The 71,460-nt window shown below is 35.7% G+C and overlaps 7 protein-coding genes and 1 pseudogene across 10 annotated transcripts; 2 read left to right on the top strand and 6 right to left on the bottom strand.

Moving 5' to 3' along the window:
- Positions 1-11,213: 11,213 nt before the first annotated feature.
- LOC9319625 lies at positions 11,214-13,939 on the bottom strand. The gene has a single exon (XM_021030403.1). It carries the CDS (start codon positions 13,437-13,439, stop codon positions 11,337-11,339), a length of 2,103 nt encoding a protein of 700 aa, XP_020886062.1. The 5' UTR covers positions 13,440-13,939; the 3' UTR covers positions 11,214-11,336.
- A 3,076-nt stretch (positions 13,940-17,015) lies between these two features.
- Positions 17,016-18,018, bottom strand: LOC9321740 (CLAVATA3/ESR (CLE)-related protein 41). The gene has a single exon (XM_021030416.1). The coding sequence runs from the start codon at positions 17,688-17,690 to the stop codon at positions 17,391-17,393; it is 300 nt and encodes a 99-aa protein (XP_020886075.1). The 5' UTR covers positions 17,691-18,018; the 3' UTR covers positions 17,016-17,390.
- Positions 18,019-30,551: 12,533 nt separating this feature from the next.
- LOC9319624 lies at positions 30,552-31,953 on the top strand (annotated as a pseudogene).
- Positions 31,954-32,497: 544 nt separating this feature from the next.
- On the bottom strand, positions 32,498-34,509 carry LOC9319623 (F-box/kelch-repeat protein At3g24760). The gene is made up of 2 exons (XM_021030409.1): positions 33,202-34,509; positions 32,498-32,831 (listed from the first exon to the last, which is right to left on the bottom strand). Exon 1 carries the CDS (start codon positions 34,372-34,374, stop codon positions 33,223-33,225), a length of 1,152 nt encoding a protein of 383 aa, XP_020886068.1. The 5' UTR covers positions 34,375-34,509; the 3' UTR covers positions 32,498-32,831; positions 33,202-33,222.
- A 2,221-nt stretch (positions 34,510-36,730) lies between these two features.
- Positions 36,731-38,641, bottom strand: LOC9319622. 3 transcript variants are annotated; one of them, XM_021030412.1, is made up of 5 exons: positions 38,320-38,641; positions 38,136-38,220; positions 37,586-38,013; positions 37,238-37,493; positions 36,731-37,013 (listed from the first exon to the last, which is right to left on the bottom strand). In XM_021030412.1, the coding sequence occupies exons 1-5, from the start codon at positions 38,323-38,325 to the stop codon at positions 36,994-36,996; spliced, it is 795 nt and encodes a 264-aa protein (XP_020886071.1). In that variant the 5' UTR covers positions 38,326-38,641; the 3' UTR covers positions 36,731-36,993. The 3 variants fall into 3 exon arrangements, with proteins under 3 accessions (XP_020886071.1, XP_020886072.1, XP_002883555.1); XM_002883509.2 differs by having other exon boundaries at positions 36,806-37,013; positions 37,586-37,989; XM_021030413.1 differs by lacking the exon at positions 38,320-38,641 and having other exon boundaries at positions 38,136-38,229.
- A 6,067-nt stretch (positions 38,642-44,708) lies between these two features.
- Positions 44,709-47,455, bottom strand: LOC9319621. 2 transcript variants are annotated; one of them, XM_021030410.1, is made up of 4 exons: positions 47,261-47,455; positions 46,463-46,679; positions 45,064-46,180; positions 44,709-44,985 (listed from the first exon to the last, which is right to left on the bottom strand). In XM_021030410.1, the coding sequence occupies exon 3, from the start codon at positions 46,158-46,160 to the stop codon at positions 45,096-45,098; it is 1,065 nt and encodes a 354-aa protein (XP_020886069.1). In that variant the 5' UTR covers positions 46,161-46,180; positions 46,463-46,679; positions 47,261-47,455; the 3' UTR covers positions 44,709-44,985; positions 45,064-45,095. The 2 variants fall into 2 exon arrangements, with proteins under 2 accessions (XP_020886069.1, XP_020886070.1); XM_021030411.1 differs by having other exon boundaries at positions 44,709-44,986; positions 45,084-46,679.
- A 16,178-nt stretch (positions 47,456-63,633) lies between these two features.
- LOC9319619 (thioredoxin-like protein 4B) lies at positions 63,634-64,522 on the top strand. Its single transcript, XM_002885625.2, has 4 exons — positions 63,634-63,791; positions 63,878-64,035; positions 64,117-64,183; positions 64,286-64,522. The coding sequence occupies exons 1-4, from the start codon at positions 63,660-63,662 to the stop codon at positions 64,382-64,384; spliced, it is 456 nt and encodes a 151-aa protein (XP_002885671.1). The 5' UTR covers positions 63,634-63,659; the 3' UTR covers positions 64,385-64,522.
- On the bottom strand, positions 64,320-68,991 carry LOC9321737 (probable serine/threonine-protein kinase DDB_G0267686). The gene is made up of 9 exons (XM_002883505.2): positions 66,498-68,991; positions 66,240-66,413; positions 66,075-66,161; positions 65,755-65,907; positions 65,468-65,631; positions 65,241-65,388; positions 65,033-65,155; positions 64,858-64,945; positions 64,320-64,771 (listed from the first exon to the last, which is right to left on the bottom strand). Exons 1-9 carry the CDS (start codon positions 68,736-68,738, stop codon positions 64,581-64,583), a joined length of 3,369 nt encoding a protein of 1,122 aa, XP_002883551.1. The 5' UTR covers positions 68,739-68,991; the 3' UTR covers positions 64,320-64,580.
- Positions 68,992-71,460: the final 2,469 nt, after the last annotated feature.

Here is a 71,460-nt window from a genome sequence, read left to right as displayed (position 1 = left end):
CGGGCATAAATCCGAGTATAATTTGTCATGAACTAAACGTAGATCCAAGCTTCAAACCGGTGAAACAAAAAAGAAGAAAGCTTGGAGTGGAACGGGCAAAAATAGTAAACGACGAAGTGGATAAACTCTTGAAGATAGGGTCCATAAGAGAAGTGCAATATCCGGAGTGGGTAGCAAACACTGTCGTTGTCAAGAAAAAGAACGGGAAAGATAGGGTTTGCATCGATTTTACGGACCTGAATAAAGCATGTCCTAAAGATAGTTTCCCGCTCCCGCATATAGATCGACTTGTAGAGTCCACCGCCGGAAATGAGCTGTTAACGTTCATGGACGCCTTCTCGGGTTATAATCAGATAATGATGAACCCCGAAGATCAAGAGAAGACGTCATTTATCACAGATAGAGGTATCTACTGTTACAAGGTAATGCCTTTTGGTTTGAAAAATGCAGGAGCAACTTACCAACGATTGGTGAACAAAATGTTTCACAATCACCTCGGGAAGACTATGGAAGTCTACATAGATGATATGTTGGTTAAATCATTGAAGAAAGAAGATCATGTTAAACATTTGGAGGAATGTTTTGATATTCTCAATAAATATCAAATGAAGCTGAACCCGGCGAAGTGCACATTTGGAGTCCCATCCGGAGAATTTCTTGGCTATATCGTGACGGAAAGAGGGATTGAAGCCAATCCAAATCAAATTGACGCCTTTCTGAACATGCCATCTCCAAGAAACTTCAAAGAAGTACAACGGTTGACTGGGCGGATTGCGGCTTTGAACCGTTTTATCTCGAGGTCAACAGATAAGTCGTTGCCTTTCTACCAAATTCTAAAGGGGAACAAAGGATTCCTTTGGGATGAGAAGTGTGAAGAAGCTTTTGGGCAGCTTAAGGCATACTTAACCACTCCACCTGTACTGTCCAAACCGGAAGTAGATGAAAAACTTTACTTGTACGTATCAGTGTCAAACCACGCGGTTAGTGGAGTCTTGGTTCGGGAAGACCGTGGGGAGCAGAAACCAATTTACTACGTGAGCAAATCAATGACGGATCCGGAAACCAGATACACAATGATGGAAAAACTCGCACTCGCGGTGGTAACTTCGGCTCGGAAGCTGCGTCCATATTTTCAATCCCATCCGGTTGAAGTATTAACTAACCAACCACTCCGAACAATACTTCATAGTCCAAGTCAGTCCGGACGTTTGGCGAAATGGGCGGTGGAGTTAAGCGAGTACGACATAGAGTTCAAAAGCCGGATCAGTATGAAGGCTCAGGTCTTAGCAGACTTCCTGACCGAACTACCAATACCTGGAACGATAGAGCAACCGGAGAACCAAACTTGGAAATTACACGTAGACGGGTCTTCAACAAAACAAGGATCCGGAGTGGGAATCAAGTTGGAATCTCCAACATCGGAAATTCTAGAACAGTCATTCCGATTGTTATTCAACGCCTCTAACAACGAGGCAGAATACGAAGCCCTTATTGCCGGACTTCGACTGGCACAAGGAGTTGGAGCTAAGGAAATATTGGCTTATTGCGATTCGCAATTAGTAGTTAACCAATTTAATGGAGACTATGAGGCTAAAGATTCAAGAATGGAAGCATACCTCGAAGTGGTGAAGGATTTATCTAAAAATTTCTCGAAATTTGAATTAATCCGTATACCTCGGGGAGAGAATACAACTGCAGATGCACTTGCCGCATTGGCGTCAACATCAGATCCTGAGTTAAAGAGAGTTATTCTAGTAGAATGCATCTCGGAGCGAAGCATTCAAGACAGCAAGGAAACCCTCGTCGTTACAAGGTCTCGGGCAGCAGCACGCGACCATGGCGAACCAGAGATCGAACCGCCACCCAACAAACGAAGAAAGTCAAAGGGATCAAGTACATCTGACAAGGAACCCGTTGTCTTAGCTGAAGAAATGATTCCAGAAACGATGTTAGAAACAGAGCCATTACTCGAGGAGACTATTCTTGAACCAAACGAACATCCCGAACCAGAGCCACGGATGTTTCACAAAGTTGACCAAATTCCGGCTAAAGACTGGGGGGCTGACTGGAGGGAGCCAATAAAGCACTACATCACGACAGGCGAGCTCCCAAAGAATAAATGGCAGGCCAGGAAAATGAAAGTCGTTAGCGCGAAATTTTGCCTATCAAAAGATGCGTTATATAGGCGAGGTGTTAGTGACCCTTACCTATTATGCATTTTTGGGCCCGAAGTCGAAATCGTCATGAGCGAAGTGCATGAAGGATTATGTGGAAGTCATTCATCAGGAAGAGCCATGGCTTTTAAAGTTAAAAGAATGGGGTACTTTTGGCCCACTATGATCACAGATTGTGTTAAGTTCGCCCAAAGATGCAAGCGCTGCCAACTCCATGCGCCATTAATCCATCAACCGTCGGAGTTATTCTCCTCCATTTCCGCCCCATACCCGTTTATGAGGTGGTCAATGGACATCATTGGACCATTGCACAAATCAACTCGAGGTGTACAGTACCTTTTAGTCCTTACGGACTACTTTTCGAAATGGATTGAAGCTGAGGCGTATGTTGGTATCAAGGATTCGGCGGTGAAGACCTTTATTTGGAAAAACATTATATGTCGACATGGAGTTCCGTACGAAATAGTCACTGATAATGGACCGCAATTCATTTCACACGAGTTCGATGCCTTTTGTGCGGACTGGGGAATTAAAGTTAGTTATTCTACTCCAAGATATCCGCAAGGAAACGGTCAAGCCGAAGCCGCGAACAAGACGATATTAAGCAATCTCAAGAAACGCTTAAGTCATCTAAAGGGAGGATGGTATGAAGAACTCCAACCCGTCCTGTGGGCTTATCGTACAACCCCTAGGCGACCTACAGGAGAGACTCCATTCTCTTTGGTTTATGGCATGGATGCGATCATACCAGCACTAATGCTGAACTCAATGTGCCCGGACTTCGTCGAACAGAAGCACCGTTAAATGAGGAAGAAAATTCAGCAATGCTTAACGATTCACTAGATACCATAAATGAAAGGCGTGATCAAGCTCTAATTCGGATCCAGAATTACCAACAGGCAGCAGCCCGGTATTACAATTCTAAAGTTAAAAGTAGGCCGTTCTTCGTGGGAGATTACGTATTAAGACGCGTCTTTGACAATAAAAAAGAAGAAGGTGCTGGAAAACTTGGTATTAATTGGGAGGGACCTTACATTATTACCGAGGTGGTTCGAAACGGCGTTTATAGGTTAAAAGACCTAGAAGACAATCCAGTCAAGCGACCTTGGAATGTGATCAACTTAAAGAAGTTTTATGTTTAAAAGCCACATGCATTGTTTATGTACATGAACTACGATTTGGCTTGATCCCGAAATGGGTACGTAGGCAGCTCGAAAACGGGTTCAGCTATTAATAAAATTTTTGTTTTGTTTCTTTATTAAAGGAAGAAGGTTCGGCTATGCGAACATACAAGAGATTGGAAATAAAGCGTTTATTAAAAAAAAAAAAGGGCGAAGTGTCCCTCATCGTACACTTCGAACTACGAAATCCTCGTTGACGAGCAGAACACTTCAATTCCTTGACCAGCAAGATCGAGGATTGACATCATGCAGTCCGGAATTCGAGCAAAGTCAGAGATTCCAAGCTCAATCCATTCTCCGGGGTGAGATTCAAGGATGTGAAGATTTCTTGACACCGTAGTAAGCCTGCGTTGCATTCGGTTAATCCTCTTCCGAAGCCTCCTCTTTTCCGACGTAAGCTTCCGGTGTTGAAGCTCGAGCGCCTCAATGAACGCCGTCGCCGTTCCTTGGTCTCTGATTGGGAGATCCCTGATCAAAGCACATGGGGCTCGGATTTGAGATCTCAAGAAGCCGCGAAGTGGAGGAGGCTGCCTGTTGGGCTCACTTGGAACATCTTCATTCATCATTCCGATTCTGGAGAAGTCGGGCATAGATTCTGAACAGCGTAGATTGAACTCCATACCTGCTAAAATAAAAAAGAGAGTGGTGAGGAGTAAAGGGGAGTTGAACCTATAATTTATAGGAACCCCATATCCCTAGCAAGCTGCGGATTCTATCCAAGGAATGGAATGATTCGCGGAGAGATTTATGCCCTCGAACGGATCCTGCATTAAAAGACGCATCTCGAAGAGTATTTGGAAAAGAAGGAAAATAGCAAATATTTCCATAAATAAAAGGGGCCGAAGCCCATTACGAGTTTTTTAAAAAAAAAAAGAGAAGAAGTGAAGAAATTGAAGAACATTTATGGGAGAGGCTCAGGAACAGGCTCCTTCATCGCCGGTTTAGTCCTCGAAGTGGACGCCTTGTTTTTGGCATCCACTTCGGAACGATCCCGAACGCGTTTCCGGCAGTTGCTGGCCTCCTCCTCCAAGTTTTCTTCCTCTTCATCGTCGGATGGAACGGCGAAGACAGGGGCGTTCACGGGACCTGGGACTCCTCTAGCGCGGAGATACATCCGAAGCATCTTCGGGATCTCAGCAACGGAGTCGAAGTTCCGCCACTCCCATTGAAAGGGATCGCTCTCCAAGGCCCTTATCTTCCTTTCCACCCGAGCGATGCGAGCCTCGAGCGTCTGCCTTTTAAGTCCCAGCCGCTGCCTCTCTTCACACAAGCGACGGTGCTTGTCGGCGACCTAGCATAGCATAAAATGAATGAAGAAGGCGAAACAAGAAGTTTTGAATCAAAAACTTTAGTATTTACCTTGTCAATGAAATCGCAAGCCTCTTTCTTCTCCTTCGGAGGAAAATGAAAGACGGCGTGAGGGAAGAGAACGCCGGCCGGCTCAAAGCCGTCGCCGGATAAGAAGAGTGGGCTGCCGGGATCAACGGGGGCTACTGTTTCGTCTTCCATTCTTAAAATATTTCTCAAGTAAGATTCTAGAGTCATGTTTAATAAAGCCTAGAGGTAGGTAAGCTTTTATTTATAATGATTTAGGGTTTGTCTTGGAACCATAAATTCATTAATGGTAGCGTTTCCGAGTGGGTTAAACCATTTTTGGAAAATCGAGAAAAGGCAATTATTGCATTAAAAGACGAGCCGTTTTCTTTAAGAAGGGAAAAAGCAACCGTCGCATCAACTGCAAAAGTTTCTAAGGCCCAAGCCTAACAAGTTTATCGAGTTGACTAAACCCGAAGTGGGGAACTCGCTTTAAGCCGAGCTCAGTTCTCGCATTCTAAAGAGAAAGGTCTGATCAGCCTAAAAATCTCGAAAGCATTGCCACAAGGCCACAAAAGGTTAAAGCGGACTTTGCAAACCCGCATATAATTTTAACCAAACCCCCTTGGGCCACAACCTAGAAAGGTTTAAAAGCCTCCTCAGGCAAATATCTTGTTCAAAAGAAATAATAAAGCCTCCTTAGGCCAAAATAAATCAAGTCTTAAAAATAAAGGGACAATCCCCAATTTTAAAGTGGGCACAGCCACTACGGAGCGATCTCCACCTCGGGCTCCTGCTCAGCAACCAGAGTTTCATTCACCTCCTTGACTGGTGCTTGATCAGATGAAGCTCCCTGACTACCCTCCGCGGGACAACCAACCTCCGGGGTGACCTCCGGTACCACAGGAGCTACGGGCGGGACAATGCCCTCCGTCTCACTCGAACCTGGAAATAAAAATTCCAGTCAATCAAAGGTACAAGGTAAGAAAAGGTAAGCCTTAGGAGCCAAGCGTTACCTGCCCAGTCTAAACCCGATTCACTTATTGGAGGTGATTCAGTAAAGAATGCCTCGAAGTCAAGCGGGTTGAAGGCCGAAGTGGGAAGAGCTGCCAAGCGACTCCGTTTTTCAGAAAGGTTAGTCGACAGCTCGGTCCTTTCTTGCTCCTCGGAGAAATCTGCTTCATGGATTTGATCCAGCAGAATCAGGTTACTTTCGTGCTCCTTGATGTCTGACTCCAAGTCCGACCTAGCTTTCTCGGTTTGCATAAAGCGAATGGCCCCTTGGATCAATTCCATCCCGCGTCCCTTAACCTCCTTTCTGGCCTTCGATGCCGACCTTGCCAACTCAGAATCACGCAACTTGGTTAGCGCCTTGTACTTCGCGTTGAGCTCGATGAGTTGGTTGTTCAGGGAATCAGCGTTTGATTCAGACTCTTGAAGCCTACCTTGAACGCCAGTAAACTCTTCCTGGAGCTTGAAGTTCTGGTCGTACTGACCCTGCAGCTCCTCCTTTACCTGCGCAAGCTCCGACGTCAACCTATCGACCTTATCCTCCAGATCGTGCTTAGAGCCATCGGAAGAGTTGAGGTCAACCTCAAGAGCTGAGAATTTCTTCTTCCACATATCAATCTCTTTCTCCCGTCCGATGACCAACCCTTCGTAATGTTCGATCATGTCGTTAAATTCGTTCTGAGCCTGGATTATACATGAACCAGGGATGGTGAGTCAGTTCGCAGAATGGCAATGCAAAAAAAAAAAAAACGGAACTAACCCGAGATGAGTGGTGAGCGTGAAGCAAATAGCGTTCACGGATTGCAGGGCGCCATTTGTTGAAATCTGGCAAGATCGAACCCGAACGGGTTTTGAAGCATCGGAAGACGCTGCCTTCTGTCTCCATAGCTGCAAGGAAGGAAGAATTGTAAAAATTGGAATTTTAATAAAGACAAAAAGTTGAAGTATGTAAATCACCAAACCTGAAAGTGATTTGACTTGAGGGACAAGAGCAGGTTTTAACCTCGAGGAAGCATCTCGAGATTCAGAGTCTCCCTTTTTCGGAGACGCACTCCGAGCAGTCTTTCCACTATCAGGCTGGGAGGAGGAAGACATATCAACCGGACGTGGAGGACCCATTGGTTCAGGAGGAGGAGATGATCGAGGTGAGCGGTCAGTCCGAGCCCTCGACTTTTCCCTCTGCGGAGAAGAATCGCTGCGGGAGGACTTGTCTCTCTTCCGGCGAACCAAGTTCTTAATTGGCTCGTTACTAAAATCATCTCGGGGAGGACGAGGTGAATCACGGCGAGGAGATTGAACCCTCCGAGGAGAACGTGAGTCGCGACGATCGCGACGAGGAGTTAATCTGAAGGAAGCGACAGATCGAGCTCCCTCGGTGCTGCCATCATCAACCAGCAAGGTTCTACTGTAGTCCTTCTTGTCTATAGAAGTCGCGAGGAACTTTTTCTTCTCCTCGCAAGCTTCAGCCATCGGCTTGGAAAGCAACTTACGCTTGGCCGCAAGGGCCCGAGATGACATCCCTTGAGTTAAAGGAGGGGGAGGAATTTGGTGAAGATGACCAGGCGGACTCATCCTGAGTCTGTGGTTGGCTTCTAGGAATCGTTCAAGAGTGAAGGAATTCCAAAGGGTTTCCCCTTCAAGAATTATTTTGAAGAATTCGATGAACTCTTCAGATGGGAGATTGGAAGCGATGAAAGCTGCGAAATGAAATAACGGCGTTAGTCAATAAAGATAAAGAAACAACCGGGAAAGATACGGGCGACCTAATCTCTACCAGGTTTCGCCGACCACTTCGAAGGAAGGAAATCCGCAAGATTTCCAATCGAAGCGGGAGTTTTCTTAATCAGAAACCAAGGATGATGCCAATTTTCATCCTTGTTTGGAAGATGCGAAATGATGTTCCTGTTGGCGTTAGGATATGCTGAGAAATATCCCGTTTTCTTTGATGAGCTTCTCACGCTTAAAAGCTCATTTAGTTCCGTAACTCCGACGACGTAACCAGCCTCCGCCGCGATTGTAATAATCCCAAGAATGGTACGGAGAAGGTTGGGGGTTAATTGAGGAAGAGCAATTTCAAGAGCCGCTAGGTATAGAACTAGGGCTTCGGGAAGAGGAAAGGTCAGCCCGCAACCCTTGAAATAAATCTCATACACACAGAAGTAACCATCGCGATGGTTCTCTGGAGATTCTGTGGGGGAAGCTATTTGCGCTTCCGCCATAATTTCTGACGGAATCCGGCAAAGCTCTCTCAATCGCTCGAGGGATTGAAGAGTACAAATGGACCTATAGTGCGGACCGGCAATATCACCCGGGCGGGTGCATTCGTCGTTACTAGAACGCCTCTCGTCGAAAGACGGAGACTCGGGTCTATCGGAATCAGAAGTCATTGGGAAGAAAGAAAAATTCAAAGATCCGGCGAAGAGGGGTTTTGGTGAAGAAATGAAGAGAGAGGTTTTGATTAAAGTACAAAAGTAAAAGAAGAGAGTAATGGTGAAAAGAAGTTACCTCAAGCCAATGATGAAACCGCCTTGGAAGTCGTGTGGGAAGTGGGAAGGTTTTTCCCGTTTTAATAGTGATTAATCAATATACGGTCATAATGATGACAAATGTCACTCGGTTAAAAATGGCTAGTGCCGAAATTAAAGGAGTGATGGGATTTTCGGCGGGAAATCAGAAAGATTCTCGAGCGCAATCTTTGGCCACTTGAGCATTTAAAGTCCTCCGAATTGGAATAGCACTTCGAAGAACTTGGGGGCTAACTGTTGGTGTCGGATCCCGCACCAGAAGTACGAGACCAACCAAAGATTGCCACGTAGTCAAGCGGGTGGCCCATGAAGGATGAAGCCCATTGGGCCCGTGAACCGAGGGGACGGTCGAAGTGGTTGTCATCACTTCGAGAATCCGAAGTGACTGCACTGTGATACGAGTTCGGTGTAGAAGATGCGGGTAAGTCGGTTCAAGGACACTTGGGCCGAAAAGGCGAGGCCCATGAAGATCAGAGTCAACTCAAATTCAAACGTTGAGCATTAAAGTCGAAGAATCAAAACGGACACATTTAAGAGGGAATAACTGTACTTAATTATCCATTTTAATGTCGCTTGTCTATGTATAAATATAGAGGCCAATGGCCATGTAAAGAGGACCTTCCTCTCAAAAGAGAAATACTATAGCAATTTTCGTATCAATTTACAAGTTTTTATACGTTCATTTTTGTCCCTCAAGAATAATCTTCCCTTTTTTAATAAAATACTTGAGTGTGTGAATCCGACATCCACAATGGATATATGGACAATTTTTTAAGTAGATATCCTTTATTTCCAATTTTCCCTTAATAAATAGATTATTTTGTTATCTTTTAAAAATGGTGAATAACTTTTGTTTGATATCTTATATATCAGTTATATGTATCTTAAAATAGACCATTAAAATAAATAAAATGCATAGTAAATAGATCTATATATATGGTAGACTAAATGATGCAATAAATTATATCACTATAATGTTTATAAATTAATGAAATCAAAAATTAAATTAATTTTATGTTTTTTTTGTTCACCAATATTAGTAAAAAACAATTATTACCAAAAATGAAATACAAATTAAAAAGTAACTAGAAAAAAAGACAACATATTTTATTAAATTTTCTCGGTTTGATTATGGTGTGTGGCAATCTATTAACTAATTTTCTTTTAAATATCACACTCTTGAGAAAGTCAACCTGGTTCTCAAGGTTTCATCTTTTGTTTTCACAAAATCCAACTTGCTCAAACTCTTTAAAAATCTATTTCGTTGCACTAATGCTCTCTTAATTATCCTCCTATACATTTTTCACCAGTGCGGGTTAGCTGACCCTGGTAGGATGTATATTTTTACAAATTTAAGTGTGGTTCGTATTGGTTAGTATCCTTGTTCTAAAAATCGGCCGCCTAGGCGCTGATCGGAGGAGCACCGCGGCGATTTTGTCCAAATCGGAGATCCGATTTTTGCCCGCCTGGACCGCCTAGACGACGCCTAGCCCGCCTAGACGGCGCCTAGCCCTTCTTTTTTTTTTTTTTTTTTTTTTTTTTTTACTTTTTTTTTTTCATCTAAAATTCAAAACGTCCTACTTATGTTCGTAATTTGTATAAAAATCATAAATTTGAAATTAAAATCTTGTTTTCATGTGTTTAATACAATTTTAAAAACAATATTATATAAATTACTTAATTATAATGGATTAATATGTTTTTAAAATATTAAATAGCCCTAAAACTAATCCCCGATTAATCCCCGTGTAATCCCCGATTTTCTTGCTAGGCGCTAGGCGCACCCTCACCGCCCGACTAACGCCTAGCGATTTTTTGAACACGGGTTAGTATATGTTTTGCTTTTTAATTATAACAATGGTTTGGTCTTTCTCCTCAATATCAGTCCCTCTATTTTAATGTTTTCAGATTTCCATTTATCAGTCTCTCAGTATTACTTTTTTCATAATTTTAATACTTCAAGAAATTCTTACGTTGTGACAAAAAAACAGTTTTTCCTCCGTGATAATTTTTTTTTTTATTGTATCGGTAGTTAAACCATGAATTCTGCTTGGTTTAATTGGTTTACATACACTTTGTTTACTAAAAGAATTTGATTCGAAGCTTGTAAGATTGACAAAATTATATATATATACTGATCTATATATAATAGCAATCTAATAAATACCATTTGCACATCTGAACGGTTGCGTCTTTTTATCGCAACTTTTCGTTAATGTTTTTATTAATTAAAATATATATTTTACGGTTATGTTTTTTTTTTTATAAATTGCATTCTGAATGATTTCTACGGTTGCATTTTTTTATTGTAACTATTCATAAACAGTTGAAACCGCTTATTCGAATCATTGCAATATTTAGTTTATTTTACGAACAATTGTAACCTTTAGTTTATATATTTAGTTTATTTCACGAACAATTGCAATTTTTGGTTTATTTTATAAATAGCTATAACATTTAATTATCTACCGCCGCGTCACTCGGTGTAACTTTTTATAAATAATTATTTTAATTCTTAATTTTTAATTTCTAAAATGTATTTAAATGAGATTGTAACTATTTAATTGAACTGTTTCAACATTTGGATTATTTGACGAATCATTGCAACTTTTGGTTTTGTGTTACGAACCATTGTTATCTTTAGTATATTTGATGAACTATTGCAATATTTGGTATAATTGACGAACCGTTGTAGTTTTTGGAATATTTGATATCTACGTTGCGTTTCTCGGATAAGTTCGTCATATTTTTAAAATATATTTAAATGAATTGTTGTTACCGTTTAATTTAACACAATAGCATTTGGTTTGTTTGACGTTGAACGTTTTGGCTTATTTATCAAACTATTGTAATATTTGGTTTATTAGTTTATGTTTTTTGCATTTGAGAATAGTTTTTTAGTTATAAATTATTGTTTTTCTAATATTAATATACTTAATAAATGCTTGTGAGGGTTTTCTTTATCATAATTTTTGTAAAATATATATATTGATTTGTTATTAAAAAATTCAAAATTATTACAATTCATTATGATTTTTTTGTTTGATATTTTTTTTAATGATTTTTGAAATATATTCTCCTCGACATCGCGGGGGTCCTGAGTCCTAGTATAAATAAAATCTCTAAAATTTTCAATCAATTACAACAAGCGACTTATACTCATCTTTAGATATAGCAGCCTCCATGATCATCATGGGATCAATCTCTCCATTATCAACATCTCCATCACCAATCTCTCCATCGTGTTCCAAAAACACTTTGATCAAGTTCTGGGAAAACCCACTTACCAAAGCCACTCCTTTCTTGTTTCCAAGCACAGGCGTTGACCTCGAATCCCTCAGATTCCAAAACACTATCTCCGGCACAGCTTCTCCGTACCCTTTCTCTCTATACTTTCTAACAATCACCTCATAATCTGTATCCCATCCATTACTCGGAGTCGGAGGCGGTCTTCCGAATCCATTATATGGCGAAGTCGAAGTGGACGCTTGATCAAACTCCATGTCACTGAACACAAACACCCTCTTGATCATATCTTGCGGCCTAAGCTTCCCTTCTACGGCGACTCTCAGAATCAAATCAAACACTTTCTGAAAATCAGTGTTCATATCCCATTCCATATTCCTCACAAACTCTGTTTTTGACCTCAAATCGTCTCCTGTCACCAAATGCAGTTCAGGGTTTTCGCTGAATGTTATAAGCTTTCCTTTCCATGGCTCTTCTGATAGCTCAGAGACTAGCAAACCAAGGGCGACTGAAACCTCCATTGGCTCACCCATCATAGATCCCGAAACGTCAGAGATAGCCATGCAGTTCGTTAAAGAACCTTTCTCTTTAAGGTCATCAACCATTCGTTTCCATTGCAGCTCAGCGACTTGTCCACCGTCTCCTCCCCAGTCTAATTCTCGTATTATCTCGTGAGGTAACAGAGCACCCGCAGCTATCGTCGTTTTCCCCATCCTTGCATCGTTAAGATATTGCTGAAACCTCTCAGCGTCGTGTTTCAAGAAAAAACCCTTGTACGACTTCATCGCCACTGATGCAACACGGTTGTAAGGGAGAGATTCCCAATCTCTCGCTCCCATATATACTTCAGGGAGTTGCAGAGTCTTCCGGAGAGGAACAAGAACCTGTTTCCTTAGTCGATCACGAACTCTGTACGCATAGTGAGCATCTTCAACGCCTTCGTATTCGGGGAATGATTCACGGGAAAAGATCTTCCTAGCAATGCTCTCGCAGAGAAGAGTTGCTTTATCAAAGCAAGAATCAAGTGAGGGACACCATTTAGCCGCTAGGGAGATTTTGTTTGGTTCGCCGGATGTCAAAAACTCAAGGTCTCTCCTTAGTTGATTGGCAAATAGGTCAGAGACGCGTTCGTGGAGAAACCTATAGTCTGGATCGTTAGAATATTTTGTAAATGCGTCCATTCCCATTGAAACCTTCTTTTGCTTGCGCTCCAAGCTTGCTCTGGCTTTCTCTTCTTGGTTCTTCCTCTCTGCATACTCTACCCTCAGCTGCCTAGTGGAGGCCGGCCTTATTTGAAGGCCACGGCGACCCATTCCGCGACCTCTTCCGCCACCTCTTCTACGACCACGACCAAAACCACATCTCGAGGTTTGGCGAGAGAATCGAGCTCTTCTATTTCGAGATGCTCCGCCCTTCCTCTGGCTCCATTCCAATTTCTGGATACTGCGGATTTCAGATCCTTGTAGAATCCGGTAAAGAACCTCTGGAAAATCTTTAAAGTAACCAAATGTTGAGATGGACTCGAGGTTACAAGCTAGGGTTTTGGGATGGTGACCATGGAGCCACAACGCCGCGGTGTAAAACCCTTCCTTGTCAGATTTTCCGGTGCCACGGACTCCACGAAGGTTACAGATAAGCTTGAGGGTGGTTAAGGCGTCGTGGCCCCAAGCCTCTTGTAGCCGCTTCTCAAGAGATTCCTTGGGCGTGGAGGGAACAACGTGGAAGAAGAAGTCGAGGCAGGGGTTGCCTGCGGAGAGGTACGTGGCGGATCCATTCTCGGTGTAGCCCATGGGAGGTGAAGAGTCGACGTTGAGTTTAGTTGATTTGTTGAAGTTTGAGACCATCGCGTCCATGAATGGGTCGCTGGGACCAGGAGTTGTGTTTTTAAGGAGAGCAGAGAGGTACGTGGGACCAGAAGCTGCAGTGGGTTTTGTGAGGAGAGTATTGGACTCTCGGATCTCGGGTGGACCAAGCAATTGAGAAGCCATAGTTATTTAGGAGTGATGATATGTTCCGAGGTTGAGAAAAGAAACGATAAAGCAAAAGAGACGGTCGAAAAAGAGATGATCGAAGATGAAGAACAACACAAATCGATCAAGAGAAGGAAAATAAGAGTTGAGAATCAAAGAGAGATATTGAATCAAGGAGGCTGTACGGCTGTACCTAATATTTATATACACCGACTAACCTAGCTAGGGTTTCCTAAAGTTGTTACAAAGCCAAGGATAATTATAATTACCAAAGACACGATAATATCGAGAATATCAAGTTATCCAAAAATCTTGTTTCTCTAGCTTGGGGATCACGTTTTTCACTAGCTGGGGCTTCTGTAGAAAGCTTTGACTTTAAGTGGGCCCTACTATAATTATAATGTCTTATGATGTTTATCTTTTATAATCCTACTAACATTAATTATTAAAAAATGATGTTGATGATAAAATGAAACTAATTTTTGTCAATATTACATCAAATCTTATTGGTCTTAGGAATAAAAGAAAATTTCTCATTAAGGATTTTAAAAAGCTAATCACTAAAAGTCATATTCTAATAACCCATACCAAATGGAAAACATTTCTTGTACTATTTTTGTAACCAAACAACCAATTTTGTTTTTTTACAATATCTTTTTATTATATTTTTATTTAAATTATGTATATTTTATTTCTATATAGAAGTAAAATCTTCACAAAATCTCTTCTCGACTTTTTCAAAAAAATTAAAATAAATGAATAACAATTAACAATAATCTTATTTTAAATATATTAGTATATTAATTGATATTAACTCATTTAAAATCTATCAATAATGACAAAAGTGAGAAGATAAAATTTAAATATTTTTCTCCAGACATATACTTACTAAGAAAAAGACTTTGTGCATCTAAATTCTATGTTTAATGTATTTTAAATATTTAATACATATAATCAATCTTATATCTACATAGAAAATAATAAACAAGATAAATTTGTACACTCGACGTTATAAAAATAAGTGTATAACATCCCGTAGTACACGACAAGTAATTACTTAACTAAAATTCATACAACCATAATTTTTTTAATAAAACTTAACAATAGTTAAAAATATATTCTAACTAAAATTTATTACAACCATAACTTTTTAAATAAAACTTAAAAATATTATTTATATATATGTATATGCTACTCTTGATTTCCCACCAATTTCTCAATCAACTTTTTTTCACCAAAATTTTTAGGTGTTCTACTATCTCCTTTTTTGATTGAATGGAAAATTTTATTCAAACTGAATTTTCTTTTTAAATGAATTTTGACTTTGTGAGCTGAAAAGAATTTGAGATCAATGTTGAATAACTAAGTTGGGAAGAGACTAGTGAGTAGCAAACCTAGAAGGAGGCCATCGTCATATACATGATCACCTTGGTTTCTGATCGAGTTGAAGCGATTTTTGATGGCTTTGTCTATGAGCTTAACAGGACGATTTGGTGAGTTTAGAGGCTCCTCATGTCTTGTTCTATTTCTTTCACGCCATATTTGAAAACGTGAAATTTGAAGCACCATTGGAAATGGTCTAATAAGAAGTCATGCTTTCTTGAGAAAAATATTTGGCTGGATTTTCACTTAATTGATTTGAAATAAGTGTTTAATAATTTACACCTTCAAAGAAAATAGTAACTTTTTGTTTGTTTGCTTTTTTTAAAAAAAATTAAATATATTAATTTCTCCATTAATTGACTTTGGTTTATGGGCCATGATGGTTACATGGTTAAAAAGACCAAACCTAAGATTTCGAGCGATTAATTAGAACAAGCATCTAACCTACAAGACTGGTACTAACAACCAGGGGTGAGACCAATTATCCGGGATCCGGGATCCGCTCCGATCCGCTCCGAAAAACAGGATATCCGGGTGGAGCGGATCCGGATCCGGATAATAAAAAAGCGGATCTGGCCGGATCTGGATCCGGATCCGGATAATAGAAAAATTAAAGCCGGATATCCGGATCCGAGATATTTTATATTATAATAATATTTTTTAATATTTTATTACTATTATTTAAATTTTATTAATATTTTTTTAATATTTTATTACTATTATTTGAATTTTATTAATAATTTTTATTATCTTTTATATAATAATAATACTTTTAATAAAATTTTTAATTATTTATGTTAAATTATTTGTTTTTAAATATTTTTCTTTAATTTTATATTAATAAAAAAGAATTTATATAAAAAAAAACCGGATCCGGATATCCGCCGGGTATCCGGTTATTTTTACGGATATCCTAAATCCGGATATCAGGGTGGAGCGGATCCGGATCCGGATAATGAAAAGACGGATCCGGCCGAATCCGGATCCGGATCCGGATACTTTAAAAAAGCCGGATATTCGGATCCGGCCCACCCCTACTAACAACCAAGTAAGAAATTTTGTAGTAATTCATGATATTTTCTTGTAGACCGGTACTAACAAACAAGTAAGAAATTTTGTAGTAATTCATGATATTTTCTTGTAGTATCTTGACCAGAGCTAGCGGATCCAGCCTCAAACGTAACTGTTCTTTTTTAATTGAAATATATTTTTTAAATCAACTTGGCTAAGTTCACTAACTTATCGCTCGTAACATTTCTTAGCACTCTCTTCTCTTTTTGACATTGTTGTGCATATACGCTTCAGAAGCGTAGAAAATCAGATATATATTCTAAACTAACAAGTAGTGAGGGTATTACTTCGATATGTAATGATCAGTCCATTTTTTAATTAAGCTATTATTTTTCTATTTTTTTGTAAATTTCAAAAACAGACGATAGTGTTTGAGATTCAATCAAAATTGTAGCTTGTAGAGATATACAGTACTGTATAGAAACCAAATATATATAAGAAAACCAAGGCCGTTAACAAAAATACAATATACACGAATAAAGAAAGAAAGAGAAGAAAAGTGGAACATCATAAAGCAAATGATTGATGGCATATAATTCAACAACAAGGAAATGATACGATTATTATTATCAAATCATCACTTTTTTCTTATTTAGCTTTTGGTTTTTTCTACGACACTATGCTTTGATAAGACAAAAAGCTATGTTTTAGGAAGCGATTCTTGTCTAATAATTTTGCTTCTTCTCCCCTACAGTCTCTTGTCGTTCAACCCAACGAAAGAAAAAGCTGATCCATATTTTTCTGATATAGTTTGATTTAATAGTTAAAACACAATTCATAGAAAGATAATGCAGTCTTCTCAAATGTGTGTCGAATCGTATAACCTATGGTTGGGTATGAATATATCGGAGGGTACACAGTAACATGAATTATTGTTATTATTTAAAGATCATTACTACTTTTTCCGGTAGAAAAGAAAACTACTTTAGATAATTGATATCGGATATAGCTGTTTTGCATTTTCTTTTCAAAAATTATATTCAGAAAGGAGACAGTTTTGTCCGGACAAAACGAGATCGAACAATTATTTGTGAAATGCCTCGAGATCTTCAATGTTATTCACTTAGTGTTACAAATAGGGTATTTTGGTTAATGGTCCACATTTTATTCTAATAATTAAACAATCATTAGACAATCTAATAATACTTAAAGATTCTATATGCCCCAAATACTTTGTGAAGGAAATATAGAGGTGGCTAAATACATACACACAGTCACATGTGAATAATAAGAGTATATATCTCTTCTTTACACGTCTAGCTTCAAAACTTAAAAGATGGAGAAAACAATATTAGAACGAACAAAATATTTTAAGGAGATGGAAGGGTACCAAATTGATCGATCCAAAGATATATATACCAAATCCTTGACAAATCATATCCAAAAAAGTCCATAATAATCAAGCTTCTCTCTAATAATCTCCATCGATCAGAAGCTTCCCCAATATACATATTATATTGATCTATAATAACTTATCTTTTAAACTCACCGGTAAAACCAGATGTGCCAACTCACCTAGTTGGAAATAGGGTTTGGACCACTAGGAACCTCATGAGCATCATTTCCAAACTCTCTCCTTCTAGAAGTGCGGTTGTGTCGTGCGCAAGCCTTTGGATGTAGATCCATTGTTGATGAAGCTGGAACCGAAGGTTCGAGAAGAACTCTCTTGAAGGGAGCAACCGTAGATGTGAACTCAGGACGAGTCATGGGGATTGTAAAGCTAATGAAGAGAAGGAGAGATAAGAAGATGAGGAGAAGGAGAAGAGTATGAGAATGTGATGATTTGGTATTGGTTTGGTCATTTGATGTTGCCATGCAATTTAGAAAAAGAAATAACCACCCCCCAAAGATCCCAAGAGGGTTCAATATCCATTAACCAGACACGAACAACTCGAGAGCTGGTCAGAGCCGCGAGATAAGCGAAAGCAAAGAAGAAAATAAGAGAAGACGAATAAGATGAAACAAAAGAGAGATCTACTAATCAAGAAGAAGCATGAGCCTGAGATAAAAAGAGAAACAAAAAAAAGAGGAAAGGAAGATGAGAGAGATAGGTTTTCAAATTTTCACACTCGTGAATTTGATTCATAAAGTAAACCAAACAACAACGTATGTTAAAGATGTATACAAAAAAGTCAGAAGTTATAAAATTACCAAAAGCACCCTTTGTGGAAGCATCGCCTGGAGAAAATGGACATATATGGTGAATTCAGACTAGGGTTTGAATAACGCGAGACAAAACATTTTCCTAATTTTCTTTGGAATAGATTTACTATTTAGCCCCTGAAAAGACTTGGAATTGTCGGTAGGCATGCCACTGTGGAACGAACAATCTCAAGGAAACGAACAAAGCATGTAGTGGTAATTGGGTCATTATACGATTATCAACGAATCTTAAAAGCTTAGACAAAAAGCAAAGGTGATAAAATAAATCAAAGGAGAGGAGGTGGAAGAAAGCAGGGTTCTTGCTTGCTTTTCTCTTCTTTTAATTTTCCATTTCTTTTCATATGCTCTTTTTTGAAGAAAATATTTCTTTGACTAACGTGACAAACACCAATTACATATCAACGTGTATCAAATACTAGTCAAAGAGAATACTTATTAATTTAGAATTAAACTATTCTTATTTCCGATCATTATGAATGGAAGTCAAACTATACCCTGTTTGTTTATACTATATACCTGAATTTATTACTTCAATGAATGCTACATCAGAATTATAATCGAGATTGCTATATATACAGCTTTTGAGTATGTCTTATCAAAACCACCGAATTAGAACATATAAATTGACACAATTAGACAAAATGATCAGGACAGTCATATAGGAGAATAAAACAATCTTTGGTTTTAAAATGGAAAAATGTAATATAGAACTAATTATACCCGGTTTTGTTTGGTAGAAGATATCACAGTTTTTCTGATGGACAATATATAGATAAAAAGAAAATGGATCCTTAATTAGTCCAATGACTTTTTGCAGGGTGTTACACTGTTACGACTTACATAACGTAGTACATATGTATGCTGTTTAAAAAGTAAAGAATCATATATACATAGATTTGTATTCTTGTACATTTTGGTAAAAGTGTATTCTCATACATCACATGAAAACTTAGAATATTCACGTATGAGTCTGAAAAAAGGGGCGGTGACTGATGGATTAGTGTATGGAAGAAGCAATCGGGTGATTTCTTTCGTTATATCACTAAAATGAACAATGTAATAATATTCGATTTGGTAGACGAAACAATATAACAAATTAACAATGATATTCGATTACGGAAGAGACTGTGCATGTCTCCGTTACGTGGATTGCATGGGGTCCCTCACTTTTTTGGAATGATACCAACGAGAACGATTGTACGTCGTGGTCATTTTCGTCAATTCAGGCCTCCTTTTGTATTCTTTTATGTATTATCTTTTCCTACTTGTTAAATGTTGTTGTTATGCCATTCACATTGGAACTGAGAAGATACCAATATACACCGTATACTCAAATGGCCGGTATATACATATAAGGTTTTTTTCTTTGTTAAAAAAACAAGAACTTTTTTTGTAGATACAATATAATATATTATAAACCAGGGGCGGAGAGAGAGAAGATTCACAGGGGTCAATTGACCCTGGTGAAATTTTAAAAAATAGTTGAATTTTTATATAAAAAAAATTATTGACCCCAATCCAATAAAAATATTGACCCTTATAAAAAAAATTATGTTACAAACCCAATAATTACACTATAATTACACTGTACTTATAGATAATATTAGCCTAATAAAATATATATTTCAAGTAAATCTACTACAATTAAACCTATTAATATAAAGTAATATAATATTTTAACATTTATTTTGACCTGATCTAAAAACGTTTTACCTTCTTCTTCTTTCTTCTTTGTATTTTTAATCAATCTTTGATTGTGTGATGGTGAAACTAAGAAAAAATCTTTAACATCTTTTAGTATATCGACTTATGAAGCTACCTTTTATACATCTTTTAGAAAAAAAAAATATTTTGACCCCGATGAATAGATTTTCTAGCTCCGTCACTGTTATAAACTAGACAATGTTATAACAGGAACATAATTTATTATAAAAACAATAGTAAAAATTAATGGCGGATCCAAAAAATTATTTTATATGGAGCACTCTATTTTTAATACAACTTTTATTTAAACATTTAATATTTATATATTACTTTTCAATTATATGCATACAAATTTATGGTTTTAATTCATGACAAATAAAATAAAATTTTAATATCGACATTTAGAGAAAAAGGACGACCAATAAGAAAATCTTAAGAAGATAATTAATATAATAAAATATTTGGAGAATTAATTGAAAATAAAACGGAAAAAACAAAGTTAAAGGGGTTAAAATTTGATTAAACTTGAAAATTGAATAAATTTTCATTTTTTTTTGGTCAAAATTGAATAAAATATACAAAATTCAACTAAAATTATTTTCCGCTATACACAAAACTAGAAATTTAGTAAGGGCCGGGCATATGCCCCACCTCCTTACAACATAAGTCCGCTCCTGGTGAAAATTTATATATAAGAGAAAACGGGATACTGATAAGATAGAAAAATACGAAAGAGATTTGTTAACGATTTGTGAAATTTGTGTTACAAATAAACAAATTAAAATTGTTCATTTATTAGGTGTGCGATAAACTCTATTCAAATTATATTTTACTCGTAACATATTGCATCCATTTCGGATTTGGCCACACCATTTTTAACTGATTTTTGTATAAATATATATTTAAAATTAATAAAGGTAACCCTTTTAGAATTATATAATTCCATATTAATTACTTTTTTTTTTTTTTTTTTTTTAAGTACCGATTTTAGATTTGTGACAGAGATTACAGAGAAAACAAGGAAGACAGAAAGACCGAAAACTACAATGAAAAATAAAATAAAACATAAAGCACAACAAGGAAAACACAAACGAAAACCATCAGCGGAGGTCCAAGGAAGAAACACCGATTCCAAACCACGAAGCTTGGACATTTGCGCGATTGCCTCAGTTCAAAAGAACTCGAGTTCTCATCGTTGCTGCCACGAGCAGACCCTATCCGAAGCAGTCCTCAAACCTCGAACAAAAGTAATCAAACCTCCATATTAATTACTTGCTTGACTCGAAAGTACTTTTCCAAGGCTTTGCATAGGCTCGCCCGATTATAAACTTATCTCACGTACCATCTGGTTTTCGTAATTTCCATATACAAAAAGTTAGTTAAAGATTTTGAGGTTCATATTTGATTATGGAACATATATAGGTATAGGCACGAGTTTCATTTTTTCTATCAGAGTAACGTTGATGAAAATTCCAAGTTTAAAACACGATATCTATATATAATAATATTTGAGAAGTGTTTTTGCTGACGTGTCGGACTCTCGGCTCTTGTTGAGTCCTTGATTTTACGTAATTACTTAATTACCCTTAATGAAATCTAATTAATTTTGGAAAAATTAATTTGAATTTCGGAATTAACCAGGAAAAAATAATTTTGGAAACAATAAACATGATAATTAACCAAAAAAAAAAAGGAACAACGAAGTACCAGTTAGGAAGCTTTAATTGAATTCATCGTGTTCTTCGTCGTGTGAATATAATTCTTCTAAACGAAGGCAAAACGTGAAATCCTAACATAAAGCATATATTCATAGCAATAACAGAGATCTAATAATTTAGTGATCGAATTTCACCTGTTGATCTGTCGAAGCAGAATAGTCAAGCTTCTCATAGTATCTTGTCCATGTTATGTCTTTAAGACGTCGATACTATCCTGCACCCTATAATTCTAACCAATGAAAAGAACAAATATTTATTACCTTGGATACAGAGTTGACGAAGAAACCTTGGATAAAAACTCGACGAAGAAACTTGCAAGTGTTAATGTATGATGAAGCTTCCATGAACGTGGATTCGTGATCATAATGAAGAAACGTGTGAATGGAGACGGTTTTTTTTTTTTTTTTTTTTTTTTTTTTCTTTTTTACCTTTTGTGTAAACAGATCTGTTTCATAATTTTTTGGAAAAGGAATTATACCAAAAAAAAAAATCGGAAAAGGAAAATATTTATTATAATATTGATATATTTAAGATGATAATGTCAAATATCCGAAAATTATTAATCGGAGCATTAATATAAACATAAAAGAATACTATTCTAACCTTACTCAAATTAATAAGATTTAAATATCCGAAATTAATCATAAACGGCTATTAATTGTTAAACTAATTAAAATAAAGATCAAACGTACCACAATAGATGAAATTTTTGGTATGATCGTCGTGTTCGTCGTCGTTTCAATCTAAATATTTGGAAAAAAAAACGAACAAAAAAAATAATATGTAGATCAATGAAAGAGAACCCACCAATTTAGAAACGGTTATCACGCCATCATATTGTTCGTTAGATGATTATAAGTCTCTAATCCGGAGATTGACTTGAACCCTGACAAAAACATATATTCATAGCATAAAATCGTAAATAGAAGGTAGAAGACCACCTATTAATCGGTTGTAACCTTGTGCAAACTCGATTTAATTTTGACGAATGAAATGTTGGTGTGGTGTCAAAACTTTCTTGGGGAGACTCGAAGATGAGAGAGCTGAAGTCAGAGATAGGCAGAGAGGTTCACATGTGAATTAAGGTATGGAGTGCTAACGTGAACATGAACGTGAACGGCGGTGATTTTTGCACATAATAGCAATTAGATCGAGTTTTGGAAAAAAATATGGATCAGCGTGACATGACGCATATGGATACCATGCATGTCTATCTATTGTAAATCAAAAATTATATTATTGTTCCGCCTTATTTTTGAAACAGAAAGGAATTTTCCCTTAAATTTTAATATATTTTATAAGATAGTATCAGATATAGTAGTAAATCTAAAATAGTTGTTATTATTCCATATTTTTACGGAAAAAAGTAAATATTATTTTAAATAAACATGGATAACAATGAATAAATGGCAGTTTTACAAATATTTATTATTATGATAGTGATTTGCTTATTAAAATATGTAAATTTTCTTTTCTTTTTTTTGTATTTATCGTCGAAAAATTTAGAAACCCTAAATCATGCACCGCCTCCTATTCAATATAAATACCTTGCTCATGGTATTCAATTTCAGATCATAACTAACCCTTGTTTTTTTTGTTCTTTTTTTTCAAACTTTTTTTTGCTTCTACCTAATTTTAATTTTTCTTTTTATTGTAGGGTGGATGTATGGAGGGGACGATGTGAACTGGTGTATGGAAAATTTGGACCTAATTCAATGAATAAACAGGTGATCTTATAGTTTATATGTACAAATTTGTTTTTTTTTTTTTTTGTATTTATGGTTTCACTATTTTCACCACTAATCAATTTTTATAATCAAAAAGTTTGGTTTCAACTTTTGAGAAGGTAATCATCGATGGTTTGGTATGTTTCTTTTTGTTGTAAAAAGATGAGGTACCTCCCGATTTTGTTGAGGTACATGTTCTTATTATTTTCAAATATGTCTTTTTTCAGAAGAAACACTCAACTTTTGATAACACAGTTGCCACAAAGTCAGAAAGATGACTTATTTCAGGGATGAATCTTCAGAGGAGGCTAATTTTTGTCGTTAATACAATTTAAGTATTCCTCTCTTTAGATTAGGGATAACAAACTTGGCTGTTAAATTCAGGAATTACTCTTTATTGCCAATCTCTCTCCCCAAACTAAAATATTACATATATGGAAGTAGTAACTTAAAGTTTTTGGTATCGAGGTCATTCTAAGGCACTGAGATTCGGACTTTGGTATGTATAGGATTCGTTTTCCATGCACTAAGATTTAATTATTGTTTAATTTATTGGTTTTTAGGTTTCTTTCCATGCTCTGATGCGTTTTCGGGTGTGCCAATGGAAGCTTGCATCACTCTTTACTCCAAGCGTAAGTATGCTCTGCATTAGCTTCTTCTGTTCCATTGGTTATTATGGGTTTTGACTTTTGAGAAATATACAACAATTTAAAACCAGGTTTTGTTGTTGATTGGTTCGGTTTGTATACCATATTTTGCTAAATACATATGACCATAAATAAGACCAAAGGAGCTGGGTTAGCTCCTTTGCCAGCTAGGTTGACTTCGTCTCCTCCCCGTCTTGCGGATTTCCGTTATTCAACGGGTATATTTGAGAAGTATACGGTACTAAAACCACAACCATTGATCTTAGCTTGATCGGTTCTTCCCTAGGATTTATATATAAAAGTAAATTGTTTTGTTTAATAATTTTCTATTGCATGAACTTTCGAGACAACAAGTGGACAGGAGTGTAATGTCATCAAAAGTCAAATCAAAAACTGTGAGGAACATAATAGACAACGTTGGCTTCTTTCGCAGCTGCTCAACATTGTCTCTCCCGATGGTCCCAACACTCTCTTCTTCTTTTTTTGTCAACATTCAAACGTTATTTAAAATAAATATAAATGTTTAACCTTAATCATCTTTCTAGATCTTTAAATGCCTAAAACTTCAACTTAATCAGTCAGCAATCCGTCACGTTAATGATTTTGAAAGGAAGACTTTTTTTTTGTTTCGGTTAGTTTTGTTTGTTTAGTATTTTAATCACAAGATAACTCTAATTTCCCATTAGAGTTGTGTTAATTGTGTTGATTATGATTTGGCGTTCCAATTCTGATATTATTTTTATGTTGTAAATCTTAAACTGTTACGTTATTGTTCTATCTTCCTATGTGAGAAAAAAGTAAAATGTTTTAAAATTTTGACATGGATAATAATATAATTGTAAATCTATAATAATTATATTATCATTTTATTTATATTTTTCAAAAAGAAATATATTTATCTTAATAGATCTAATATGATAATGTCAAATATAGTTATAAATCTAAAAGAGTTATGTTATTATTCCATCCTTTTATGAGAAAAAAGTAGATATTCTCTTAAACTTTTAAATTAACATGGATAATAATAAATAAATGACAATTTTACTAATATGATAATGATTCGGTTTTAATCTTACCAAAAAACAAATAATGATTCTGTTTTAAAAATATATAAATTTTCTTTGTTTAGTTGTAGATATTGTCATATAAAAAATTCTTAGATCCTCCACTGCCTTAATTTTATGTAAATACCTTGCTTGATATTTAATTTTGATTTGATATCATAACTAATCCTTGCTTTTTTTTTCGGCACTAACCATTGAATTTTTTATACTGCCATTTAATTCTTACATAAAAAATAATAATTAATAGTAGTGTTTATTATGAATGCAGGTTTGTTTTCCATAAAAACTAGATTGGATTTATGGAAGCACGTCATTGTTTCCAGTGCGAGGAAACAAATGTCGTATCACTGCTGTTGTGGCTCTTTAGTACTTTTGTTTCTGTTTATGGCTTTGCTTCGGTTGTATGGTTAGTCATCAATCATTGATCTTCTCATTGTTTGAATATTGGTGCATAGGAAAAATCTTCCTTTTTTATGAATCTTTCAAAAGTTGGGTCCATGCTATTCTCAGTGATTGATTACGTTTATTGAATATTTGTGTGCTTCCTCTGCTGATATTCTAATTCATGCTTTATTCGTCGTCTTTGATACACTCTGATTAACCATTGTGGACCTCTAGAGTCTAATTTGCAATATTAATGCAAGTCTCTTTAACTTACGGATTATGAAGAGCATCCTAAGATCGTTTAATTTGATTCAGGCTTTATGTGGCTAATGTTTGGTCTTGGATGTGAATTAGTCTATCATGTTTCTTGGAAGGTAGGAAGCAATCTTGATGTTTACCAAAATCCAATGTGCTCTTTTGTAGCTCAGTTTTGAAATATGTACTAATTATTGTAGAGGGAACCCGAAACAAAGAGACCATATGTATGATTTTATATGCGAAGAGAAGCTCCGAATTTGAAATCGTCTCCACTCCGGTGATATGTGGCCATGGTGTGAAGGAGTCTGGAGCCATGGTTATTTCAGATTCGGACATAACCGTAATTGTTAAACTAATAAAAATAAGATCAAACGTACCGGATTGATGAGAATTTTTGGTGTTCTTCGTCATGTTCTTCGTCGTATGGATCTAACAAAACAAAAAAAAAATATATACCCCAGAATTTTTTTTTGTTTGTTAATAGAGAGAACCCACCAATTTTGTAGCGTTGATTGTGACATCGAATTGTTTGTCGGATGAATATAAGTCTCTAATCCGGAGACTGAAGTTGAACCCTAACAAAAACATATATTCATAGCATAAAATTCATAAATAAAAGGTAGAGCATCACATAACTTTTTCTTCAAAGCCAACACATCTCTCTTTGTAGCCGAATTACTCTCCAGTTTGGTATATACTCAAATTTTCCAATGACTTCCTTCTCGAACCTGGAGCGTTTTTGCTTTGCCTGATATTTTTAGGATATGGCTCTTATGTATCTCTTGTGAGTCACTTGATATGTTGTTTAGGTAAAACTTTTGGTTTGAAAGAGAATGATCTACGACAAGCATAATCGGTTATTTGTTATATATGTGGCCATGTTCATATTGCTTTCTCCACAAGCAATTTTCCAGTTTTGTAGCATTCGATATTTAAATTTAAAAGCTTCAATACGTTGTATACATGTGTATGTATGTACATATATGAATTATTCTCAGTTGCACATAGTGGTTTCTAAGGGATAGATACTTGCTCTCTGTAACCCTCTCATTTTTAGTACCTATCTTCAGTGTTTACTTTGCTAAGAGCTTCTTGATAGGCATACATCTTTGCAATCTCAGATCAATATACTACAAATACATATACGATACAGTTAAGAAAATGATATTTCTCTTACAACTTTTTATATGGGTTTTATAAACAAGAGATCAACTGAAGGGTTACGCAGCGACCAATGGCGAAGGTAGAGACAAAGATACTACAATAGGGACGATAAATATGACACGATATATACAAAGGAGATGCATGTTTCTATACCATTGAAATTTTACGTACATAACTACTTCAAAGAGCAAGATGACTTACTTGATAGGTAAGAGATATGGTAAGAGATTATATTTTTCAATTATTTGTTTCCAACTACGAAAAACTCCAGTGACATACAATCTAAAAGCATGAATATGTCATAAAATCAAGAATACAACAAAAACCAGGAAGATGGGCCCAAATTAAAGTCCGAAACTGGACGTGGGGAACCCACGGACAGTGGCGGTCGGAGCGTTACAAATATGAAAGAAACGAGGAAGCGTGAATATGTCATAAAACCAAGAGTACTACAAAACCAAGAAGATGTGCTCAAAGAACGAAACTGGACGTGGAAACCCACAGACAGTAGCGGTTGTGGCATTACAAATATGAAAGAAACGAGTAAGCATGAATATGTCATAAAATCAAGAGTACGACAAAACAAAGGAGATGGGCCTAAAGACCGAAATTGGACGTGGGGAGCCCACGGACAGTGGCGGTCGGGGCGTTGCTAATATGAAAGAAACGAGTAAGCATGAATATGTCATAAAATCAAGAGTACGACAAAACAAAGAAGATGGGCCTAAAGACCGAGACTGGACGTGGGAACCCATGGAAAGTGGCGGTCGGGGCGTTGCTAATATATTGTTGGTTTAAATATATAGATTTTTTATATTTAATTCTATTATATATATCAAGATATAAACATTAATAATTGTTTGTGATTCAAAAACACTATTAATTGTTGATTACTAATAATATATATCAAAAGTTATAGCGTTTTACCATAATTCTATATTAATGTCGTTATAAAAATTAGACTCTTGACAAAATTAATTCAATAAATATCCCTAACTTGATAACCCTAAATATTAATTATTAATTCTGGTCTTAATCAACATACAACCCCGCGCTGGGCGCGGGGACCTCCCCTAGTTATCATATATAAAGAATATTTTTGACATAATAATAAGAAGATATATATAGTTATCTCTGTAAGAGAATGAGATTTAAGAAAGGTTTGGTAGTAGCTAGCTAGATACGTTGTCTAGGTTATGATAGGATAAATTTGTAGTTTCATAAGAAAAACTGTTATGCCTTTATTAAAAAAAAAAAAAAAAAACTGTTATCGATGAAGATAAATTTAGATCTTAATTTTAACAAATAGTTATATAGTAAATCAGGATTATATATATAGTTAAACATAGATATATCATATATGTATGCAAGCGTGCACATATGTAAAGATAAAAGATTGTTGTATGGATGAGGCCACCAAATGGGTGATATCGATAAGTCATATTTTGCTTCAACATTTAGCGAAAGGCATGAAGAGCTTAAAGATTGGTCCCATATCGTGATCTCCCATTTTTAGACAATCTTTTTTATCCTTACTTTTCTTTTTTATCCATGCTTTTATTTTTACTTTTACCTCCAAAGCTACGCCTATTTTTTTTCCACCATGTATCTTCCATTTATTTTTAAAAGATATATTTTTTTTCTGTCCACCAATTTTCATTACAATCATTCAATCAAGTCACTTTAAAGTTGTTTGATTTTGCACTTTGAAAAAACCGTCCACACTCAAAAATATTGAGGCCATCGGATGATTATTCTAAGAAGAAATTTCAACTACCACGGAGCCACAAAGATGTTACTTAAAGAATTAAATTTAAGGTAATTATAATTAATTATTTGACCTATTAAAGAGGAGCGATAGTCGTAAAATGAATTTAGAAGCAAAGATAAAGTTTTTCTCTACACTAGCTAAAGGACATTATTTTTGTCGTCAATAAAAGGACATATTTTATATGCTTTGTAGTGTAGCTTTCACCAGTCAATTTGAAAAATGTTAGGGAAAATATGGGGTCCCGTAGTCTTCCACTACACTCCAACTAAACCAAACCAAAACTATTTCATCACAATTATTTTACAATGATGGCATGTGATGTGAAACAGAAAGTAAGATGTTTTATGAATTAAAAAAAAAAAAAAAAGATAAAATGACAAAAGTTTGCAACGATATTTCTCTCTCTAGATTATGGAGTCTTGGCTTTATTCTTGGCATTGATGTTTCATCAGCTATTTGTTTCAGATGCTGTTCAACAAAAAAAAAAAAAAAAACAATTAAGCTAGATAGATAATAATGTTGGCTTTGAAGTAGCATAAAATCTATATACCATTTTTTTTTCTATGAAGTAACTTGAATATTGAATCAATTGTATAGGAAGTCTGTTAGTAAGAAACAAGACAAACATGGTTAAATATTATAATGTTTAGGATAAGGTTAGAAACACAAATTTTGGTATCATGCGCAAATGGATGAATGAGAAATTGAAAAGAATGACAACTTTTTGTTTTCCCCTTTGATGCTTTATCTTTGTGAAAAGCTTTGCATGATTGCAGAAATTTATTAGAAAAAAAGAAAAAGAAATGTTATAAGTGTTACTGAATTGTTCTAGTGACTAGCTTAACGATTGAAAACGTATATCATTGCACGTTCATGACCAATTGACCATCCGAGTTTGATATATCCCTGGAAAAGAAAGTAACCAGTTCGTCAGAATATATTACGTATATACAAGTCGGCCCTGAAATTTATAAGACCAAAACAAATAGATGAAATTTTTTTAAGGATTTTTTTTTGCCTTTTGTTCAAATGTTTTTACCGTGGACCAAAACAAATAGATGAAATGCGATTGACAAAACAGAAAGAAACCCAAGTGAGAGATATTGAAACAGAAGAATGCAAACATCCATTACAGAACGACGATGTACATTTAAGGATGAAGAATGCCGGCAACGAGAGAGGTAGAAGGAGTGGCAGAATGCCAGCAAATTAGTCCTGTTTTATTTTTTGCCAATTGTTACTTTTAAATAAAATTATTTGTGATCTTTGACAAAAGAGAAAATAAATAAATAATTTGTGTGAAAAAAAGAAAATATGGGAGAAACTACTATATTTCCTTTATTATGATTTTATTTTTTGATCAATTACTACTCCACTTCTACGGTTCTACCAAGCTTATTTTTTGATCAATTTAGTAAACCATATGAACCAATGAATCTTTTGAAAAACGAACCCTCAAAAAAAAATTAAACTCAGCGGCTACAAACACATGCTTGATGGGTTTTTTACCTAGGACCTGATCTGCGTACAATACATGTTTGAAGGAAGATATATTTACTACAAACATGCTGTTTAAATTTGTTTTTTTTCTGTAGCCATATGTTATAACCACTATTAAAAAAAAAGAGCCGAATATGTGAATAACAACAACAGATGAATGTGGCTAATTAATACAAAATGGCCATTAAAAAGTGTAGCTATGGACTACCAGTCTAGGTCTACAATGGTATATCAACAGGTCCACAAGATCAAAAGCCCAAAGTCAGCTGAATTTAGGACGAAGCCCATAAATAGAAGCATATGAATCCATCTGAATATGTTTTTAAGTCTTAAGACCTCTCGCCGTCTTCATTTTCTACTCAACCCTAATATTTTTGAAAGCCCTAGTCACTTTCTTCAAGCACAATGTATCTTCCGGAAGAATTGGTAGTGGAGATACTCTCTAGGGTTCCGTTCATTTCTTTGGCACGATTACGATGGACATCCAAAAGATGGAACGCTATGATCAAAAATAAGATACTAGCGATGAAGCAGTCTGATTAGGTTATCATGTTAACTAATTATAGGGTTTATTTAATGAATGTTGATCTTCATGGAATCCACAACAACGTTGCTCCATCTGCAAAGGTAACAAGTCAATTTAGCCTAAAAGATCCTCTTTCTAAATCTTTAGAAGAAGTATATATAAAACGCGTCTTTCACTGCCACGGCTTATTGCCAGGGGTGGACGTACGTGTATTAGTACCTAGGCACGTGCCCTATACAAAATTTGATAATTTTGAACTTTGTTATATATACTTTGAAGAAAAGATGGAATAATTGGTGTATCGTGCCACATACAATATAATATTCCTCTACTAATTCTTTAGTCAATTAGCTACTATTTTCTTTCTTTTTACTGATTTCAGGTAATAAATGCTTTTCATATATTTTAATCTATTTTTTTCTCTAACCTTTTTTTAATTGTTTAAAGGAATAATGTTTATATAGAGTAGTAGAATCAATGGTTGATCAACAATTGAACACATCAAATGAATTTGCTTCATTTACATGTCTTTTAATCAATAAATATAATATTTTAGATTAAAAATTTATATTTTAAATATATTATGCCCCATACTATATATGTTTCTAGATCCGCCACTGCTTATTGCTATGTGGTACCAAGGACAATAGACTTGTTGTTTGTAATCCGCTTTCATGTGAAACCAGGTGGATCCAACCCGGAAAGTCCTACACGACTATCGAAATTTTTGCTCTCGGTTACAATAACAAATCCTCCTGTTATACAATCTTGAGAATGTATCGATTCCACGATGATTTCCAATCTAGATATAAGTACGAAGTCTATGATTTTACCTCTAATTCGTGGAGGGTTGTTGGTGTGACTACCGGCTGGGTCATACCACAGAGTCAGAACAGACGTGGCATGTCTATGAAGGGAAATACTTACTGGCTTGCTGAAGAACATGGGCGTAATTTTTTACTAAGTTTTGATTACACAAGTGAGACATTCCAATGTTTGTCTCTTCCGGCAGATGCTAAGACTCTTTATCATTATTTGGCTTTATCAGTGACTAGAGAAGAGCAACAACTTTGTATGTTAGCTGCTGATTGGATAGAGCAACACATGTATGGATAGCAACTAAGATTGAGAATACCGGAGCCTTGTCATGGACCAAGTTCCTAACACTAGCGAGAAGCGGTATGTACTATCGTCGTTATTTTGGGATGATCAGTTTCTTGATCGACCAGGAGAACAAAGTAGTGTATTGTAACTCTTTCTTTTCCAACACCATACACATCGTGGGAGAGGATAAATATATAGAAGTGAATCATGATGTTGTAGAATCTCCATACGAATCTCATAACCTATTTCTCCTCAGTTATGTTCCAAGTTTCCTTAAAATCCAACAAGGTATCTAGTTCTCTAGTTTGGAGTAGGCTTAAGGAATGCACCAAACATATGACTTGTAATTGTCACACTTTTGTATGCATTATCTATCATCAAACTCTTGATATTTTATGTTTTGCTATCTATTTTATAACTTATTTACCAAACATTCCAATTATTTTTCCTATGGTTCCAGTGGAATAATGTTGGTTGGTTTTTGTTAGACGAGAATATATATTCTTGATCATAATAATCTTCTGATTTTAAGCTACAATGATGAATTCTGATTATAAAATCTCTGTAAACGACACACTTTTTGGTGTGAGAAGAAACATGTACTTGAGAGAAATATATATTCTTAAACATGTACTTTAATCTCATCCACTTCTTGCATTAACCCTAATTTCTATGAAAGCCTAAATCGGCTTTAAAGACTGATGAAGAAGCGTAAACTGTATATCTTCGGGAGAATTTGCTAGTGGCGATGGGTTTTGGTGTTATCTCTGGCACGATTGCGATTAACATCCAAAGACTCTGGTCAAAGATGGGAGTCTTATTAAGAAGCACTCTGCTAAGCACGATTGCAATCAACATTTTCATTACATGTTCATCAAACCAAAATCAACAATACTTAATATAATTCATTAGAACGTATCAATGTTAGTATGCTTTGGTACAAGAGATTGTGAAAACACACTCACTTATACCAAAAAATCAACAATACTTAACGATTCAGTAGACATGTGTATGTACGTAAATGATTCAGTAGAATACACACATATCTTCAGGAATCATCTCAGTATCTTATTTTAAACAAATAAAACAGTAGAAACAAAGAACTAACATTACATTTAAACGAAGAATTATAACCCAGTTTACACCTAATTACCATGATAAATTGATAACCATCTTTATACACTTCATTATTTATCTTCTCCCTTCATCTCCACTTTACATTATCACTGCCAAGTCACAAAATGCAAAGACATTAGTACACAGAAACCGTACAAAGAACACTAAGCTACAGCTACACGCTCTGGTTTGAATATAAAACCTATCAATATTCAATCTTTGCCTTTGGCACAAGAGATTCTGGGCCCATGATGGTAAGAAAAGTAATGGATTCTAAATATCTGACCCGCAGCACGAAGATTCATATGCATTCGGTTTCTAAATATACGCCCTAGTGAAACTAACCGCAGAATGTTCATTATCCTTTTACCATCACCAAAACAACAAAGCCTATGCAAGAAGAAAGTCTCATCTAATACCAGTGTAAACTCTCCTAACAAGCGCAATTATAATGAAAGATAAGGGTGTGGATGATCATACCAGTGACATAAGTAAGCAAACTCAACCACCAATATGAGCATCCTCGGGGTGGAAAACATCGCTAATAGATACCGTTGAGCAGAAACTAACAACTTTATGAAACTTATTAACCGGAGAAGGCAAACAAGGAACTCTTCTCCAACTACATTTCCCATTCTCACCACCACCAATCTCACAAACACAAGCTGGAAATTTCTTATGACAATCATCATTAAACACATAAACAAGATTCCCAGAGCCAACACATTTCAAACTCCTAAACTTATTACTATCTTCTTCCTCCTCATCTTCATTATCAACTAATCCAAACAACAAACCCTCAGGCATAACCGCGATTTCGCTAAATTCCATCGAACCTTCTTCGATACTCCAAAGATTAAACGAAAACCCGCACATTCCACCAAGAACAAGCATACCATTACAAGAATTCAAGAACGCAAACGAGAGTCCAGGTGGTTTAAGTGTTTGAACATCACTCCATGTATAAGAATCCAAGCAAAACGACGAGATAAAATACGAATAGTTATCGAAAACGTAGAATCTTCTCTTAAACAAAGCTGAAGTTAAAGTTTGATGATCTTGACCAGATCTAAAATCAGCAGGAAGTGGTGAACAAAGCTCCCATGAATCAAGAACAGGATCGTAAACCTGAACAGCTAACCGTTCCTCGATATCGACTAATCCGCCGATACGCGAAGATCCACCAACGAGGATTAGCTTAGAGGAGTTAGAGAGAGTTGTGAAAACGCTTAAGAGAGGATTGATTCGAGGAAACAGAACAGGGGAAGTGAATCGCCAATTAGGTTTAAGGATCGGTGAGAAGGAGAATCGAGGAGCGGTGGTGAAGAGGAAGCGGTTAGATCCGACGAGATGATCGGATGAGGAAGAGGAAGGAGGGAGGCGGAGCCAAGTGTTGGAGAGAGGATCGAAAGCGAAGGATTGGTTGTGGAAAGAGGAAGTGTTGTGGATACCGAAGAGGAAGAGCCATGGTGGTGATGATGACGATGGAGAAGGAGAAGGAGGAAGAGAGGTGATTATGGAACGCCATTGTTTGGAGACGAGAGTGAAACGGACTAAGGAAGGGATTGGGAGATGGGAGAGGATTGATTCAGTGACGTCGTGGTTTAGAGTGTTGAAGGTTGATGATTCGATTTCTGGATTGTTGTCTGACATTTTTGTTGTTGATGATTTTGATTTTGATCTGAAGATTGAAGAAGAAGGAAGAAGAAGAAGAAAGACAGAGAGAGAGAGCGTGAAAAGTGCAATGGTGGAGAATGTGTGACCGGGAATTCGCGATATTTTTGGAAATGTTTTTTTTTTTTTTTAAACGTCAAACCAGTGTTTGAAAAATGGGACGTTAGGGACGTTCGGTACTAGCGATTAATCGGAAAATTGGATTAAAATCGGAGATTAATCGGGGATTAGTTTTAGGGTTATTTTAATATTTTAAAGATATATTAATCTAATGTTGTTTTCAAAATTGTAGTAAATACATAAAAATATATTAAGGTAAATTTTTATGATTTTGTATTAAAAATTTAAGATTTTTATTAAAATTTGAACATAAATTATTGTAAAATATCAAAAACTTCCAATTCAAATGTTTGAATAACAAAAAAAAATTGTTTTATACTTGCAATAAAAAATAATAGGGATATGTAAGAAAAGACAGAAAATAATCGGATTATGCGGGAATTAATCGGAGAATAATCGGGTGACTGATTTTTTTTTAAGGGATTAGTCATTAATCGAGACGGAGAGGGTGAGCCTAGCGATTAAACGGGGATTAATCGGGCTAGGCGGAGATTTTTAGAACAGGGCGTCAAACAACTTTATTAACATCAAATAGTAATTACGAAGGTAGTATACAAAAGTTTGTTTCTTGCAAATAAAAATGCAATTTTACAGGTCATTTTTGAAAATATAGTTGTATTTTGCAAAGGCAAAAATAAAATGTAATATATATATATATATATATTTATTTATTTATGCAGAAAGTCCTAAACAAAACTTTTAGACAGAAAAATAATTATTCAGATATATTACATAAGCTTTTATATTTTGAAAAATTGCAAAAATAAGTAAATTTCTAGTAGTTTTACTTAAAAACAGCTTTAATTATTTTATTAAACTTTTTTCTGAGTTTGAGTTTTAAAAAAGGATTGAATAGTTATTTTAATGATGATTAAAATCCAAAATTTTTTGACAATGTAGTTGACGTCCCAAATATAATTTTTTAAAATGGCTTACTTGAATCATTGTGTTTTCTATTTTTAGGAAAAAAAATCAAAATTTATTTGTATCTCTATTTTTGGGGAAACATAGAGAGAGTTGGATGAAAAAGTTTCAATGGGTCCACTGGAGTTGGTTGAAGATCTATCCACGAGGTGGTTGAAGGAAAAATCAAAAGATATTATGTTTGGAGGTTTTCATTTTAGGATCTCATAAGTCATAACCTTACATAAAATCCATATGTATGATACTACTCTATCACAAACTAACTACACGAATAAACATCTTCCCTAGCTACTTAATGATCATTTTATAACAGTAGATTTTGATGTGTCTTTTCTTGTTAGCTTTCGAGGTTTAAAAATTATGTTTATGTATTTCTATGCTTTGATATATTCAGTTGTATTTTTAAGTACTGAATTAATGAAGAATGTGTATTAATGTCTCTGCATCTTTGAATGGTAAGTACCAGTGAATTGTATGCGGCATCATTTAAATGAGAAAGAGATGTTACAATTTTTCTATTTGTCACTTGTCCTGATTCTCTTCTCAATAAGAGAACACACATAAGGTGAGGAGTTTTGGGGTTTCTGAATGGACTTAAACATGGCTCATGATGAAGTTCCCAAAAAAAATCTTGGTTTACATTCCATTTCAAACCCATCAAATGATCCGATCCATAACCATCATTTTTGTCTGTTTTAAAATTGTTGAAACATTTTTGGTAATCTCATATAAATCAATGGGAGGGTATTCTAGAATTTTAGAATTTTTAGAAACGGATTAAACTAGTAAATTAGTTTCCAAAAATCGCGTAAAACATTGTTTTAGATACTAACATGACGTGATCTACCGAAATCATGTTATATGATGAACACTAAAGATTTGATGAAGCTAAATTCAGAGTTCACTTTAGAATCATCAAACTGGTTTTAATTTCCATTCGTTTACCATTTAACGATTTTTTTTGTAAAGAATTCTAACTCTCAATCTTCGTAGGAAGCTCTATTATTTTACTTTTACCTAGTTTCGATACTCGGTTAAATCCTCATTTTCAAAATCGGAACAATTGTGATCATACAATATTGTATGTCGCAAACCATACGACCAAATAACACGATTGTAACCGTCGACTATGTATTAAAGTCAAACTAAATTTACTATTATAGTTTTGGACTGAATCTTACACCTAAACATCCCACAAACCAGTTTTTTTTTTCAATATTCGCCAGTATTTTTTTCTTTTTGGTTTGATGTATATATAAATTCTTCAGTGTTTAGGTACGTTAACGTTACCTCATTTTACTGGTGGCAATCTAAATCGATATACCAAGTTAAACTTTAAAGGAAGAAAAAAAAAGAAGTAATTTTGGTAAGTTTTATCATATGAATTACATAAAAATACAAAGGAAATTGAAATCACCGAAAAAATTGGTTATAAATTAATTACAAATGGCATTTGACTTTTACCCAAATTAACTCTTTCAAAAATTGTCCAGCGATGAGAATCAATTGATTGTCCTTGTCGTTGTCTTCATCCACCACACCTATAACTTCTCTTCATAACTCTAACACCACAACTACAAAATCCAAAATACATAAAACAAATTAGAAAAATAAACACTAACAACAATCATAACATTTTATTAGCACTAGCTGCCATGAGAAAATATACACAATTATATATTCATTATGTTGCCGATCAGATTTTGAAATTAATTACTGTGATGATTTAAATATTATAAAAATATTGGCTTGTGAAAAAAGAAAATTATAGGAAAATTCAAAATATTATTGGTCTTACATTCAGAATCAGTAGTGATCCAGTTGTATTTCCTGGATCTACATCGGTGGAGTGGCGTAGGACTCAAGGAAACAAGGATTGCTGGTGAAGAAACTATAGAGATGTGATCAGAGGAAGAGATTGTTGTGCAACTCTCACTACTCTCCCATCTCAAACTTATATTTGCAGATACACTACTCATCCTTTTTGTTGATTCTTCTTCATTCACCTCTCTCATCATCTTCAACTTTCTTCGGTTTCTCAACTCCATCATTATCTGCAACATTATATATGTCACATTAAGAACAATGGTTACAGCAAAATTTGAGTTTGTCTAATGGTTTTGAGCTATTAAGAAAAAAAACACACCTTAGGGGTAAAGAATTTGACAGCTTTGTCGGATTTGGCTGCTGCAGCCCATTTGATGAGCTCCTTCATTCTTAAAAGTGTGGCCTTACCTTTGCTATGCTCGCTTTTCGACTTCTCTTTATTGGTTTCGTCTTGTTTCTCCGGTTTGAAGACTTTTATAGCCTTTTTCAGATCAAACCTTGTCGATGTCACTTGCTCTTCTCCTCCTTGTGCTTTTATCTTTGCCATGGAGCCAAGTAAATGTCCTCTCCTAAAGCTATTAAGTCTTCTTAAAGTCAGTGTGCTAGAGAAACAAGCCTTGGCTACGTCTTTTCTACACCATAGCCAGATTCCTCTATAACTCCTCTGGTTTTTATGTTTAGACCCTCTTGTAGATGATCTTCTTGTTCTGTGATCTGTGCACTCTGGATCACATTTATTAAATGGTTCTGTCAGAAAACAAAATGTTTATTAAAACTACAAGAATAGGAAACCTACATAACCAGAAAACATATACACAAATGTCAACTTTTCTAATAATAATAAGGATCAAGAAATATTTGTTACTTACTTGTTAGAGTTGTGGTGGGTTCATGATCAGTACAATTGATTGAACTGGGCTCTGATCTCCCTAACTTGAAGAGCCATTGAAAGATCTGGTCAAAACCCACAAAAAGATTAAACTCTTATAAATATAGTCCTTTTGTGTTAGGAACACATGTAAATGATATGGAGCACATGTGACGATGACTAACCTCCATGTTCTGGCTGAAGATGCTTTTTTTTGGTATAATATAGTATAGATCGCTTGTGTAATTATTCGCTTATGTCAAACAAAATTCTCCCTTACACAAATGATTAGAGACTTTGGATTAGAAGATGAAGACAAGAGATGACTTGGGAAACTAAAGAAGATATATAAGTGTATAATAATTTGTTTGACTCAAGCTATTTTGGACTTTATACGGAAACACAACGTGGGATTGTATCAAAGTTGGTTTTTATACATACACACATGTCACTTTGGGTTGTGGTTTTTAGCTCAGTAGATGTCACTTTGTTTCAAGGCTTTGTTGCCATTACTCGCAGCCACACACTTGTAAGCTATGTCATTTAATTTCATAGGGTCCTTCAAGCTAACCCTTTATTTTTGTTTTAACTAGGTTTTGAACCCACGCGTAGCGTGGATTTATTTGATATATTTTGATATAAATTTTATGTGATTAATTGTAGTTATTAAATATTATCTTATAAAATTATAATGTTTTGGTCTCTAAAACTTTTAAATTACTATGAAGGCAAATATTTAATTTCACATACATAATTAAAAAAATTATAACATAAATATAAAATATAAAGTACATTTTCTTAACAGTTTAGCTTAACAATTAAAAGAAGTTACATTTTCTTCAAAAACTTCTTCTAAAGCCTATTTTGGCTCTCTCGGATGTGCCTTAGTCTTCCACCAATGAAATCAGGTTTGAGAGCTGTTTTTCACTTACCTCTCGCTACTCGAGTACTCACGGATTTACTTTCGGTCTCTGTCTCATTGCATCGAACTTGGTTCAGAGCTTCAACCTCAATAGTCTGACTTTCCCTAGGTTTTGTATCCAAATTCGAGTTTTTCTTGTCTCTTCTGGAATTTGTGGAAGATTATCACCAATGTTAGCACATGAATGTTCTTGTTTATCCTATTCTGGAGACTAAAGATATGAAAATTTCAGAAAATCAATAGTTTTAAGAATCAAATCTGATAACAAAAAATCATGAATCAATCTTGTTTTCTCATATTCAATTGGCCGCCAACACCTAAGTCTTCGTATTTCTCTTCACATTTATTTTTTTCTTACTCTTGTATTCCACTTTCATCATCTTCATTGTCAACGCCCTCTTTTTCATAATACTCTTCTTCTTCCTTCCTCACTTTCGTTCTTCTTCCTCTTTCTCACTTTCTTTCTTCTTCTCTGTAAAACATTAGTTAAAAACAGAGTAAGAAATTCAAACTTACTAACGTACCCATACATAGCTCCATAAGTCTATAAATTGACTACCCGAAACAACTCGTTCATTTGACCTTCTGAACTCCAAAATTCGATGTCCTTCTACCAGAACTAAGTTCCACGTCCCCATAATACTCCTCACCATTCAACCTCAAGATAGTAATACCAGAAACCTCGTCATCAAGTTTTAGCTACATATGAACCAAATGTTACCTTAAAGAGATCATGTTAAACTGTTTTTTCACTTTTCTTTTCCTTATCAAATAATTCAAGTTTGCCTTGTGATGTCACAATTAGGCCTCTTCTCCCTAAAAACAATGACTCTCTCTCTATTTATCTCTGTCTTGTCCCGAGTCTATTCGCGTTTCTCTCGATCTCCTTCATTTTTTACATGGAAAGCAACCCTCTTTGTTACCTAGATTATGACATTAATTGTTCATACTGCAAAGAAATTCTCATCAATTAAATTTATCTTTCCCACGTTATTTTGTTCTTGATTATATTTCGTTCTTGATTGAAATATTACTCCGAGAAGAATAACTTTTCACAATTTCAACACAAATACACATACCATTTGCTCGGCTAGATATCGTCCAACTGAAGTATATACAACATGAGTTTTAAATAAGAACCAAAAAAGAAGTTACCTCATTAGACATATATGCCTCTACTTGCAGTTTAACGTAAATAATTTTCACTATATTGGCCTAAACATCTTTACCAAGAGAGCTTCCTTGCACGGTGTTACATGTATGTTCCTCAACTTCTCCTGCTACCACCACTTCCTTAGATTTATTATCCCGTGTTATTTTTCAGGCACAAGCAATTGATGATGCATTCATCATAACCACTAAATAACATTTCAAAATAATTTATTAGAATACCACACAACTTGTTCTCACCAAACCTCTTGCAACCTCCAAGACCAGAATCGTTGCATTTTTTCTCTAATTATAAGTAGTAACCAACCCTAATTGTGACCAACGGTTAGAAATTTTCAAATTAAAAAACTATGATCGAGTAGGATGTTTCTGCTTATTATTTATATTAAAAAATCTAGGATTAACAGAATATATATTTTTGTTAATATTCTTTTTTTTTGTTGGAAAGTAAGAAGATTAAGAAAATAAGAATAGGAATATAAGTTTATTAATTAGAAAGGTAAATTGACTTATTTATATTGAAAAGATTTAGGATTAACAAAATATATCTTTTGTTAATATTCTTTTTTTTTTGGAAAATAAGAAGATTAAAAAAATAAGAATAAGAATATAATTTTATTAATTAAAAAGGTAAATTGACACATTTGCCATTTTTTTTTATAAATATCATTGTATAAAAATATTAGAATTTAATTTTTTAGCAAGATGGCTAATCGCAATTGGTTGTTTAAAATTGAGATAATCTGCATTTGAAACTTAGGAATAATTTTAGCAAGATGGCTAATCGCAATTGGTTTAAAATTGAGATAATCTGCATTTGAAACTTAGGAATTTTGTTTTTTTTTTAATTATCAACAGATTTTAGCAAGATGGCTAATCGTAATTGGTCTTTTAAAATCGATAATCTGGCATTTAAAAGTTAGAAAATTTTCTCTTTTATTATCAACATATTTCCATATGTCTAGTAACCGTAATTTTATATTTTTCTTATTTACATATATTTGTTGTTTTTTTCTTTCTTTTTTATATCTTAATATAGAAAATATTCGAATTTAAAAATGTCTATTAACTTAATGGTTAAAAAATATTAATTAGCGAGATGTCTTATCTCGATTGGTCGTTTTAAATCCTATGTGGACGGTCTAAGGAGCTTATAGCTTCGACTTTTATATAGTATAGATTAGAAATCTCCGGATCATTTAAAGCATGATGAGTACATGTGTAAGGTCATTCTACTATACTAGTTGTTGTTACTCAAGTTAATCTGGGGATACATTTCAGTTACCATAGCTAATCGTGGCGTGGCACGATGGTTTTGATATGTAAGAGATCATGCGAGGAGCAGAGCCGATCTTTTCGGCTTGCGGCCGATTTATACTCTGGGACGGCTCTGGTGAGGAGCCATCTCCCGCATTCGTGTATCGAGCGGATTTTAGAGTTTATGATACTGTGATTGAGAGATGATACTGTGATTGAGAGAAGTAACAAACAAATCTATAGATTTCAGAACACAATGATAAAATCATTGATAAAACATTTAAGAGGGTTACAATACCATTGAATCTAAAGAACAAGACAAAAAAATAACATAATTGTTAAATGGCGAAATAACTATATATGTGGGACATAAAAAAAAATGGAGTTCTCTCGTGCTTGCTTGCGGGCAAAGAAAATCCAAACAATAAGCATGAGTGAGACAAACACAACGCCTAACAGTACGGAAACTAGGAGTATCATCGGAATAACGAACTCCATATTGTTTATTCACGAGTCACCACACCAAAACTTGTTCTTTCTATGTTTTTTTCTTGTGTCTTTTTACCAAGGTTCTTAGGGAAAAATCATTTTTTTAAACCCGACCCAGACACTGAACCGGACTATCTTCTGGGTCACTGGGTCATTGGGTCAACCGGGTTCGACCACGGATCAATTGATTAAAATTTATTTAATATATTTAATATTTATAGAGATTATATAGTTTTTATAAATATAAAAATTAAAATATTCATACTATATTTACAAAATATGAAGTCTAACAATAAAACTAAAGTTATTCAAATTAAAAAAATTTAAATCCAAGTAAAAGTCTAAAACCGTAACAAATATTAAAATAGTAGGAAATAGCCAATAACAGAAATAAACTAATAAAACATCGCGAATTCAAAATAACTAATCTCGATTATTTCTTTCAACATTACATTCCTTCTCTTTAGACGGTACTGTAAAGTTTCATACAAAATCTAAAACAAAATGAGTCTAAGAACTAAATTTTTTAATTTAAATAACTAAATAGAGTCTAAAACTCTATATTTTATTCCAAAATCAAATGACATTTTCAAAATCCATACCCAGCCGGTTCAACCGGTTCACTGGGTCGCGGGTTAATGGCGGGTTTTTGTGGGTTTTTCCGGTTTTGAAATTGGTGGGTATTAGCACTAAACCCAAACCGAAAAAGTGCTTGGGTCGTGGGTTAACCGGTCGGACCGGGCGGTCCGGGTCGGGCGTGAAAACACTGGAAAAATGTTAATTTGTATATATACAAGTCCTAATTTCCTTATCTCCACGATTTGGCAATCAATGTTGACAATTGACATAACTAAAAATGTTAACATATCAAAAATAATCAAAAGCAAAAAAGAAAAGTTAACATAACAATAAGATATTTGTTATAATTAAGTGTTTTGTTTTATAGTGAATATAAATATAAATAATAGAAAAAATTTTATACCCGCAGAAGGATCGAGATAATGAATAATAAAGAGACGAGAGAGAAAGAATTGAAGAACAAAGGAAATTTCGTCTTAAGAATGTGTAATCAAAACAAAAATGGGTTACTCACAAAATGGGTTACTCTGTTACTCACAAAATGACCGGATGTTGTCTGCTTAATCAAGAGTTATTGGAATATATATATATATATATATAAAAGGGTATTGGAGAACATGCAAGAGTCACATGGAACATTTTTAGTAACAAGATATTAGTACTAAAGAATCCACAAAACAAAACAAAAAATGATAATTACAGAATTAACAAATAGTATTAAAAGTTAATGATAACTAAATAGTCCAATATAAACAACTTGTATCCAAATTATTATTAGAGTTAACTAGCTCAGAAGTATAGATCTGGACTTAAATTAGTTTTTGATAAAATCTTGTCGGAGTTTAAAACAATAGCAACATTAGCCCATCATCTTTCCGTTTTTAGCCTCACGCGTTAAAAGAAACGCAACAATTTTTTTTGTTTCTTCCGAGACAAATATGCATGTATATGTATATTTGCCAAACATCTATTGTTATATTGTAGATATCTACATATCTACTTAGATCCATAGATCTACTTAGATTCACATCTCTAATTTATAAATCTGTATTTTGATGTGCATCTTTTTTTTGTAGACATCTATTTATTCTCTTTATTTTCACTTAATGTTAATACATAACTTACTGTTCAATTTTTTTTTCAAGTAAAGATTTAAGTTTAGATATTCAACTTCCCCTGTAGATCTATATTTATTCATGTATATTTTGTCAAGCATCTATTGTTTGTTTTAGATATCCACAAATCTACTTAGACCTACTTAGATATGTATCTATTCATGTATATATGTCAAGCATTTGTTGTTCTATTTTAGATATCCACAGATCTACTTAGACAATCTGCAGGTTTGTATTAAATAGAAGTCGCCTCCTTCATGTATATTTGCCAAGCATCTGTTGTTCTATTGTAGATATCTACAGATCTACTTAGACAATCTGCATGTTTGTATTAAATAGAAGTCGCCTCCTTCATGTATATTTGCCAAGCATCTATTGTTCTATTGTAGATATCCACAGATCTACTTAGACAGTCTGCATGTTTGCATTAAATTGACGTCGCCTCCTTTTTTCTGTTGCCGCGTAACTGTCACGTCCCCCTCAGAGATGTCGCTTCGTCCTTTTTGCCAAAAAAGTCAACAATGTTATCTCACTCGCATGGATACGTAAGCCACTGGTTTTTTCGTTATTATTGCAAATGAGAAGGCGAGAAGTGAAGCTGATTTTCCGTTACTTGGAGACAAGACAGCCATTTACCTCTGCGCTAATTTGCCTCTTTGTTTTTACCTATGAGCTAACTCACCCTTATTATTACAATATTACTCTTTACCATTCTAAGTGTGTGGCTTTTGGTTCTTGTTTACTAATTTTGTGTGGAGGAGACAATCTACCTTTCAATATCGACTTCAATTCCAATGCCGTCGCTGAACTCTGCGAGATCGAACGTGTTATGGTTCATGCCCGCTTGTCATTTATCAAACGTGGCCTCATCTCGACCCTCTCTACATGCTTCAAGTACAATCATAGTCTTATGGTTTGATGGTCCCAAGTCACAATTATGACATCTGACTAATATCGTGGCTTGTTTTTTTGACTCATGTGTTATAGTACTCGTTGAAAGACCACTTGAATACATTTGCAAATAGTATAAGCACGCACTAAATCTTTGTCAAAAAGGGCTTCAACAAAAGGATTACATAGATATATGCGTGGTTAAAAGAAACCCAACTACAATTTCCTAGATAAAAGAAAATAATCCACGAGTTAATTAACAGAAGACATTGCATAAAAAGCCATACTTAGTAGTATACAATGAGCGACTTAACGAGGCTCAAAATGACATTTACATAAACACCAAACAATCCTAAGGCTCTCGGGTTTTCAGCAAAACCTTTCCCTTTGCATCGGCCTGGTTCTGACCCGAGAGATATCGATAGCACCTAAAGACAAAACCAGTTTTTTTCAGTAATCGCAAAGGTTTCTACAACCAAAACCCAATGATTCATATTGAATTTTACCGGATGATTCGGTTTATCGCGGATGATTCGGTTTATCGCGGATGATTTCCGCTTGATCTAGGACGTCCGAATCTCCGTCTTCTTCTTGGAACAGGAGTAGAAGCACCGCCTGCATCGTTCTGCATATGCAACTCTTCATCATCGTTGTTATTGTGTTCTTCTTGTAGACCTAATAGATTCTCCCCCCAAAGATATCGTCTATCTGAAGACGAACGTCGATGATTCCTCCATGCCCTTGACCTGTGGGATCTTGAACCGCCACCACTGCCACTAGCGCTAGAACCTCCATTGTCAAGAGAACCAATCATCTGAAACAATACTAAAGTGGTCCAAAGGTCGCTCCCACCATTTCCCGTTTCCCTCTCACCTGAGAACCTATCTCCGTTTTCTATAACATAGTCCCCTACTACAACAGCACCGGGCATGGCAGAACGGATTGCACTGACTATATCTCCATACTCCCTCTGGTTCTCAAGATGCCTCCAAGCTCTCTCTCTTGATGGATCAGTATCAGAAGGACGAGTTGTTGGGTGTGTCCTTCTGGCATGACGGCGCAGATCCTGGTAGTTTCCAGTAAATGAACAGGATTCTCGGGAGCAACTTCGGTTCTTAAGATCAAGATATGTTCTTACTTCTTCTACAACCTTCCATCCTAAAACAGTACCCCGGCAAAGAGGACATTTCAAATTTGTGATATCTTCTGACTGCTCTTCTTCATCCACTCTCCTCCTCCTCCTCAGTGATTCGGAATCCCAAGCAGAGCCTCGGTTTGTAGACTCACGGTGAAAACTGCTTCGACTGGCTGTACCATGCTCGTTTAGAGATTCGTTATTATTTTCCCTTGAAGCCAAGTTCCCCTCGGGAGTAGGGTCATTTGGGGATTCAGAATGCAATTTCTTAAACCGGTCGAGGCAATTGGAATGTCGGTAACTGGTATCGCAGATGTAGGACCTGCAACCTTTGTCATGAGAGCTGCACAGCAGTAGAACAGCATTATGTGGGTGATCCATGCAAACAGGACATGAAACCTCATCCAGTTCTTTGTGAAGAGCATGAACATCTGACTCGGTACTTAATTTTCGCTTTACACCAGCCATCTTGTTAAGCACTGTGTAAGCTACTCACGCATCGAGAAAGTTAGAAACACTGAATGAGGTTTAAAAATACTACGGTTTTGCCAAAAAGGGAAAATTGTAAGACCAAAAACATTGCTTAATCTCAAATCAATCATGTAGCAGCAAAAACAAATCAAGAACCTATGAAGACCAAAATCGTATGTACACTAAATATAATTCTCACGTCACAGAAACTAAGCATAAAGGAAGAATCTTTACACATCAAACGAAGCAACAAATAGTTAACTTCACAAAGAGAGATAGTTAGCTGAAAACAAACTTACCGAAAGGGAGCAATCTTATTAGCAGCCTTTTGAAAATCTACTTTCTTACTATTTCAGCGCCGAACTTTAAACTTTAAGATGCAGATCAAATGAAAACACCAACGAACCAAACAGTACCAAACAGATAATCCTCTGAGAATCCGAATGACACCAAATTCAGCATAAATAACTAAACCACTATTCGTTAAGCCAGAGGGCAACCCAAATGTCCTAAAACCTGCACAACAACCCCAAAAAAGAGAAGTAGCAATCAAAATTTAAGAAAATAATCGCATACCGCTATTCGTTAACACATCGTAAATCCACACTTATGTTCATATAAACCACTGTCAAGTTAGTAATCATGTAACTAGTGGCATCATCATAATAAACTAGAATCTTAAAACCAATAACCAGAAATAAAAATCCAATCTTCCACTACAATAAACACAAGCCAAGATTTATCTACATCATCAGTTCAATACAAAACCATAGATGAAGAAGACTGTTTTGGCTTAATTTAGAAAACTTTTCAACTTTAAATCCCCAAAACTTCAAAAAACAACAACAACCCAAAATCAAGTAACAAAATCTGGAGAATCTAATCAAAAAATTCAGATTCTTATATTCCACATCATATAAATTAATTTTAACCCTAAACCCAAATCAAATTTCACAATTTTTCAACGACAATCAGCGGCAAATATATCAATCCTCAAAACCATATCTATCAAATTTCAAAAGGGTTAACACAATAGATCCATCAGAGAAATAGATTTCGATACAAAATTGGGTAAAAAAAAAAGACGAGAAATTTACAAATTGGATAAAAATTGGAGTATGTGTTCGTCTCCAAGGATTGGATTTGGGTTTGATGATCTTTGTTTCTCTCTTTCGCTATTTGAGAGATTGGATTGATGAAAGATGCTGAGATTTAGGAATTGGGTTAGGCGAAACAAAGGAGAATCGATGATTTTGATTTCTCACTTATTATTATTATTATTATTATTATGGTTTATCACAAAAAAACATTGCACTTGCTTTTCATATTTATACTAGGGGAGGTCCCCGCGCCGGGCGCGGAGTTGTATGTTGATTAAGACCAGAATTAGTAATCCATATTTAGGGTTATCAAGTTAGGGATATTTATTGATTTAATTTTGTGAGTCTAATTTTTATAACGACATTAATATAGAATTATAGTAAAACGCTATAACTTTTGATATATATTATTAGTAATCAACAATTAATAGTATTTTTTAATCACAAACAATTATTAGTGTTTATATCTTGATATATATAATAGAATTAAATATAAAAAATCTATATATTTAAACCAACAATATATTACTCCCTCTTTTCATTATATTAGATGTTTTAGGGATTTTATTTTGTTTCATATTATAAGATGTTTTACAAGTTTCAATTTTGATTAATTTAAATGCATTTGACCACTTATGACTATTTATATTTTGCAGTCATTATTATGACTAGTTATTTTTTTTTTAACTAACTATAAATGATGTTTTTAAAAGAAAATAAAAGATCTAAATATGTGTGCATTTACTTTAAACCTCTTATACTTTGAAACAGAGGGAGTATTAAATTAAAGATTGTAGGCATATATATGGAGACTAAACATCGATAATATTTACGATCTTGTAAAATTAAATATTATGTTAACTTGCAAATTCCTTCAATTTTTACAAAACATTGAAGTTTAAAGATTATGTTCATTTGGAAACTCCTTCCATTATCCCAAAGATATTGATGTCAAAACTCTTACGTTAATTTTGATATCACGCTCTTCTTCTCCAGATTATTTTTAATAATTGTCCACTCGTCAAAGACTGTCTTCTTGGGGGCAAATTTAATTTGATGAGTATTGTCTTTGCACTATTGCAACAAAGTCTCGGGATCACCTCCTGCTCCTCTGTGAGCTCTTCTGAGGAATTTGGTTTTCTCTAGGCATTCTTCTCGACAAGGTTGCTTTGCTCTTGGACTGAGCTACTTTCTTGGACCCGACGCTCTTTCTCTCATTAAACATGTAAATAATTGTCCACTCGTCAAAGACTCGGTTCTTGGGGACAAATTCAATTCGATGAGCGTTGTCTTTGCACTTTTGCAACGGAGTCTCGTGATCACCTCCTGCTCCTCTGCGAACTCTTCCGAGGTGTGGAATTTGGTTTTCTCTAGGCATTCTCCTCGACAAAGGTTGTTTTGCCTTTGGACTGAGCTACTTTCTTGGATCTGACGCTCTTTCTCTCATGAGATTTAAATAATAGCCCACTCGTCAAAGACTCGCTTTTTGGGGACAAATTCAATTCGATGAGCGTTGTCTTTGCACTTTTGCAACGGAGTCTCGTGATCACCTCCTGCTCCTCTGTGAACTCTTCCGAGGTGTGGAATTTGGTTTTCTCTAGGCATTCTCCTCGACAAAGGTTGTTTTGCCTTTGGACTGAGCTACTTTCTTGGATCCGACGCTCTTTCTCTCATGACATTTAAATAATAGCTCACTCGTCAAAGACTCGCTTTTTGGGGACAAATTCAATTCGATGAGCGTTGTCTTTGCACTTTTGCAACGGAATCTCGGGATCAACTCCTGCTCATTTCTGAGCTCGTCCGAAGTGTGAAATTTGACTTTCTCTAGGCTTTACGGAGTCTCGGGATCACCTCCTGCTTCTTGATGAGCTCTTCCCAGGTATGGAATTTGGTTATCTCTAGGCTTTGTCCTCGATAAAGGTTGTTTTGCTCTTAAGATGAGCTACTTTCTTGGACGCTCTTCCTCTCAAGAGTCACTTAAATAATTGCCCACTGGTCAAAGGCTGGCTTTTGAGGGCAAGTATTGTCTTTGCACTTTTTCAACAGAGTATCGGGATCACCTCATGCTCTTCTGTGAGCTCTTCCCAGGTGTGGAATTTAGTTTTCGCTAGGCTTTATCCTCAACAAAGGTTGTTTTGCTCTTGGGTTGAGATACTTTCTTGGACCCGACGCTCTTTCTCTCCAGAGTTACTTAAATAATTGCCGACTCGTCAAAGACTGGCTTCTTGGAGACCAATTCAATCCGATGAGTGTTGTCTTTGCACTTTTGCAACGGAGTCTCGGAATCACCTCCTGCTTGTCTGTGAGCTCTTCCTAAGTATGGAATTTAGTTTTCTCTAGGCTTTGTCCTCGACAAAGGTTATTTTGCTCTTGGGCTGTCCTACTTTCTTGGACCCGACGCTCTTCCTCTCTAGAGTCACTTAAATAATTGCACACTCATCAAAGACTGGCTTCTTAAGGGCAAGTGTTGTTTTTGCACTTTTGCAACGGAGTCTCGGTATCACCTCTTGCTCCTCTGAGCTTTTCCCAGATGTGGAATTTGGTTTTCTCTAGGCTTAATCCTCGAAAAAGGTTGTTTTGCTCTTGGGCTGAGCTACTTTCTTGGATCGGACGCTCTTCCTCTTCTGAGACACTTAAATAAATCTCCACTTGTCAAAGACTGGCTTTTTGGGGACAAATTCAATTTGATGGGTGTTATCTTTGCACTTTTGCAACGGAGTTTGAAGATCACATCCTGCTCCTTTTCTGAGATATGCTTAATAACTCATAAAATTTTCCGTGATATCCTTAGCACAAAACGACTCCGCATTCATGCAACTTTTGGCACACATACAGTTTAGCATCATTCGGATGCAATTTCAAACAGTAGTAGCCATTAAACCATCTGAAACAATATCATAGAAATGTGATCTACTAATAAATATTTAGAAATTATATATACATGAAAAGACAATAATATTCGAATACCTCGAGTGACTTCTAATCTAGCGAATCTCATTATAAATATGGTGATATTATCACGCGGTTTATTTACTCCATTCTCTCAAAAATTTATATCCACCATGTAGTAGACATTGTAGACATAAATTTATTATAAAAATAAGTTTTTAGGATAATACCCAAATTAAACTATAACAAATCTAATTTTGATTAAATTAATAACTTACAATCCATCTTCTAATTCCACATAAATTTGATCCCACACTTTATTCATGGTTCTCCGTCTTCAATATTGCCAACACTCACGACACAACCAATCAACTATAATTATTTAAATTAATAGATCAAACCATAACAATGCAAAGAATAGAATATCCAAACAAAATATATTATGGGACCAGGAAAATAAACATACTCAAAACTAAATATCAGTTTTCCTAAAAGATGCGAACGCGAAGTAATCATCTATACCCAATGAAGGTATATGTGAAACAAATGTCGATAAATTCCAATGAATTTTAAAGTCATGAAAAGTAGGCCTAAGAGAACCGATAACATGATATAAATCAAAATCTATAAGTGTTATCCATCCAGGACAGGCCCTGAGATGTGAAGGGCCAAATACTCAAAAAAAGAAAAAGTTTTAGGTTAGTTTGAAAGATTTTAAAATTTAGGGCCAATTATCGTAAAAATAAATAAAATTGGGTTCGTTCTGTATATAATTTTTGTTGAAGAATTTCAGAAAAAAAAATTGGGCCACAGCAAAAGTTTCTTATTGCTGTCTCCAGGGCCGGCCATGTATCCATCGTCCTTGGACAAACCTGAATTCACGACGACGTTAATACTCTCTATCGATTATAGTATGTATCTTGTGACTCTAACATGTGACTCTAACAAACAAAATAAAATTGTTAAAGGTATAGCATTCTTTCAGGAAACAATTAATTTTATTAGAAGAACCAAATATTTTTATAACCTCTATATCTACCAGTATGAGTTGGAACGTATCGTCAAAGATCGAATAACACTTAAACCTACTAAGTATCTTTACTTTGATTTTAAAAGGGAGCACTGAAGGGTGTAGATCTGACACGCATGCTACGATCAAAAATGTCTTATTATATCACGCATGATACGATCAAATCTTTCAAAGCATTACTTGCTCATCATCGGGATTTCGTCCCATATTATGAGTCTAGCTAATCTAATCAAATATACAAGATGAGAATATCTCTTTATCGAGTAGGTAGTAGTGGATTCATTAGGGTTAAGTGGTATACCCAACCTCGAATGTACTGTCAGTCCCCCGGGTTACAACAATGAAGCAATACTGCTAGACACAACGCTAAGGACTATCATACCTCTATATCAAAGAGCGGCGTACAAAATTGACCAGAGAACAAAATAATTTTTTTTCAAGTACCTCCAAATCTGTTTATAAAAGAAGACACACCCTTTATCCTAAAAAACAACATTCATTATATCACAAATTGTTCAAACCATTTCTCTTCTAGTGTCAATAATTTTTCAATCCGTTCTCGCAACAGTTGTAGCAACTCTTGTATCAAGTCCAGATTTTGATTATCAATGAAATATTTTGATGAATTTGCTGCTAACTCAACAAGTATTGTTAAGAGATTTTGTTTGTTATGTCGAAAGTCTAATTGTACCGGATAAACCTACTAAATCATATCTCAGAACTATTACACAAAGTAAATACTGGAAGTGACTCAAATGAAAAAATCATTGTCCTTTACTGGAACAATAAGACTTTCTTTAATAGGACCGTCTAAAAATAATTGCCCGAGTTTTCTTTTTTTTTTTTTTTTTGTATGAATGTAAAATTTATTCACCAAAAAAAGACGGTTTTACAATAAATGCAACATCAAGCTGAAAAAATCTGAGTTTTTTAGAGGGAATATAAGGAAGGGAAAACTAGCGACTATGGGTTTGGAACCAATATCGCAGTCCGCCTTCATAAGTGGGTGAGCCCGTCGTAATTAAGGTGCTCAACCGGTTACGAACGTTCTTGTCGATCAGTTTTGCTAGCATGGATGCTGGGGTTGGTGACTCGCCGTGTCGTCTCCCATTCCGTTCTCGCCATAGACTGTGGATAGATATCTGAAACACATATCTCAAAACAAACAAATGTAGCTTTGAGGTAGATGGAGCCGTGAGTAAAGGAAGCAGAGTTTCCCATCGTGTTGTGTAGTGTTGCCCAAGCATGTCTCGTGTGAGGGCTGACCAGACGTGAGACGAATACGGACAGGAGAAAAAGAGGTGTTCTCTTGTTTCTATGTTCCCATCACACAAATTACAAGCACCATTTGCTGCAGCATTCCACTGTAACAGTCTATCTCCCGTAGCTAAACGATTACGAATGGCGATCCAAGTGATGAATGAGTACTTAGGCGTTGAGTGGGGGAACCATACACCCTTATACCATTCACACACCGGATTAGTGTCTCGTATCGTATACCAAGTGTCCTTTGAACTGAACGTTCCCTTGAAAGAGCCATTGTTCCTTTTCCATAGTGAAATATCCTTACCCGCTAGAGAATGTGATCGGAGGGAATCCAACTCATCCTCAACTCGGTTTAGCATTTCATATCGGTGTCTGCGTCGGCGGTGATTTGAGAGGGCTGCAGCAACTGAGCAGTTCGTGGCAATACCCATATCGATACATCCCCGGGGACCTAAAACATCAGCCAATCTCCCAAGAGAACACCAATTATCATGCCAAAAGGAAGTAGCCAGACTTGACCTTACCTCCATCTTATGTAGAGGTTTGGCTTTATCCCGATATTTCAATATTTTCCTCCACATCCATGAACCTGAAGTACTTGTTTGTCGAACTGACCAAAAGGACCCATTTCGTAACAAATTTGTGTGAACCCAGCTGACCCAAAGAGAGTCCTTAGCGGAGACAAGCCGCCAAACAAGTTTCAAAATACTCACCGTGTTTGCTTCTGATATCGGTCTTAGTCCCAGCCCACCTTCCTTAATTGGCTTACAAACATCCAACCATGCCACTTTTGCCTTCCTTGAGTTGAGTTCTACACCAGACCACAAAAAAGCAGAGAAAAGACTTTCAAGATCTTTAATAGACTTACTTGGCAGCCTAAAAGCTGAGAGCCAAAAGTTAGTGATGCTTGATAGGACAGATTTGATCAGTTGTAGTCTACCCGCAAAAGATAAGAACCGACCCGTCCAAGAGGTGATGCGATTTCTTATTTTCTCAATGAGGGGTAGATAATCGGAGCGAGTCATACTTTTAGTGAGAAAAGGGAGACCGAGATACCGCACTGGAAGAGTTCCCATTTCAAATGGAAAACGCTGGAGTATATCTTCTTTATGAGTAGATGAGAAACCAGCCATGAAGAGGGTTGATTTCTCTAGGCTGATTCTGAGTCCCGAGGCATCTGCAAACTTATTAAAAACTTGTAGAATACCCGCTATTGATCGTACACTCCCATCTGAAAAAACCAAAATATCATCTGCAAAGCACAAGTGAGTTAGTCCCATGCTTTTACACCGAGGATGGTAACCAATTTTCTGATCCACTGCCGCTTTATCCAGCATTCTAGAGAGAGCGTTCATGCAAATGACGAAAAGATATGGAGAAAGAGAGCATCCTTGTCTTAAACCCCTTTTGCTTTGAAAAAACCCAGCCAACTCCCCATTGACTTGAACAGAGAACGAAGCAGTGCCAATACAGAGCTCAATCCAGCGAATAAAACTTTCCGGAAGATTCATGGCTCTTAGAGCCGTCAGCAAGAAAGGCCATTGCACCGTATCAAAAGCCTTTGATATGTCTATCTTAACAGCACACCTTTTAGAGACTGAAGCTTTATGGTAATCCTTGACTAATTCTGAAGCTAACAACAGATTTTCCATCATAAGACGATCCTTAATAAACGCAGACTGGTTTGGGGCTATTGATGCAGGGAGAATTTTCTTCATTCTGTTAGCAAGAATTTTCGATATTACCTTATACATCACATTGCAGCATGATATGGGACGATAATCTTTCATCTCTATAGCTTCATTCTTTTTTGGAATAAGGGCCAGAATTGTGGTATTAACTCCTTTAGGCAAGAAAGTCATCATGAAAAAAGACTGAATTGCAGTGACAAAGTCTTTCCCCAGGATAGGCCATGTTAACTTGAAGAACTCAGCCGTGTAACCATCAGGACCAGGGGCTTTATTTCCCGGCATCTTGAACAACACAGTTCGAATCTCTTCCTCTGTAACAGGACTCACCAACGTGTCCTGTTCTGATAAAGAACATCGAAAATCCAACAATTCTTCAATCTGGTCCGCAGGGACACCCTCATAGTCCGCTGGTTCGTGTGATAAAAACTCCAAAAAAGCGTCTCCCGTGAAGGTAAAGGCAGATGACCTAGAAGAAGGTGAGCTGGTAGCAGATAATGATTCTGAAAAAACAGAGACCTCTGTTCCAGTTGAGGTGCAAGAGGTGCAAACACCTACGTTGGCCGTATCGAATGCAGTGCAGCAAAACAGAGCCGCTGAAACACATGAGGAGCAAGATAATATAACACAAGGTGCTGGTAAGGATGGTTGGTCCTTAGTTTCCCCAGGGAAAGGCTGTAAGAGTAATGAGAAGGTTCAAAGCTCACTAGCTTATGGTCAAGTTACTATTCTCTCTGCTTCTCGATTCTCTGTTCTAGATAATATTGATGAGCCCAAGCTAGACGATGTAGTCATCGAAGGGGAAGTGGCAGGAGGTAAGGAAAGTATAGACAACAATGTCGAGAATGGTGTTAACACTCATGCAAGTTCGACGCAGGCCATCACAGAAGTAGAGAAAGCAAGCTCGGTCCGAGCTACCCGTCAAACAAAGAATTCGCAGAAAGCTACATCGGAATCTTTTTCTCAACAAGCTAAGGCTCGCCCTAGCGTATCGAGCAAAAGAACCTCCAAAAAACATCATTAATGTCTTGCTTTTTCTGGAATGTGCGCGGTTTCAATAAATCAACAAAACATTCCGTAGTAAGTGACTGGTTACATGAAGAAAATTTGCAATTTGGGTGTCTTTTGGAAACGCGAGTACAAGAAACCAGGGCTTCTCGTATTCTGTCCTCTGTTTTTCGAGATTGGTCTTCTATTACTAATTATGAATTCAATAGTTTGGGCCGCATATGGGTAGTTTGGAGAAATAATGTTCGAGTCACTCCGGTCTACAAGAGTGGTCAGCTTGTAACATGTTCAGTTTTGATGGATGGTGCCTCAGAGGAGATTTTTGTCTCTTTTGTTTATGCAGCTAACCTACCAGAGGATAGGAAAGAGCTGTGGGAAGATATTAAATATCATTTTGATACTCCACTGATTCAGAATAAACCTTGGCTCATCATGGGAGATTTCAATGAAATTCTCGACGGTGAAGAGCATTCAAACTATGAGAACTCTCCTTCTATTTCTTATGGGATGCGGGATTTTCAAGCAATGGTGAGGTATTGTTCTCTTGTGGACATGAGCTCTCACGGCCCTCAGTTCACTTGGTGTAACAAGCGGGAGGAAGAGCTGATATGCAAAAAATTGGATCGTGTTTTGGTTAATGAGGAGTGGACTCGTTTATTTCCTGAATCCTATAGTGTGTTTGAACCTGGCGGTTGTTCGGATCATCTTCGATGTCGGATTAAAATAGCAGCAGCTACTAGTCGTCCGCGTGGTCCTTTCAAATTTTCAAATGTCATCGCATCATTGCCGGATTTCCTGCCTACAGTTCAAGAGTTCTGGGATAGTACAAGTGTTCTTTATCATTCCACCTCTGCTATTTTCAGATTTTCTAAAAAACTTAAGGCCCTTAAGCCAATTTTGCGGTCTTTGGGACGTAGAAAGCTTCACCAGCTGTCGACTAGAGTTGATGCAGCATATGAGGTTCTATGTGACAAGCAACAAGCCACACTTGAAAATCCTACTTCGGCTTTGATGGAGGAGGAAGCCGAGGCTTATAAGATATGGGATCACGTATCAGTACTTGAAGAAGGTTTTCTGAAACAGAAATCAAAGCTTCATTGGCTTAATGTGGGAGATAGAAATAACATGTATTTTCACAATGCAGTCAAAGCAAGATTGGCCAAGAATGCTATTAGAGAGATAAAATGCCAAGACGGGTCTGTAGCTACAACACAAGAAGATCTTAAGAATTGCCCGAGTTTTCATTAAGGCTACAAATGAAAACCTAAAAAAAAACTAAGATATATAATAATTCAGCAAAATTATCTACCACGGTATTAACTTCGCTTAATCTTTGCTTTATTGTGTTCAAGATTTTCGATTGAATCATCGGCAGTAGGAGTTGATATAACTCTACACCAATATTTTTTGAAATAGAAGTTAAATGGCAATCGACAATTTACTTGCTCATGTGCACAATGCATCTTACTGTCAATCTATGTTAGAGATGTTCTCTTATCAGTAGGATTGAATGGAAGAAAGTGAACCTCTTGAACGCCAGCTCGTGCTTATAGAAAGCAATATTGATGAAACTTTAGACTAATAATGTAGTTCTCTAGCAAATTAAATAAATCTTCAATGTGGGAAGACCGTAATAATACCATTTAGGGTCAGCAAGCATCCCAACTATAGCAGGATCTATGTCATCTTGGTTTTTCAGTCTAGAGGCATGAGCTACCATTAGAACTAAACATATATACAAAAATAAACGTAACTTGCACTAATTCAAAAAAACAGTCATCGAGATCCCAGATAATGGAAAGATTCATTTATATGATCAAAGTCGCATTACTTCGAAGAGTGTTGTTGGTAAGTTTAATAAATGTCAGTTAGCACAGAAAGCAATCACAAGAGCCAAAGGAGACGAGATTCTTGCGGCTGAGATACAATATTTGCTATTATTTCCTTTGGCTCATGCAGTTCCGTTTGTACTTGTTATTGTTTCAACTGATTGAGTCGCTTGTTCTAGATGATAACCGCTTGTTTAAAATTAAGTAAATTGTGTTAAATAATTCATAGATAACTACTTTATTTTCAATTGAAATAAAAGCACAATTTAAATATATTTGAAGTAGCAAACAAAGAAATAGGATATATTTAGAAGACTCTCCTATCTATATATTGAATTTATACACAAATTATTTGATATGAACCTCATCACCCTCTCTGCTACATTCACATAATAGAAAGTAGATGGTATGTGTTGAGACAGACATCACATATTACTTGACACGGAGTTAACAAAATAACATATTATATTCTCACCTTTTATATATATTTAGACAAAATTAAAGCTCAAGCTCAAGCTCAACCAAAATCTAAGAAAGTTATAAATCATGGAAAAACAAAACCAAAGCACATTAGAGAAGGAAAAAAAATATTGTGTTTAATGAAATACCAAAACGGAGAGTTTGCTTATAAGGGGGTAACCTCAAGCGAAATTCGTCTCCGACTTCGTTAAAACACATACCATTTCTTGTTAATTACTATTTAGTGTGGTATCTTTGTCGGAAACATTTCAATGTTTGAAGTATCGAGTAAGTCATCAAAGGATAAATCTTCAGTGGAAACGTCATCCATCATGGGGTGATGACAGAGAAATATATTTCTTAAACTGGCGTGATCGTTTTCAAAGTTCCAATTCGAATATTGTCCATATACAATACTGAAATATTATCTCGTCATAAAAGTTCTGGTGCAAATACACTGCTCGCACATGCCTACATACGACATTGGATTACCATACCAAAGAGCTCACCTCTGATTCTAACAACTCAAACTAAACTAAATAAAGTTATTTCTCAAATCATTTTGTCCACCCGTGAGAGGTACATAGAGTTGCTAATGGTTTAGGCTAGGCCTGGACAGTCGGATTTCGGATCGGATTCGGAACGGATATATTTGGATAATTCGAGTATGAGAGTTTATTATCCGTTCGGATTTTATGACTTTTCGGTTCGGTTTCGGTTCAAATATATTCGGATTCGGATAATTTGGGTAGGAGAATTAATTATCCGTTCGGATTTTATGAGTCATTGGTTCGGTTTCGGTTCGGATAGGTATCGGATTCAGATCGATTTTTGGGCAAAAAAACTAAAAAACTGTTCAATTTAAATAAAAATTGGTTTAATCTTTCTAAAATTTGGTTAAATTTTACAAAAATATTTATAATTTTAACAAATCTAACTAAAAAAAAAATGGAATCTAGGTTATTTAGGATATTTTTTGTTATTTGCTATAAAATTACAACTAAATATAACTAATATTTTTGGATATATAATTTTATTTCTGGTTTTTGGATATCTATTCGGTTTTCGTTCGGATCGGGTTTGGTTCGGATAATTAGAATAGGATTATTTATTATCCGTTCTGGTTTAGGGACTATTCGGTTCAGCTTCGGTTCTAGAGTTTTCAGATCGGTTTTCGGATTTCGGGTTTTATGCCCAGTCCTAGTTTAGGTATATTTTATTCATTTAAGCACCAAATTTTATTAGTTATGTCTTATTTTTTGTATTTATCTTCAAAATAGAAATATGATTGATTAATTTCCCCTCTTATTATACATAAATAGTTTTGAAAATTTATTTCAAATTTTATGCAGTTAAATATTAAATAATTATCAGAATATTAAATAATTATCAGAATCATATTAATTAAATGTATGACGTAATTATTTTGGTTGTATTATAATTTAAATCATTTGAGCATGTAATTAATATATGACTAAACCATATCTACCAACATTAAAGTGAAAATAATTTGTTACACCAAAGGAACCAAAGAGTGGTGTCTTATCTGCCAACACTGTGTTTGCCATGGACTTATTGATGTTAACACAATGCTCAGGTGACTGAAGTGGAAGTTATCTATTTATCAAACGCAATGATAAAATTTTGGTCAATGACTACTGAATTGGATGAAACCATGAAGTGTTGTCTCACATGAAAAGAATCAAAAGACTTTATGGTAAAACTAAGCCTAGATACTTCTTCCTCATGATCTTACTACCAACTTAGATAAACAAATGTCATTAAAGAAGAGAAGAAATAACGCTGGCAGTGGAATAAGCACAGGGTATGTAAGTAAGAGAAGAAAGACAAATAAAGAAATACACGATGCAGCATAACAGGAATGCTTATCTCATGAATAGAATAACGACCAATTCGGTACCAGTAAGTAAACTTATTCAAAACGCAAGAGCAAAGATTCACAGCACAAGTGTGATTATGCGGAACGAAACAGATCCAATTGGAAGTAATCCGCTTCCAGACTATAAACTGTACACTAATTGCATTTGGATCCAAAACATAATGAAACAAAACAGGCATTACTCATAGAAAACAACAATTGAAAGGGTAAAAACCGTGGATCCAACAGAGAAGAAATCAAAGTCACAATTAGAAAAATCTCAATTACGCAAAATGGATTATGCTTTTAGAAGCTCAGAGGAAAAACAGAGAATTTAGTGGCGAGTAGCAACAGAAATCGCAAACCCAGAACACGAATTACAAAAATTACGAGACAGAACAGTATATACGCTGTTCATTAATCCAAAACTTCAACCAAAATATGAGAACGGAGAAATGTAATTGAAAAAAACAGAGAGTTTCAGAGAGAGACTTACAAGAGAGAAGAGGAAGGAATCGCAAAGCGTCCATTGGAAGAAGAAAGCTGAGGATCAGCTCCAGGGAAGAAGAAGATAGGCGGAGCCAGAGGAGGAGCCGTTGTGGTCTATTAAGGTATCGAGCTTGCCACGCTGCTCAGCAGTCTCTTGCTCGATCCCGCTTTTCATGTATAGCCTCTGTGCTGCTTCATTGGCTACCATCACATGCACGTACATATCCGTTATGCTTGAACCATATTCACAACTCTTTTTTTAACTCCAACTGGACACGTCTAAGGAGTTTGATTAAACATTCTTACCCCACTCTCTTGGACTTATCAATGAGTTTGTAACCAACTCCATTACGATGCAGCTCTTTTGCAACACAGACGTTGCTTAAGTATGCTCTCGCAAAATCCACACCAATCCCCTATAACATAAAATACTCTTAGGCTTCTCAATTTGTCCAATATCAGATTCAAGTTCAGCATTGTTGGCGACACAAATACCTCTGGTTTTGTTCCAGCAATTTCATCAGGAAGCCAACGGCATTGGTTAAGATCAAGGCTCCCCACCACAACTCTGTCTTCAATGCCATCAGAGAACTGAGAAACAGATTTAGCAAAGCACAAATCCATATCACTGCCGTTTTTTGTACACCAGGAAGTAACAACGAAATGACAATTCGAAATGTAGAGCACGATACATTAATGCAACAAACTCTCTTTAACAGAATAAAAGATGAACAATTGAATAGACAGACCTTGCATGAAGAGAATAAATCCTCAGAAGAGCAAACATTAAACATGAACGTATAAAACTAAAACTCACCACATGACGTTGAGTGACACTGTAGACCATGTGTATCAGATTTTGGAATATGTCCCTGAGAAGATACGGTGAAGAGAATAAGAGGAAGAAGAATACCCAACGACTATAGTCTATTAGGTTAATTAATAAAAAAATAATAGATTAGGAGTTTCACAAAAACAGACAACTGATTAGGACTAAATTATAAAATTACCTACATGTTCATAATTGATATCATCAACCCACAACCATAGTGGAATAAAACATAAAAACATATACCACAAATATTAATTGAGAATTAGGTTTTAAAACGTTGTCATTCTATTTTAATTCAATCACTTTTAGAAGATGGAGATCGATGTTTCAAATTTTCTGTTAACAAGCGAAGACGTATCAAATATAAAGTTGGGAAACGTACGTGATACCTAAAAGAGTCGAAATATTGGTATCTCATTATTGGAATTTTGACTACATCACAACAATGATATCCACACAAAATTAAAACTCATCAAACAAGAAAAACAAAGAGTAGATTAAAAATACATGGAAGATCACATGCTCGTGGAGATAATTTGACAATAACATTGATTATCACACAAAAAATAAGACTCATAAAAAAAAACGATCAAAGTTATATGAGAGATTACATGCTCGTGGAGATTAGCCATAACTTTTCAATATTTTGAAATTCCACAAAAGCATCGGTAAAACAAATAAAAACACATAAATTAATCACAATATCATATAGATAGGAACAAATATAAATCAAACATTTTCCCCCATCGATTTGTAACAATGTTTTGGAACATAAATTTCTGAACCGCACCTTGATTAGTCTGAAATACATTAGATATGTAACGTAAATCATATAAAAATATAACAAAATAAGAAAATCGAGACATTAAAGATAAAAGATTACCCGTTAATCAATTGAAACATCACTAAATCTTCTTTATGCATCATGGTTGCTTTCACTCATCCAAAACCTACAATCGTTAAAAAAAACCATTAGAATTTATAGTAACGAAAATAAGATGTATAACTAAAAAAAAATCAATGCAAAAAATCAAGGTTAGTGATGATCCGAAAGTGTAAACATGCAAGGTATTTATATCAAGGTAAGAGGTGGTGTAGGATTTTTTTAGGGTTTTTCTTTTTTTGACGATAATAACTACAAAAAGGAAGTTATATATTTTTAAATTATTTGTTATGGAACAATAACATAACTAATTAAGATTTATAACTATATTTGACATTATCATCTTAAATATATCAATATTATAATAAATATTTTCCTTTTCCGATTAATTTTTTTTTGGTATAATTCCTTTTCCGATAAATAATGAAACGGATCTGTTTACACAAAAGTTAAAAAAGAAAAAAACAAGCCCATCAATCGTCTCCATTCACACGTTTCTTCATTATGATCACGAATTCACGTTCATGGAAGCTTCATAATACATTAACACTTACAAGTTTCTTTGTCGAGTTTTTATCCAAGGTTCCTTCGTGCAGTCTGTATCCAAGGTAATAAATATTTGTTCTTTTCATTGGTTAGAATTATAGGGTGCAGGATAATATTGACGGCTTAAAGACATAACATGGGCAAGATACTATGAGATGCTTTACTATTTTGCTTCGACTGATCAACAGGTGAAATTCTATCACTAAATTATTAGATCTCTGTTATTGCTATGAATATATGGTTTATGTTAGGATTTCAAGTTTTGCCTTCGTTTAGAAGAATTATATTCGCACGACGAAGAACACGAAGAATTCGATTAAAGCTTCCTAACTGGTACTTCATTGATCCTTCTTTTTTTTTTTTTTTGGTTAATTATCATGTTTATTGTTTCCTGGTTAATTCCGAAATTCAATTTAATTTTTTCAAAATTAATTATATTTCATTAAGGGTAATTAAGTAATTACGTAAAATCAAGGACTCAACAAGAGCCGAGAGTCCGACACGTCAGCAAAAACACTTCTCAAATATTGTTAGTTATAGATATATTGTTTTCCCACATTATTTAAATTCAATAAATAAACTTCAAAAAGTCCGGCATAAAACCAAACCGAAAATTCAAACCAAGGCTTCGAATAGTGACAACGGTTTGAGCGGTGCGGGAGAAGCTGTTTTAGAGGAACGGTGCGATTTTACAGTGGTGTTGTTGAAAGAAACACATCATGCGGAATAAGTGCGGTTACTGCATAACAAGCGGTACAGAATAATATTTAAATGGTGAAAAAAATAATATGCAATTCATGATAAATGTTTGAATGGTAAACATAACAAGTACAGTGCAAATATAATAGTTATCAAATTTTTAACTATTTTTTTAATACTTTGGATAAATATATTTTTCAACTAAAATTGAATTGTTTTATACAATTAACTCTTATATTTTCCAGATTTTTAAAACCATTTAAAAAAACAAAACTTGAACCGCAGGTAGTCACCTAAAAACACACCATAAGTGATGTATAGTAACCATACACTGCATTTCTTTACAAACGTGATTCACTTCTATTTTTAATTATTTTATTCTACAACAGTTATGTGTAAAAAAATTTGCTTGAATGGGAACCGTACCGTATAGTGCGATTAGACTTCCCATTCATGGCCCAAATAGTCATAAAATCCTGGATTCTAACTAGTTTTATCCGAATCATCTAAATAAAATTTATACAGAACAAAAAATTCAAAAATTATATCCAAAAATATGATATAAATTTTGAAAATATTAATTGTATTTTTATACCCAAAAATATCAAATAACAACAATAGAAAGAGTTTTTAAATATCTTGAAATCCCTTGTTATATTTGTCAAAATTATACAGTGTTTTGTTTAAATTAAATAATTTTTAGGTTTTTTCTTTCCAAAAATGGAACCGACACCAACCGAACTCGACACTTACCCAAACTGAAACCAAACCGATTACAAACCAAACCCGAATGGACCTCGAAACCCGAGTTATTATATTATTTACTCAAAACGACGTCGTGTAATTTGCGTCTCTTTAGTTATATTACCAAAAACGACGTCGGACAATTTTGCGCCGAGATGAGTTATCTTTTGAAGACGTTAACGAAGAAGGAAGAGATTGATCGGATCATCAGAGACACCATTGATGAAGTTCTTGTTTTACGATTTGGTCGTTTCTCTGACGACGTTTGTCTTCAGCATGACGAAATTGTATTGAATTCGTTTCTCTTTAGAAAATTAATTTCTCTAATTTCGATTAATCAAAAACCCTAATTTTTCGAATTTTTCTTTTTCAGCTTGCGAAATCGGTGAGAGATGTTTCGAAATTTGCAAAAGTAGCTTTGGTTGATGTTGATTCAGAGGAAGTTCAAGTGTATGTGAAGTATTTTGACATTACTTTGTTTCCTTCGACGATCTTCTTCTTCAATGCGCATCATATGAAATTGGACTCTGGGTAATTAATTTCTTCTTCTAGAAGCTGATTAAATCCGGTTTAGGTTTGGTTACGATGGTTTATGTTAATTCCGGTTTGTAGAACTGCGGATCATACTAAATGGATTGGTGCATTTCACATAAAACAGGACTTTATTAATGTTGTTGAGGTAACAAAGAACAACAATTCAATTTCATCAATTCGTAAAAGTTTTTATAGATTTGTTGTTACTAATTCACATCCTCTGTTTTTGTTATTGTGTTATGGATAGGCAATATATCGAGGAGCGATGAAAGGGAAGATGATTGTTCAATGTCCGATACCGCCGGAGAGGATACCAAAGTATCAACTCTTGTACAAGGATGTGTAGAAGCTAAATTACAATGCAAAATCTGTTTCTCATTCTTTTAGTTGGCAATAATATTTACATTGACATTTTGAGATTTACATTTATGTTTTTGTACAACAGTTGAAGAATGAGAATAAATATGCAGATTTTCGATAGAAACCATATGTGAAAATGTCGATGAACTGACCCGTCATTTCTTGATTGCTGATGTTTTAAGTCAGGGTTTATTATCTCTTCTTTTGCTTTTAGTGACGATTTCCATTGACATGGACCGAAGTCGGCATGTTATTTCGGTGAATGGAGGACGGGAATCCGGGTCTACAGACCAGCATTGTTCCATCAGCTTTTTCCATTCCGGAGAACAGCTTTTCGGTATGGGAGGTCGAAGTGTGTTCTTCACGATCCCGCCTTATTGTTAAGAAGAGGAGATATATGAGCAAAGGTTGGCTGCTATTTTGAGGTAAGTGAAGTTTGAGTGATGGTTTTTGACTTACCAATGATTGCTCCACAATGCATATCTGCATAAGGTTCCTCTCCGGTTAGAATCTCCCACAGTGAGATTCCATATGAAAAAACATCGACCTGTTGAGACCGGAAAAAATATGGGTTGTGTTTTCTAGATAAAGTCAAGCTTATGAAACTAATTGGATAGTGGTTCGATTAGTTTACTTTCTCAGAAACTCGGGTGCTGCTTCCGTTCAAGAGTTCTGGGGCCATCCATGGAAGTGTTCCTCGCACTCCCCCAGATACTAAAGTGTTACGTTTTATTCTGGATAAGCCAAGATCTCCCACCTGCAGAAACCAGAGTTTCATACTTAAATAGCTGATTCTCAGTCTATAGCGGAAATGCGATTTTCATCAATATTATATATGCTACCTTGCATATAGGCCGTTGTGGATCCCTTAAATTGACAAGTAAGTTTTCGCATTTGAGATCAAAGTGGACAATGTTCTTCGAGTGCAAATACTCCATGCCAAAAGCAGCATCCATGGCAATTATTATCTTTTTTCGAGTGTCAAGCAACCTGCATTGGCATTCTGGCGTATTAAGTCTCTTTCGGATTCAGAACACTAAAGGGAAATGCAGCGAATAAATTAAAGTACCTGTCCTTTTTGAGAAGAGCATGCCTGAGTGACCCATTCACCATGAACTCTGTAACAGTTGCCAAGGTTCCTCCAGTTCCATCAGGGACTATACCGTAGAATGCAACAACATTTGGGTGATGAAGATTTGAGAGTATTTGTGCTTCCCTCCAGAAATCTTTCGTCTGATAAAGCAATACAGTTTAAACAAAGAATGTGCTGCGAAGGAGAATACCTCATCTTGTGTACTTCATACCAAAACAGTAGCAAGAAGATAGATCTAAGAAACAAGAGATTTGAGGACTAACCAAGCGTTCTTGTTCAGATGATCTCCCCGCAAAACAGCTGTTTCTTATTCTCTTTATAGCAACATCCGTTCCCCGCCATGTTCCATGATAGACAGTTTCATATGTCCCGGATCCCAGTTCTGTTAGGTCTTCAAGATCAGCGTTCTTTATTATCTGACGGTTTAGAATGAGTAAAATTTCAAATTTCTAAAGCATGTCAAACAAGAGTATTGGGTTCTGCATGAAGTCTTGTTTAAAGAAGAAGCAACAGAAGCGTTGGTCATATACAAGCTAAACGAGACAAACGCCTCAGAATAGCATTGCTCAAATTTCCCAAGTACCTGCAAGCCATAAACACTGGCTTCCATTTCAACAAAGCGTGCGTCTTTGAAACTGTTCTCCTTCTGGCCGATATTAGCTTCAGCTTCCTGTCGAAAGTGACAATAATGAGAAGAAAGATCCTCTCTTAACTTAGATCATAAGCTTGCAAACAAGTAAATCACTACCTCAGAAAGGAATATTGTATCACCACTGTTCATCTTTGTGTGTGGAATGCTTTGTGGTGAATCTTCTCTTGGTGTCTTCAAACTGTAAGTTTCACTCGCTGTTGCTGGCGCTGGCTGATTCAAATCCATGCTTGGGATTCTCACATGGCCTAAACCACCTTCGCTTTCTGTTCTCTGCAGGTTAGTTAATTATTTATTACTGTTAAAAGCTGATAGAGGATAATCATGTTCTAAGTGAATTTTGCAATTAATACTCACATTCTTTTGTGTTGAATCAAGTTCTAAGCGCCCTGTCTCATGAACAATCTTGCTGTTTGGTGATTCAGAGGCGATGCTGAACAAGAAATTCTCATCAGAGACTGCTCTCTTATTTAAAAAGATCCCTGAAACTTCCATATTTCTTTCCCGGGCAGCACGAGATTCTGGTTCTTCATTTGGGGTATTAGCTGCAATGCCTTCCTCCAAAGAAATTAGATTAGCAGATAAGGTTCCAGCCATCAAACGCTCATTATCTTGCTTTATTTGCTTCCATGGATCAACAACCACTGAGGTTTGGTTTCCAGATGTAGGCAACATCTTGCGGTCCATGTTAGAAGGCGTTGCTCTCGTCCCTAGCACTTTCCCTCCTAGATGAAAAATGGTGTCACTGTTCCCTCCTTGATTTTTGGTTTCCTGATTTAGATAAATCTCATCATAATGATTGCCTGCAGCAGAAATGTCTATATGCAATGTCTTGTTTTCACCGGATAGTCTTGGTCCTCTTGGACTAGGGGAAAATTTAAACATAGTCTCTCCTCCCTCAGTGGACTTCATATCGAGTATATCACTTTGCGTACGACGGTCAGCTAGATCATTATTCCTATGCACCTGCACTGGCTTTTCTTGTGTTTGTTTCTTTGTAAAGTTCAATGTTGAAGATGGGCTTTGTTGTCTCTCTTGTGAAAAGTAGCTAGAGTGTCCACCATTTAGCTCCAATGTAGAGTCTGAGTACGAGTGCGGGATTCCCAAGTAAGAGTCATTTGAATTTGTAGAACCAGAGAAGGAAACCTTAGATTCCTCGGGCATACTCACTTTATCATAGTAGACCCTTCCGTTATTCGCAGACCTCTCAGGGTTAAAGCAAAGATTATCAACATGACCGGGATTGGGAGTCGCAAGTTTTTCATTGAAGCCACTTTGGAACAGAATCCCATATAGGTTCTCTGCCTCCTGCTTGTTAGACTGATAGTTTACTGAAGGTAGTGGTCGCTGTTGATGATATTTGGAATCAATCACCTCGAAGATGGACGTGTCTTGTTGAACTGGAGTGAAGGAATTATTGCTCTCGGAGCTGGAGTTGTTTCCATGGAACTGTGAGTATGCACCACTTGAATCCCTATGCTGGAATGGTGAAGGAGAAACAGGAGGTGATGGATAAGAAGACATGTTATATTGAACTCCATTGAAAAGTGGATTCGGGTGCATAGCAGTAGTATCCAGTCGGAGCATCTGACCCGGTGTTCGTTTACAGACACTCGGATTTCGATCCAAATTGTTTATATGATAACGTGTATCACCAACCAAAGTCTGACTACCAGCAATGTTCCTAGGATTAGGATCAGCATTACAATTTAAAGCTGTAGCATATTGGCAATCTGGAATGTTCTGTTGAACCTTTTTTTCAGGCTCCCCAATAGGAATCAGGAACAGTCGCGGCCTTTGTGAACCTTCGAGCCTTTCTAGTCCGTTGTACTCTTCAATCATATTCTGAAGATCCTCATCCGAAGATACCGATATTAGGGAGTCAAGCTCATCCCCTGGAAGCTGATACTTAATTGAATGCAATTGTTGGCATATAGCTGAGGTCTTCTTCTTGAGTTCTTCCCACGAAAGGTTCTTGCGGATCGAAATAATATGCGTCTCTCCACCTACATATTTTAGTTTTTCATCAGTGGATCTTGGCATTATTCTCCCACCAAAGCTGCAAAGAAACTTTACTTTTCCAAATCTATCGAAATCTCCTCCTCCTCCGGTATAGTTGTTGGACTGAACACGCTCTGGTAAGAACACACAAGGCGCAGACCTCCCCGTGACATCTCCTCGATTAGAATTTATTTCACCAAAAGCTTTCCTAGTTATAACTTCTTTCTCACCACCTACATTGTGGTAAGCATTAAAATGAGGGATATAACCACCATTCTCAACTCGTATAGAACTCCTCGGGTCTCGTCCAAAATCATATGCATCAGAAGGACATTCAGATTCTATCCTCCTCAGTTCATGAAACCGAGCAGCACTGTCATACCCCGGTGGTTGATTCTGATAGTAAAGATCCCCAAATCTATGCACATCATTATGCGTTTTCCCTGAAACGATAGGAGATTGAACCGGAGTATGATCCTTAAGAAACTCCATTGAAAACTCTTCACCAGTCTGAAGTGAAACGTTTTTATTCACATTTCTTCTCTCAGCCAAAACAGCTGCAGGTTCCGCGTTTTGTCCAGCCCATCTATCTGACATAATTAACCTCTCTCAAGCAAAGCTTATAAGTTTTGTGAGATGAATCTCTGACTCTGAACTGCCATTAAACAAGGCACATACAGAACAATCACCCGATAGTCAAAAATCCGAGACGATACGACAAAAACATACACAACATCCACCAAGTACGCCAAACAATCGAGAATCAAAGTAATATATTTGCACCTGAAACATTGAAGGAAAGATATTATTCATCAGAATCAGTCATTAGACATAGCCCAAAAAAAAAAAAAAAAAAGCAAATACTGTTATAATACATCATATTGGACTTATAACCGGGCCCAATAAGCCCATCAGGGTTATTCATTATGTACTCTAAAACCCTAGGTTTATATGCATATATATATGTATCATAATTCATGGAATGGAATGAGACAACAATAAGTTTCACAACACGTTATCAGCACGAGTTTGCTCTTAACAACCCTAACCCTAAAAATCGCAAAACACTGTTCATCGCCGATACTGTTCATCGTCGACACTGTTCACGCCGACACTGTTCATCGCCGACACTGTTCATCGCCGACACTGTTCATCGCCGATACTGTTCATCGCCGATACTGTTCACGCCGACACAGTTCATCACCGACACTGTTCATCGCCGACACTGTTCATCACGACACTGTTCATCGTGGTACTGTTTGCGGTTCGTAAGGTGAAAGGTAACATCAAAACCGTAAAGCTAAAGAGCCAACAATTGAATTTGAAAGTTAAGCAAAGAGAAACCCTAAAACGAATGATGATTGATTAAGTGATTGCTTTGCTTGTGAGATCCGATTGTTTGACTCGTTTAGGTTGCTAGAAAAAGTTGATTATCGCTTAAGCTAAACTCGCCTAAGTTGCTAGAGAAGTTTTAATTATCTAAACCTAAAATCGCAAATCGAAAATACCTAAGCCATGGCCGAAATCTTAAAACCTAAATCAAATCAAATCCAAAACCGCAATCTGGGTAATAACCGGATCTCAATCTGGGTAAACCGGTTCAAACTGGTTATTCTAAACCGGAAATCAATTCGGCCCAAACCGGAATCTAATATTCCGATCCAACTTTAAACCATTAAACCGAACTTATGTTCCGTATCCTTAAAATTTACGATTCCCGAGAAAGTTTCCTAAAATAGAAACATTCCTCATTTAGAAAGTTTTCCTCAAATAGAAACATTCCTCATTTAGAAAGTTTCCCAAATTAGAAACTTTCCTCATTTAGAAGGTTTCCTCAAATAGAAACTTTCCTCATTTAGAAAATTTTCCTCAAATAGAAACTTTCCTCATTTAGAAAGTTTCCCAAATTAGAAACTTTCCTCATTTAGAAGGTTTCCTCAAATAGAAATTTTCCTCATTTAGAAAGTTTTCCTCAAATAGAAACTTTCCTCATTTAGAAAGTTTCCCCCAAAATAGAAACTTTCCTCATTTAGAAGGTTTCCTCAAATAGAAACTTTCCTCATTTAGAAGGTTTCCTAAAATAGAAACTTTCCTCAAATAGCAAATGACCCAGAATGAAAACTTTCCTCATTTAGAAAGTTTCCTCAAATAGAAACTTTCCTCATTTAGAAAGTTTTTCCTCAAATAGAAACTTTCCTCATTTAGAAAGTTTCCCAAATTAGAAACTTTCCTCATTTAGAAGGTTTCCTCAAATAGAAACTTTCCTCATTTAGAAGGTTTCCTCAAATAGAAACTTTCCTCATTTAGAAGGTTTCCTAAAATAGAAACTTTCCTCAAATAGCAAATGACCCAGAATGAAAACTTTCCTCAAATAGCAAATGACCCAGAATGAAAACTTTCCTCATTTAGAAAGTTTCCTCAAATAGAAACTTTCCTCATTTAGAAAGTTTTTCCTCAAATAGAAACTTTCCTCATTTAGAAAGTTTCCCAAATTAGAAACTTTCCTCATTTAGAAGGTTTTCTCAAATAGAAACTTTCCACATTTAGAAAGTTTTCCTCAAATAGAAACTTTCCTCATTTAGAAAGTTTCCCCCAAATTAGAAACTTTCCTCAAATATAAAGTTTCCTCAAATAGAAACTTGCCTAAAATAGAAAGTTTCCTCAAAATAGAAATTTTCCTCTTTTAGAAAGTTCCCCAATTTAGAAACATTCCTCAAATATAAAGTTTGCTCAAATAGAAACTTGCCTAAAATAGAAAGTTTTCCAACTATTATTTTAACAAACCCCTAATGAAATCAATTTCATGTTCGAGGCCCTCAAGGTCTCCGGTGAAAACTATCTCGAATGGGCCCTGGACACCAGGATTTTCCTCAACTCAAAGGGACTGGGTGCGTGTATCCAAGCGGATAACAAAGCCTCTGATAAAGACCGGTCCCAGGCGATATTTCATATCCGCCATCATTTGGCCGCGAGCCTCAAACAACAATATCTCACTCTTGAGAACCCACTCGAACTTTGGGTGGCCCTGAAAAAACGGTATGATCACCAGAAAACGGTGCTCTTGCCACAAGCCAAGTTTGACTGGAAGAAACTCCGGTTCCAAGATTACAAATCTGTGGATGACTACAACTCCGAACTCTTTCGGATAGTTTCAATCATGAAACTATGTGGTGAAGAGGTGTCTGATAATGATTTCCTCGAGAAAACATTATCCACCTTCTATACCCAAAACATTGTGCTTCAGCAGCAATATCGTGCAATGAAACATACATTGTACGAAGATTTGTTATCTTGTTTGCTCTTGGCTGAGAAAAACAAC

This window comes from Arabidopsis lyrata (assembly GCF_000004255.2).
Source record: "Arabidopsis lyrata subsp. lyrata unplaced genomic scaffold ARALYscaffold_3, whole genome shotgun sequence".
Classification (NCBI taxonomy): Eukaryota; Viridiplantae; Streptophyta; class Magnoliopsida; order Brassicales; family Brassicaceae; genus Arabidopsis; species Arabidopsis lyrata.
Note: the sequence above shows the minus strand (reverse complement) of the source record. Positions and strands in the feature narration are given on the sequence as shown.

Bases quoted from the DNA above. Each gene is read 5' to 3' on its own strand.
- LOC9319625 (XM_021030403.1), bottom strand. From the start codon at position 13,439: ATGGCTTCTCAATTGCTTGGTCCACCCGAGATCCGAGAGTCCAATACT.
- LOC9321740 (XM_021030416.1), bottom strand. From the start codon at position 17,690: ATGGCAACATCAAATGACCAAACCAATACCAAATCATCACATTCTCAT.
- LOC9319623 (XM_021030409.1), bottom strand. From the start codon at position 34,374: ATGTCAGACAACAATCCAGAAATCGAATCATCAACCTTCAACACTCTA.
- LOC9319622 (XM_021030412.1), bottom strand. The intron at 38,014-38,135 runs GTAAGTAACAAA...GTTTTCTGACAG, and splicing joins ACCCACCACAACTCTAACAA to AACCATTTAATAAATGTGAT. The intron at 37,494-37,585 runs GTGTGTTTTTTT...ATAATGTTGCAG, and splicing joins TCAAATTCTTTACCCCTAAG to ATAATGATGGAGTTGAGAAA.
- LOC9319621 (XM_021030411.1), bottom strand. From the start codon at position 46,160: ATGGCTGGTGTAAAGCGAAAATTAAGTACCGAGTCAGATGTTCATGCT.
- LOC9319619 (XM_002885625.2), top strand. From the start codon at position 63,660: ATGAGTTATCTTTTGAAGACGTTAACGAAGAAGGAAGAGATTGATCGG. The intron at 64,036-64,116 runs GTAATTAATTTC...TCCGGTTTGTAG, and splicing joins CATATGAAATTGGACTCTGG to AACTGCGGATCATACTAAAT. The intron at 64,184-64,285 runs GTAACAAAGAAC...TGTTATGGATAG, and splicing joins ACTTTATTAATGTTGTTGAG to GCAATATATCGAGGAGCGAT.
- LOC9321737 (XM_002883505.2), bottom strand. From the start codon at position 68,738: ATGTCAGATAGATGGGCTGGACAAAACGCGGAACCTGCAGCTGTTTTG. The intron at 65,908-66,074 runs GTACTTGGGAAA...CTAAACCGTCAG, and splicing joins CCAGTGTTTATGGCTTGCAG to ATAATAAAGAACGCTGATCT. The intron at 64,946-65,032 runs GTAAACTAATCG...CGGTCTCAACAG, and splicing joins GCACCCGAGTTTCTGAGAAA to GTCGATGTTTTTTCATATGG.